Source organism: Protopterus annectens, chromosome 6.part1, assembly GCF_019279795.1.
Source record: "Protopterus annectens isolate FY-2018-M chromosome 6.part1, PAN1.0, whole genome shotgun sequence".
Classification (NCBI taxonomy): domain Eukaryota; kingdom Metazoa; phylum Chordata; order Ceratodontiformes; family Protopteridae; genus Protopterus; species Protopterus annectens.
Window position 1 is genome coordinate 556,852,556 of NC_056738.1, and position 72,089 is coordinate 556,924,644.

Below are 72,089 nucleotides of genomic sequence, written 5' to 3' on the forward strand. Positions count from 1 at the left end.
ATTGTTATTTCCCCCTCTGCCTCTGGAGGAAAAATCACTATGTGTGTCAGGCAAGGCTCCCTGAGATTTGTGGAACCACATTTTCCCACTCCTCTGACCCTTGGGGAAGGGTCTTGAGGGAGTGGAAAAACAGACTCCCGTGGCAGAGGGAGTCTTGCCGTCTTAATCACATCTAGTCAAAGTGTCTTTCACCTTTGGCCCGAACAGAAAGGAGCCATCAAAGGAGGTGTTGGTGAAGGACGCTCAAAAGGGTTCCACAAAATTACACAGCTGCATCCAAGCATGCCTCTTGAGGGCCACAGCAGTGCCCATGGCTCTACTTGCTCCATCGGCAGCATAGGAAATGAGCCTCATGGAGGAGTTGACTACGGAATTAAGAGTCGCTAGCTGGGAAGTTACTTTGGCTTGAACTCCCTCAGCTGTAGGATCTTGAAGGATATCTCCTAGCTCTTTTAGGAGATACCTCTGAAGACGAGTAAAGTGACATAAGTAGTTCAGGGACCTCATGGAGAAGATCGCTGAAGCAAACATTCGCTTTCCGTATCTGTCCATTGTCCTAGACTCCTTGTTAGGAGGGTGAACAGATGAAGAGGTCTCTGCCATCTCTTTTTTGGTGGCATCTGCTACCACCATGGCATCAATGGGCACACCCTTAGAAAGAAACTGTTTATCCTGGGGGTCTGTAATGAACTTATTTGGTCTCCTTGGAATTGGTTCCACTGTGTCCGGAGCTGACCAAGCCTTTTGAACCACTACAGACATGAGTGAATCGAAAGGCAGAGAAACCCAGGAGGTGGAAGGTTGGGAACCGAAAGCATCCAGGAATACAGACTCATCCTCGGTAGGGGCTGGGGGAGTCCAGTTCCCCCTCTGCCTAAGCATTTCAAGGATGTCCATGAATTAAACATCTTCAGAGGGGGATCTCAGGGACCCTTCTGAATCATCTAAGTCCGTATCAGAAATTACAGACTCCGGGGAGTCAATGTGCTTCCTCTTGCACTTCTTCTTCCAAGGGGGCTCCTCTGTGAGATCAGGAGAGGCCTCAAAAGAAGAGGAAACACCCAATGGGGTGTCCTGGACCATCAGTTCCCTATGCTTGGGGTCTGGGGGAGGAGCAGTGGTTGGCAAAGACACTATAGGTAATGGAGTCAGTGGAGCCAGTAGTGGAGCTGACTCAGGGGATAGCACGGTCTGCATGACCTCAAAGGCGCCCCTATCTCAGGGAAGAAAAAGCTCTGGCTTTGAAGAAACAGGAATCTTTCTCCTCGCTGAGGGGGATGGCTCCGAGGCCGATGTGGGAGCCGAGCTCACCTGCGCTGAGGCTCCGAGAGGGAGAACAGGGTCGGACAAGGGGCCGATGCCACACCCCCCCTCGGAGCTGACGAAGAAGCTCTGGCGACCAGATTCCTTGTTCGAAGGAAGTATCGAGATAATCGGAGCCGAGGTCAGAACCAAAGAGGAAATGGTGATCAGAGATGATGGTTTCACTACCCAAACCCCAACGAATTCCGGCTCCGAACTCAGAGGAGGAATATCAAGTGAAGTGGATGGAGCCAATACCTGTTGGGCAATAATTTAACTAGTGCCTGTGACTTTAACAACCTACTGACTACTCTCTCCACATAGTGATCCGACAGCCTAGAGGACCGAGAGGAGTGAGAGGACCAGTGGCTACACTCACTTTGAAGCAATGGAGACCGAGGAGCTAAATGCACCGACTCTAAGGAAGGGGACCTCAGCCTCTTGTGACTCCGCGATGGCTCCGAAACATCTGATGGAGCCGACGGGGAGGTTGTCTTGTCGGTGCCAGCTGAAACCGACTTAGAAGGTAAATCCAGCATAGGAGTCGGCTCTGAGGATGGAGCCGACGGCTTAGTGGACTTTGGGGATTTCACTGGCTGTGAACTCTTTGCCAGTGAATCCTAGGGTTTTAACAGACCTCTAAGAATTAGTTTGTCTTACGCTCCTGCAGGACTCTTGGACTAAAACCATGGCAAATAGCACAAGAGTCCTGCAGGTGAACAGCGCCTAAACAGTAGACGCAACCAGTGTGCCCATCTGTCAGAGACATTTTCTGACAGCATGAGTCAGACTTCTTAAAACCAGAAACCTTAGCTTCCTTAGACATGCTGTACTAAGAAAAAGGAGGACTAAGAAGTAACTACTGACAAAAAAAAAAAAAAAAAACAGTACTAACATAGACAAACGCACCAGTACTATGCTAACGCACCAGTACTATGCTAACTATAATATATATATATATTTTTATAACAATAAGAGAAAAAAGAGAAAAAGGAGAGCCTCTAAGTTAAACGACTAACCTAAGGATGGGGGAGGGGTCGGGAGAACTCTCTAACTTAAACGAGTTCTAACACAAGGGCGAGATAAAAGAAAAAAATAACAGCAATAAGTATAACTATTCTAAACAGAAAAAAATACTAGAAAAAAATTTAAATTTAGAAGGAAAGTTTACACAAAAAGCTAAATATATGAGCCTGAGACAGAAAAATGACAGCCTCGCAGCTGAAGCGGCAAATGAGATCTGGGTAGCTATAGCTAGGCATTATGGGATAAGGAGTAGCCTCGAGCCAGTAAACAGCTCTCGAGCTATTGAAGATGGCTGAGTCAGAGCCGAGGATCAGCTCTGATCCCCAACCAGAAAGAATGAAGGTGAGATAGACAACTTAACATCAACATTTTGCATCACCAAAAGAACACCATCTCCATGGTGAAGCATGTATCATGCTTTGGGGTTGCATTTCTTCAGTTGTAACTGGGGCGTTAGTCAAGTTGGAGGGAATTATAAACAGTTCCAAATACCAGTCACTTTTGGCCCAAAACCTTCAGGCATCTGCTAGAAAGCTGAAGATGAAAAGGAATTTCACCTTTCAACACGACAATGACCCAAGTATACATGCATACATCCAAATCAACAAAGAATGGCTTCACCAGAAGAAAATTAAAGTTTTGGAATGGCCCAGCCAGAGCCCAGACCTAAATCCAATAGAAAATCTGTGAAGTGACCTGAAGAGGGCTGTGCATGAGAGTGCACGAGAGATGCCCTCACAATATGACAGATTTGGAGCCCTTTTGCAAGGAAAAGTGGGCAAATATTGCCAAGTCAAGATGTACCATGCTGATAGACTCCTACCCAACAAGACCGAATGCTGTAATTAAATCAAAAGGTGCTTCAGCAAAGTATTAGTTTAAGGGTGTGTAGACTTATGCAACCAGCTTATTGTACATTTTTTATTTTTTATATTTTTTCCCTTAACAGATTTGTTTTTCAATTGAATTGTACAGGTTATAGGTCACATTAAAGATGAGAATAGTTTTGAAATTATTTATTGTGGTCTTATTTTTTAATATCACAAAAACCTGGCATTTTAGCAGGGGTGTGTACACTTTTTATATCCACTGTAAATTGTAGCTGCAACCGCAGTGCATGATGAATGTGCACACAGACTAGCATTCTCTCCCAAATTAGTTGCTCTGACTTATTTTCTGTGAGTACTGGGATAGGCTCTCTGTCACCCCCACTCCCCTGACCCTGAAATTGACAAAGTGAGAATTACAGAATGCATAAATTAATAATTTCCAAGACAACTTCAAATATTTGTGTTTAAAGGGACAGTAATGAATAACACATAATTCTTTTGCAGTTAAAGATAAATGCATTCTTATTGGAAATCAATATAAGAAAAAGGTATGCAGTACTAAAGAAAGGAAGGCTGTAAGATAATAACTGGAAGACAGTCTTTAGAGATAAGGTAAACTCTGAGCCAAGAAAAATATTAGAATTTATGCTATGCAGACAATATCAAGAATTAAAGATTTGCATTGTTCTTAAAAAGAGAGAAAAGTAGAGAAGCATAGAGACAGATACAGAGAAAGATCAGAATGCATAAAAATGTGTGCTCAGAGAAATAAGGAAATGTATGAACTGGGGGACATGATAGAACAAATGAATGCCACATCAACTTATACTTTAAATTAAAAAGAATTGATATAAGGACAGTGTGACAGATAAAGTTTCTGATCTAGTCTGGCCAGTTTTCCTGAAATATCATGCAAAAAAATAAAATAGTTCACACACTTCGAGAAATGGAAACAAACTGTTCTATCATTACTAATGAATAGGACAAGAAAGGCAGGGAGGAAGACCCTGAGGAGAACAGAGGTATAGGAATAGAAGATCGATATAAGCAAGCAGCCTGTTTGAACATAAGATGCCTAAACATATGCTTCACAGGTCGACACAATTAATGTTTCTTGTCACCTTTTACAGCACATAATAGTGCTCATCCCCTAAATCCAGTAGGACTGTACATGACAACCCTGCTTCAAATGTAAGTCTTCCCATCCACTCATTGAGTCTAACCTTAAAGGTAGATAAATGTGTACTCTAACCTGTAGTGATAACTTATTCCATAGGCTGGGAATAGAAATCTGTCCCTCCTGTTAGTCTTGTTTATTTGTTGCTGTAGATTTAGGTGTTTGCAAAGCCATTGGCGTTGTGAAGAAATAGGAGGCCAAATAGGATTCATGATGAGTTTGATAAGGGAAAAGTACGGTGGTAGGATAACTTCTTTGAATCTTGATGATATTCCTTTGGGTATTAGCTGGGCCAGCTAGAAGGATCTCCTGACTATGATGAAAAAAAAAATATCAAATATGACAGAGAGAGAGAGAAATCCACATAAGCACCCAAGGCTTTTATGACAGCATCTGTCTGAAGAGGAGTGTCATTTTTAATATATGAGATTTCTTGCTGACTGTTACTAACTGCAATTTATTGCATTTAGCTTGAGGTCATTTTTGGTACACCAGGAATATACATATATTGATGGAGCTGTTTAGTTTTAGTCGATGAGTGGATAATGGATAACAGTGCCCTGTTTGCAATCATCAATAAACTCAGCCAACCACTCTTCTTAGATACTATCTTGAATGCATGTAAAATAAAGCAAAACAGGAAATGACTCAACTATGTGCCTAGAGATACCATATTAGTTACAGTTAAGTTTAGAGAGAGTATCGGCTCCTTTCACAACTTAGGATCTGCTGGGTACCTAGCTTGCAATCCACTGGACAATATGTATGGTTATACTAAGTTTGCCTAATTTCACAATAATACCAATACAAGGGATAATGTCAAACATCTTGGGCATGTCAAGATATGCAGCATGCATGATATGAACACTGCCAACACAGACTCTGTAACCTTTTCACAGAAGCTCACTATGTGCCCAAGACTGGACCCATCCCTCACGAAAGCTTCTGTCTGCATAAGTGAGTTCTGCTTTGATATATTTCATGGCTTTGCATAGAAGGTTGGTGGTGCTAATGGGATTATACACACCTGGGTCTAGAAGGGGGTCACCTTTGTATAGGGAAGTCAAAGTAGCTGTTCTCTAGGCATTGGGCACAAACCATGTGGATTGTCTGAGGTTGTACTGTTTAAGTAGAGGCTCAGCAAGTTCCTACATGGCACAGATGCAAATGCAGCCTGGTATCATAGGATCATAAGAGTTACAATGCAAGTGAGTTGCTAGGCCATCTTTGCCTTCACAGTACCCACTCTTAGGCCTTGCCTCTCTTCTCAAGCACGGCCAAACCAGTCATGCCAGGAGTGAATGTATGAATGCCAATCCAGTTGTTCAGCTCCCTTTTATTGGCAGGCAGTCAGTGTCACACTGTTTAACTTAGGCAGGAAGTTTATTCCAGAGAAGTGTAGGGATGAACCTGTCCATCTTCTTTGTCTTATTTATGTTTTTTGGAATAGATGTAGATAACTGGATAAAGACTGAGGCAGCCTGCTGCCTTAATTTAAAAGGTCTAGTAGGACTATTGTCTGGCCCAAGGAAGCATTATTTTTTTAGCCTTTAAGAAGGATTTGAAGACTTGTTATAATGCGATTTCAGGGAAAACTAACTTTTCAGGGATATTGGGGACAGTATCCATATGTAAAGTATTCTTAGCACTACATTTGCCTGCTAAGATACTGGCTATATCCTTGGGCTCTGAATGGGTAAAATTATTATAGATGAGCTCTGTGGATTATTGGATATTATTCCTTAAGTGAAACCCCAGAAGAAATGTATTGACTTATTGATTTATCTAAATCAATATTTGAAATACTAATAGTATATGAGAAAAGACTCCATTAATTTTCTATTACTCACATTTATACTTTTCAGAGCAGTCAAACTATGTCCTAGAGACCAATGGGCTTAAAAGGCATAGAACCAAATACAAAACAGTATTTTTTAATAAAATATATGCATCATATGGTATGTACTCTGTCGTTTGCTTCCTGTTACCCAGTTAATGATAAGGGGAGATACCCATATAAACAAGTCTGAGAAATTCACAGTGATACTGTACATGTGTACCCCACCGACTGGTCCGTGCAGATGTGGTTGTGCTGTTGGTATAACTTTCGTTTTCCTCAATGTAGTATAATCTCAGAGTAGGTAAATTTAATTTGCAAGGAGTCTGGGGGTGCAGCAAGAACATAAAAAAATAAAAAAATTCTGCCAGGTTGTGGGTGTGGGGTTGGTGGAATTAAGGCAGCACTTGCTACTGCACAGCCAGTGGGGTATGCATGCCAAATTCATTACATAAAACACAATGTTAACTACTTTTTATTTTCCTTTACTCTCAAAACTTTTTTTTTTATCCTGATGCCTCAGTTATCCTGTTTACTATTGATTTGTACTTGGGCAATCCTCCCTGCAATACAATGCCGCTCCAGGTACTAGTTCAGCTACACAAGCATATGGACTGATTCCTATATCCTAGTACAACAGACAGTTTGCTGCCTCAAATGTGTTACTGCATCCCAGCAAGGAGATAAAAATGCTATCATTTGCCCTTTCAGTATACTTCACTTAAAAATACAGCTAGTTGAAGCACAGAACATCTACCATTTAATACTAGTGGGTAAAATGATGACATTTACATATAATGCTACTCTTCTAATGAGTTATGCTGTCAATAAAATCAAAGTCTGTGTTGTGCTGTGAATATGTAATTATGCAAACCAGAGCTACAGAAAAGTATCCTTGTTAGAAAGGACTGGTTTGTCCTGTAAAAATATAATTTCCACATGGTTTCATCTTACATTTGAGTTTTTAAATCCTTTATAGGCATAAAAGAGAATGTATCTTATTTAGAACTCTGAGTAAAATACTTAAAAGATTGTTAAATTTATAATAACTCATGATTAGAGTTAGCAGTATGATACCAACTTATTTCAAGAATATAATTTTACTTGTATAACTTTTCAATTTCTTCAGTAATTATTGGTCTACTTTTTTAAGAAACATTTTTTCAGATGTGATGAGAATACTCACTTTTCAATAACTGAAAATTCTATTAATTTTTTTCATTTTGCAATAGCTACACCTTTCTCACCTAATTAAATACCAACTGTTGAAAGTCATCTGACATTTGGAATTCAGTCTTATCTTTATTTAAATATGTTACAGGCTTGCAGCCTTTACTGATCTATAGGTGTGTGAGTCTATACATATATATATATATATATATATATATATATATATATATATATATATATATATATATAGGTAGGTAGATATAGATACATATATACACACCCACACATGCATGCATGCACAAACTCAAATGTGCGCACATGTATACACTAATTATCACTCTCACAGTTCATAAAAAAGACCAAGAGAACTGGAAACAGATGCAATTTAAAGTACAACCATTTTTTGTGTGCTAGACTGAAAAGCTCACAATGAAAGTAAAAGTATTTTGGGACTATTGATTATAAACTTCAAGACTGGGTCAGATTTTCAGTTACCTTTTCCTCACTATTTGACCTTTTGCATATTGTTTGATCATTCTGCAATTAAGTTTGCTAAAGTACATCTTGCAGTCCTCTAGCTTGCATGAATACTGATGATATACCATTCTTTTTAAACTGAGATAATAGAAAAATGAAGTCATGATATCAACAATCAAGAAGTTGAGCCAAAAGCATACGTGTATAACAGAAAGTGGCGGTAAATAATATTTAATGGAGTAAAGACTAGACAGAAATATTTGGTAAAATTCATCAGCACTATAAGTAACCAATTTAAGAGCCGCTGATAGAGAGCAAGACCTAATACCAACCTTTCTTTGTTGATTACTTGCTGAAAGAGATTGTGACCTTTGATTGCCTGTGGTACAACAAAGCAATTCAAAAACAATTTACAAGTGCTTTAATTAAATCAGGCAGGCATGTTATAAACTGCTATGCCTATGTAGTCAAAGAAAATATCTGGTAAGATAGTGTACTTCACACACACTTCTTAGCATTCGTTATTGTCAGTATCAGCCATTTTTGAATAAAACTAATGCTGAACTGCAAAGCCATGAGAAATGTGATTCTGAGGTCAAGTGTAAGTGGATGGGACCAGCTAAAGTGCAGTACTTTGAGTCCTAAAATCATTTTCTATGACAGGAAGAATAGCCACATTAACTTTGCCACAGAAAGTTGGATGATACACATACTGGGTAATTACCAAACATGCTGATGTTTTGGAGATGAGACACGACATGTCATTGCATAAGGGTGGTTATGCATCTCTATATCCTCTGTGTATGGTAGGCAGAATGATAAATAAACACTAGACAATATCCTCCTTCATAAAAGCAAACAAAAGAATGCAGTTAGATGTTATGACACTGGATCTATGTCAGAAGACATTTAGATATCTTTTGTGACTATACATAAGACTATGATAGTTAAAAACGTCTAATATCCACTTTTCAAACCTTTAAGAAAGAAGTACGTTTACAGGTCATACTCTGAAAAAGAAGATGCCAAACAGATAACAAAACTAGATGTATACAGTGTATTGCTGGATCACATTGAGGCATGTGGCTTCTCTGGCACAAAAAAGGGTCACAGTCAAAGTCACCAGCCATTACAAACAGACAGGAAAATATGGTTTTGTACTTCCTTTGACCACAATGAGTGGAAGATTCTCTTTACTGAAAGTCTGAAATCATGACAGGTGTTATCAAAAAATTATTTTGTTAGCACAATGGTTTTACATGCTTGCAATCAACAGTGCTACACAGGAATAGACAGGCTGGAGACACCTTCTCACTGTTAGGGTACCCAATAATGTCAATAAAACCCTACAACTTAAGGAAAAGGAGTCATGCAAGCAGTCTGCAAACACCTTCCCAAAACAGTGAAACTCTGACTGCAAGTTTCAGGTTTTAGGTTTCATTTTTGGTTATCGGGGTGGTGGTAAGAGACAGATTATTAAACTGCAGGGGTAATGCAAACTCGTTTAGCTCTGTACCATTAGAATTTTAACTTGAAACTGTAGCAATACAAATCAAAGTTCTTCATTCTAAACTATTCACTCCTGTAATTACTAGAAATAAAATGTGACATGTTTAATCATGCTTTTATTTATGTCTTAAGGGGGACAGTGTGATTTTTTTCTTTTCTTTTTTTTCTGTTTTCCTGGACATTTTTCTTTTTGTCTTGTGTTTTAATTATTTATTATTGAATATTTTTAAAACCTTCTACCTGTGGCTGCTTTGTGTAGAGATAAGCTCTAGAGTACATTGCATATTTATAGAGATTATTGTAATAGGCCACTCTAAAGTAAGCCTCGACTGTCAGTCATACTTCCATTGGATAATAATATTGCATAGTAATAACTGGACACCCTTTTAAGGGCCTTTTAGTAGCTGATATTATTAACTGGGTGGTGTCAGTAATTACTACTGTATAGTCTGGGTAAAGGGGCACAGTTGGAGAATCTGTGTCTGCCTTTCCCAGGAGTGTCTGTGAAGTTGTATAAATACTTATCTCAAAGTGTGTGTGTGTGTTATGGTTATGTCAGCTGCTTGGCAGCGACATGAAGCACTGGTAGGGCAGAGAGGGTACTGGAGGTTTTAGCTTGCCCAGTTAGGCTGAGACCTGGACCCTTTAGCTGTGCCAGTGGGGAGTCTTATTAGGGACCTGGTGAGCAACCAGCCCCAGACTGACTGTGTTCTCTGTGTGCACTTAAGGGAAATTGTACTTTACTGTGTGTATTAGTTATCCTTTCCTCTTCTATGAGACGACCTCCCTGGTGTTAGTGGTGAGGATTGAGGCTCCTTGATTACTGGGCCTGGGCACTGTCATCACAGTCTTTAAAAAAATGTCCCTGATTTTCATGCAGATGTTGGAAAACATCACAAAAATGCTTGAATGTAGAGGTAAGAGACAGAAGAAACAGGGAAATGCTGATGTGGCATTCCTGCTTGTTTCCATTTCAAATACGCTGTTTATAACAGACTGATTTAGTGCTGCATTATGCTATATATCACTAATTGGTCTGTTAAGGGCTTTTATTCACTGTTATTGGATCAAAACTGTCTTGAATGGACAAGAGTAAAATTGAAACTAGAAGCACAGTGAGATTCTCCTGCTTCTCCTATCCCCATTGTCAGGCATTATATTCAGTCAGTCTTGTCACAGATTATTTGACTACTATGTGTGGAGGTGGCTGTGGTGGTACAGTGGTTAGCATTGTCACCTCACAGGAAGGCGCTCTCTGTTTTTTTTTTCTCAGCTGGGGCACCTTCTGTGTGGAGTCTGCATGTTCTCTGTGCGGTCATGTGGGTTTCTTCCAGGCCCTTCAGAGTTTTCTTCCCAGCACAGAGACAGAGACTAAGCCCTGCAAAGACAATGCTATCAACAACAAAAACTAAATCAACACAATCTAGCATAAAAACACATCAAAAATCAGCAGTGATCATTTGAACAGCTACTGTTTTTGCAAGTTCAATTTATACAACTGCAGTAGCCTTAGCAATATGAGTAGATTACCATAGGTAACTATATTTGGGAGGTGTAATGAGAAGGGGCCCGGAAGTCCCTGAAGAATGGTCCTAGCAAACCTTGATCTAGACCTAGAGAAGGAATCAAGGTTATAGTGTTTTGTAAAAGTATGCACTGAGAACCAAGTAACAGCTTCTACAACACTTCTACAATTCAACCATTTCCAAAAAGATATAGATGAAGCCAAGGCCATGTTAAAGTGCACCTTGACCCTGCCTGATAAGATTTCTAATGGTGAGTATAACAAAAGATAATAGTCTTAGACAACCATTTGGAAATAGTCTGCTTTGAGACAGGTTGCCTCTTCTTCTTACTTTCACAAGAAATGAACAATTGGTCAGAAGATCTGAAAGATTTAGTTCTTTCAAGATAGTACATCAGTTATCTGTGGACATACAAGGTATGGAGTGCTCTTTCTCCCTCATTTTTAGGTTCAGAAAAGAAAATGAGAAGATGGATAGTTTGGCTTAAAGTAAACTTTGATACCGCTTTAGGCATAAAAGAAGGATTTGTTTTCATGCAAACCCTGTCTCTTTGGAATCACCATAACAGCTTGCAGCTCAGATAGCCTTCTTATAAAGGTTAAAGCAATCAGTGAAACTGCTTCCCGTGTTAAGAACCTCAAGTCCACCAGATTAACTGTTTAAATGGAGCAAGTCATAGCTTCTGTAACACAAAATTAAGATCCCAAAGGGAGAGTGCACCAGTTTTCTAGGAGCCTTCTTATGCAAAACCCCTTTCAAGAATATTTTGATATGAGACTGCATTGAAAGAGCAGGATCCATGGGCAGACATGCTGAAATGTCTGATAAATGAACCTTGATAGAGGAATAAGAAAGGCTACAGGATAGCAACTCAGGCAAATATTGTAAAATCAGAGAACATCTAGTCCTGAATGGGTGGTGGTGATGTCATTGCCACTAACTAGAAAACTTTTTCCATTTGCTAATATATGATTTTCTAGTAGTAGGCTTTCTTGCCTTCATCAGTACCTCCTGCATGTCCTCAGTAAACAGGTGACAAAAAGGAATTAAGACTCTATCATCCAGGCAGCCAGCTGACTGGTGTTGGGGTGTATCAAACACCTCTGTTCTTGTAAGAGTAGATCCAACTTGTATGGAAGCTAGTGGTAACCGCCACTGGCCATTTCTGAAACAAGGGAAAACCATGGTTGGCTGGTTCAGAAGGGAGTCATCACAATGATCTTGGGGGATTCCTTCTGAATCTTAAGAAATACCTTGGATATTAGTAGAAAGGCAAACAAGAACATTACTGTCCAAAGAAAAGAATAGACATCTGTCTTTCATGCCTTCTTACACATCCTCCTAGAAAATAATTTTTTGAGTTGATTGTTCAGAGAGGAGGCAAAAAGGTCTACTTGAGGAATTCTCGACAGATGGTTAAAAACTTTGAAGACCCCTTAATCTAGTTTCCATTCATGACAATCTGCCTTGGTCCTGCTCAGCTTGCCTGCCACACAGTTTAGCTCTGATATAATATAGGATACCTGTAGCATGAGATTGTGCTGTGAAGCTATATCCCAAGCTAACATGGCTAGTCTACAAAAAGTGTGCAGCCTGGTTCCCATTTACTTGTTGATGTACCAAATGACTGTGCTGTTGTCTGTGTCTACTTGAAGAAGTTCCAGGAACAAAGATGGTTTAGAGAGTTCAGGGCAAGCATCACCTTAATATTTATGTTATTATTTCTGTTCTTGGTGTCCCACACCTCCTGCACTTTTATCTCACTTGAAACTGCTCCCCAAGTAAAGTTCAATACATCTGTGGTGACTGACTGCTTTAGAGCAGGGAGGGAGAAAGGGGTACCTGGATTTAAGGATATATGTTGTTCTCCACCAAAGATTTCTGTACAAACCAATCTCAGCATTGGATGTGAAAAAATAAGGGGTATTGATGCTGGAGTGAAATGATATTTCAGATACTACTGTATCTTTCTCATGTGGAGTCTTGCCAGGGACATCTTGAGAATCATAGATGCCATGATACCCAAAATACTGAGGTATTCCTTCTCAGTGACCAAAGTCTGAGTTTAAAACCTTAGAGACAGATCTAAATAAAGATTTTTTCCCCCTGTGGTAGAAGGGTTCATTTAAATGAGGTGCCTAGTTGACATCCCAGGAAAACAATCAAGTATGAGGGAGTTAAGAAAGACTTCTGAATGTTCTCTTGGAATCCCAGTTTGTCTAAGAGCTCTCATTCTAGAGAGAGACAGAGAGATCCCTGATACCATGAAATTTAAAGATGTGATGACTACAAACCTATAACCAAACATGAAGTATGACTTAAGTACTGCAGGTTTGCAAATAAGTTATAGAATCAAGGAGTACTAAAGGGTACGGGGTCTCAGATAACTTAGTATGCAAGTAAATTGAGCTCATCACTTGTCTGTCATAGTAACTAGTGACAGGCATTGAGATAAGCTGCATAAATACAGTAGTTTTGGAACCTGTTGCAGTTCCATGAATTACAAGTTATGTACTCACCGTAATGAGGCATCTGTGTTGCTCATTTTCATTCTTCCTAACAGCTGGATCTGACTCAGCCACATACTATAGACTTTGGAAACACAAAACACTGCCTTTGAAGCACCAGTTAGCAGAAATAAGTAGTCCGTAGGTGTAATCCCAAATTCTTTAATAAATCACAGCAAGTAAAACACAACAGTTTAGCGCTTTCATTCAAACACCCTGAACGTCATCAGAACTAAAGACATAAAACTTCTAGTGCAATATATATACTCTAGTTAAATGCTCATTTAAAATCCACCAATAAGAAAACCTTTTACAATAAAACAATCAAAACGTATATAAAGATACAGCACCATTAAAACCAACATGTCAAATATAAACATGAAATATGAATGTGTGTGTAAATAAATTCAAATAAACATTTTTGTAAAACCAATGTTCTAAAAACACTTGAATAATATGCTTAGATAATGTATAAGAATGCAAAATAAGAATTTGTTTATTTTTTATTGGTGGATTTTAAACGGTCATTTAACTTGAATATTATATATTGCAATTGAAGTTTTATGTCTTTAGTTCTGATGAAGTTCAAGGTATTTGAACGAAAGCCCTAAACTGTTATGTTTTACTTGATGTGTTTTGTGTTTTAGTGGTACTTGTTTCTGCTTTTGTGCCACTTTTTGTTATTACTATAGACTTTGGATCCAACTCTAAAACTCCTTCCTTTATCCATAATGCCCTACATCCCTATTACCTTACATTGAGTTTGCTATTCTGTTTCCTAATAATAGAAGAGGAACAGATACAGACGATAGAAAAGGCAGGGCTCAAACCTGGAATTGTAGGCTTAAACAAAAATGTCCAATAGATCCACCCAGAAGAAGAAAACGAATGGGCGATGGATGAGAGGGGAGTTGAGGAAGAATGAAAAAGCACAACACAGATGCCTAGTTATGGTACATAATTTATAAATCTGATGCTGTCCTATCCATTCTTCCTCACTAATGGGACACTACATTCACCATGGGTGGCCTTCATGGAAGGATATTCTGGAGTGCTGCTGAACCAAAGGAGGCTTTATTTCTAGACATGATGTCTAATTTGTAATGTGAAGCTAAAGTGTGAACCTTGGACCATGTAGCTGCTACACAAATTATATCAATAGTTGTTCTTGACAAACAAGCTGATGATGCAACCATAGATGTAGTTGAGTGAGCTTGGAGAGGTTTAGGAAACATTATACCTTTCTAAGAGCAATTCCAAGAGATACAGTTTATAATCCATTTGGCTACAGTAACTTTAGAAACTGATTGGCCTAAGCAACTTGGAGAGAAGGATACAAAAATCTGGTCAGACTTTATAAACTGTTTGTCTTGTGGAGGTAAGAATGGAATTGTTTGTGTAAGTCAAGGAGGTGTAGCATGTAATCTCCTTTAGTTGTAAAATTTGGAAAGAAAACTGGCAAGTAGATAGACTGGTCAATGTTATTTTTTAGAAGCTAAAAAATAAGGGTTAGTTCACAGAGAAACCCTATCTTTGTGGAAAATAAGGTATGGAGGGTTTGCTAAACATGGAGTTCAGAAAATTCTTTCAGCTGAAGTAATAGCTACAAAGAAAACAGTCTTCCATGACAGAAATGTTAGGTCAGATTTATCTGAAGCTTCAAAGGGTTTTTGAGTCAAACCGTCAAGTACTACAGTAAGATCCCGAGGAGATGATGGATTGTTTATTGGAGGTCTTAGCAGAAAAGTGCTTTTCATAAAAGCTTTACGTAATCTAGAGGAAGCCGAATGAAAAGATCCATTTCCTGTGTGGACATTTGAAACTGCTGCCACATGAAGTGTAATTGTAGAGAAACCAGCAGCATCTTTGAAAAGAGTTGTCAAAAACTGAAGCCTAGCCAAAATTAGTGCAGGAAAAAGGATCAATGTTTTTATCTGATGCCCAAACACAGAACCTTTTTCCACTTGCTTCTATAAACATTTTTGGTAGAATCCTTTTGAGAAGCCAAGATAATGTTACAAACCTGGGAAGAAAGTCTGCACTATCTAATTATCACTGGAAGTGGAGAAACCATTTGTTCGACTTGAGGGCTTGAATGTTGGGGTGCTGAATCCCCGATGAGTAAGAGAGGAGATCAAGACTAGATTCCATTATCCATGGAGGATAACAAAGATGAGGCCATAGAAAGGAGAAGCATACTTGATGAGGCCAGAAGGGGGCAATGCGAATTACTAAGCTCATCAGCCTGCTTGCTTTCTGCAAAAAGTTTGGAATCAGGGGGAGAGGATGTTAAGCATAAAGGAGACCCAACGGCCAAGTGTAAAGAAGAACATCTCTCAGTGACTCCCTTTGAGGGAAGATAAGAGTGAAGTACTTGCTTCATCTGTTGTTGAGAGTGGTGGCAAAAAGATCAAAGCAAGATCAGCCCCAATGCCTGAAGATCATATTCGCTACCTACTGATTGAGACACCACTTGTGAGACATCAAAATTGATCTGCTTAGTTTGTCCACAAGCACATTGGTTTTCCCTATGATGTGCACTGCAATAAGAAAGCAGTCTGATGAGATCACCCATTCTGAAACCCTCATGGTCTCTCTGCAAAGGGGGTAAGACTGGGTTATTCCTTGTTTGCTGGTGTACCAGACTGCATTCATTTTGTCAGTTTGAATTGCAATAGTCCTCAATAAAAGAGCATCTTGAAATGCCTGCAATGCTAGAAGACTGCTGTCATCTCTAGGACATTGATATGCAACTTGATCTCTTGTGGGGATCACTTGCCTTGGACAGTTTTTCCTAAGAAATGCCCCCCCTCCAGTTGATAAGTGTCCATGGTCACTCTGGCTACTGGGTTTGGTAGTACAAAAGGGCAGCCTGGAAGAAGATTGTATGATTGAATCCACCAGAAAATGTGTCACTTGCAAATAGGGGTGAGCTTTACTTGAAAAGACAGGGATTGATGTAGAATGCACCACTGTAAAGCCACAGTCCATTCAAGAACTCACATAAAAAAGTGTGGTACAGGAAGTAGCTCTATGGCAGCTGTCAATGACCCCAGAGCTTGAAGCATTAATTTCGCTGGGGGAGATGAATGAGAAAGAATAGCCCGAACTTAATTTCTGATAGAAGTTATGCAATACTTAGGCAAGGATGCTGTTTGTGTAGATGTGTTTAAAACTATCTTGACAAATTCCAGACTCTGAACTGGAGCAAGTTTTGATTTGGCAAGATTTATCATAATGTCCAAGGAGTTGGAAATCTGGAGCAAATAGTCCCTGGCATGCTGAAGTTGATGCTTGTATGGGGCAGTTAGGAGCCAGTTGTCTAGATATGGAAACACCTGGAATCCCTTCAGTTCAAGTGAGCTGCAACTACTGCCATGCATTTGGTAAATAGCCTGGGGGTTGTGGTGAGTCCAAAGGGCAGAATTCTGAACTGGTAATGACTGACTCACAGCCAAACATGGAGATGTCTTCTGGATCATCTGTCTATTTTGATATGATAGTAATCCTCGTGAAGATTTACAGAGCACATCCAATCATCCTTGTGAAGAAAAGGCAGAATAGATTGAACCGTGACCATTACAAACTTTGCTTTCTTTACATACTGGTTGAATTTCCTTAGATCCAAAATGCGTCTGAGGTCTCCTGTTTTCTTTGACACTAAAAAGAAGTGTGAATAAGTTCCAAATCCTATTAGGTCTGGTGGGACCTTTTAGATGACTCTTCTAGCAGATTTTGAATTTCTCATGCTACAGCCTTCCTCTGACTGGGTGGAATGTCCGGAAGTTTCTTCCTTTGATAATGAGGAAAAAGGAAAAATGGTATGAAATAACCTCCAGCTATTACACTAAGCACCCATGAATATTTTGTGATGTTTCTCCAGGCATCTAGGTGCAAACAGAATCAAGCCTTGACTACCTCCAGAGTAGGGCAGTTGAGCAGCACTTGTTTGTTTGTGTCAGCTCCTCCTGGAGAACATTTGTGTCAGTGTGAGATTCAATGACAGCTCCTAATTTGCAGTCATCTGCAAATTTAGTCAGCCAGAGACCACTGACATTGGCCTTGACTTCTGAGAAGAGTGGTCCAAGGACTGATCCCTGAGGGATTCTACTTGTCACAGGCCTCTTTGTAGAGGTGGACTCCCCAATTCTAACTTCCTGGGTGCTGTCTGTGAGGCATTTAGCTATCCACTGAGTGACATACAGGTTTGAACCAAATCTCTTGAGTTTGTCAATAATGCCCGAGTGGGGTATTGTGTCTGATCTGAGGGTATCAGAGCAGAACCTGTCAGGGAAGCAGTGGGAGTGGAGGAAGAAACTTTCCTGAAATCCAACATCAAACCTTTCGGGATTTCAGATCCTGTGGCTCTATAACCATAGGTCAGATCAGAGAAGAGATAGAAAGGACTTTGAGGATACAGTCACAAATCCAGTAGGGGATAGAGCTGGCAGGACCCCCATCTGGATCTGAACCCTGAGAAACTTTCACATCATCCTATCCACATATGCCTCTGATAAACTTCTGTAGGACCTAGAATATGCTGTGGGAGGCCTGGAATGTTTCTTAGTAGTTTTAAACAATTGTGTAGTTAAGGAAGGCAAAATTGGATTTACCAAAAACTCAGGAGTTCTGCTCCTGCAAGATATACTTGGCTTCAGATCCAAAGGCTTAGAATCCAGCAAGGAAGTCACTGGAGATGGGGTGATAATTATCTGAGCTGAAACCTTTGGTTCTGAAGAAGCTTTCATATCTGATGGTAGGCTAAGAGATCTCAGATCCGAGGATGTCGTATCCATAATTTTTCTGACTTTTTCCCTGGGCTCTAATTGGGGTGGGTGTCTTTGGTGGAGACCTTTACTTAAGCTCTGAGGAAGCTACTTTCCAGATTTTGAGAGAGGTTGAGCCGTGGATAATGAAGAAGCAGGTAATAAGCCTTTCAAAATAAACTTATTACACCTGTCAGCCAAATCTCTTGGGTTAAAAGTAGAATCGACTGTTCAGGACATATTTAGATGATCAGAACAAAGGCAATAAATGTACTCCTTCTGTGCATCTGTTTGAGATCTGATGCCCACAAGAAGTGCATTTTTTTAAACCTGTTGGTCTGTCTGACTTAGCTACAGAAAAAGGAAGGCAAACACTGTAAGAACAATTGCAAAATAGCAAACAACAACTTTTTTTAAACAAGAAATAAACAGTTGCAAGAAAAATAGATTACCAGTAATGGTAATAATTAAAACTATCCTAGAAAGGAAAAGGTAAGGAGAAAATATCAAAAAAGAAGAGGTAAAAATACCAACTATGGTACTTTAAGAAGACACCTTTTAAACTAGGTAAAGAAATGTACCAACAATGGTATGAAAGACTACAAAAAGCCTAGTAGAAAAAGTCTGATAGGAGGGTCAAAAAATCCCTAACACCAGCAACAGCTATGAAGGAGATTGTAAGAAAAAAAAATAAGGTTTAAATAAAAAATTACAGACATTTTTGAAAAGATATTAAGAAAAAACTTGCTTACAAATGCTCAAGAGTGGAACCTACATCTAACCACGATGGCGACAAATGAGATCTGAGGTGATAGGGATGTAGTAGGGCATTATGAATAGAGGAAGGAGCTCGAGAGTTGTTGTGATGCCCCTGCACTGGCCAATAATCAAGGGGCCTCAATCCTCACCACTGGAAACAGTGAGGGATGTACACAATGGGAAGATGACAAGTACACACACAGTAAAGTACAATTTCCCTTAAGAAAACACAGAGATCACAGTCTGGGGCTGGTTTCTCCCTCTTTCTCCAGATCCCCAATAAGACTCTCCATGGCACAGCTATATGGTTAAGCTCTTAGCTGAGTGGTCAAGCCACACACACACTTTGAGATATTATTTATAAACAAACACACACACACACACACACACACACACACACACACACACACACACACACACACACACACACACACACACACACACATGGGGGAGGCTAGCACAGATTTACTAGCTATGCCCCCTTCTGCCCAGACTATAAGTTAGTTATCACTGCCACCAACCCCTGTTTATCAGCTATTAAGGGCCTTACAAAGGGTGACCGATCCTACTGCCTAATGTTTCTATTATCCAAATAGTAGGTGTGACCAAGACTTGCAGGGCTATTTAGAAATGGCCTGCACAGTGTCATCACATACATATGCAAGTACTGTAAGAGCTTTAATAAGTCTCACAAATATCAGCCACAAAGATGGGTTTAAATATATTTAATAATAAATAATAAAAAAACAATACAATGTTCCAAATGAACTAACAACACTTTCTTCTTTGCCTCTCTTTAAACAAAGACTTAAAACATACTTTAAAACTCACTGGTTATGCCCATGTTGTAAACCTGACTAACCTTTCCCTCTACTAAGATTACTTCTACACCCTACCAATTTTTCACACATATTTCTGTAATTTCTATGATGAAGAACTAAACTGCTGACCACAATGAAGCAATTTGGTAGATTCCATCCTGCTTATTGTTAGTACAACCTAGTACATAATAACACTATGTCACTTTTATTGTGTAATAGAATTCATCTCACCATTCTTAATGATTTCTATACTAGTGTAAATATCTTTTTTGATCACTTTTTTATCATTTTTACTGATTTTTGTATACTTATTTGAACTACTTTCATTTACGATGTTTCAACTATGTTTACCATCCTGTTGCTGTATTTTAAGTAATAACTATTAATGCTGGAGCTTTTCTCCCCGGGCCTCTACTGAAAATGGAAATATATCCAGCTAGACTAGCCCGGTCAACAAATGTAAAATAAATAAATAAAATAAATAAATATTCAATCAACACAGTAACTACCGAGTTCAGAATCACAGGAAATATTTTAAAACAACATTGCAGGATAGTCTCAAATAAATACAGAAAACATCTACACTAATCTGTACTATATTCCTTTTTATATGTAAGAGAGATACTATGCCCCAACTCTTACTTACAGACAACACTCAAGCAGAATTGCTGATGATGGATATTTCTAGGTCCAAGGCAATATATAAAATGCCAGGCCTGTCTCTGAGAGGGTTCTTAAATTACTATGACATTTTACTGCTGGGTTAGCTTGGATGACATCACTTTTTGTCACCTGACTTTAGTTCCCAAGCTAAACCAGAAACTAACATCTCTGTGTTAAACATACACATCTCTCAGATGTGCAACTGTTAGGACATCATAAAGCAATAAAAACGTTTACATTTAAACCTAGCAATTACTTTTCTCCAAGTCAATAGAAAGAAACTTCTATCTCTAGGCATCCTGTCTGCTTGCTGCATTAACTAACTTTTATAGCATATCATAAGGCACTTAATTTCAACTTATTTTCTTGAAGCTTTGTAAATTAATCTTCTATATTCCAGTAGAGTATGATGTGGTTACATTCTTAAAGCTCAGTACATAACCTACAGTTCTGTATAAATCATATCAATATTCACAAATGACATTGAATTATTTACAAAATTCCAGATAGCTGGGCCGGCAGTGTCACAGTTGTATCTGAAGTATATAGTATGCAGGATCTGAGACCTGTTAGTGAGGAAGAATGAAAAGAACATCATCAGATACCACTTTTTGAAGCAAATCCATTTTATTGTGGTCTCCATGCATACCTCTTAACCTCTTAGTGCAAGAAATCTGGACAATGCCTGAAGTAATGGGGGGACAAAGCCCCAAAATATGGACACATTTTAAATATTGCTTTTATAAACTTAGAAGGTTGATATAATAACAGGTTTTGAGTTAGCATGTATTTTCTGAAAGATTTGAAGTCGGAAACTCAAACATATATCATTATTTAGTGATTTCAATCCTCAGATCATCCCAGAGGCATGCCAGAAAACTACAAATGTTATGGGGAGCACGCCAAAACCATGAGGCAAACATCTGGACATTCTGTGAAAATTTAGACAGTTGAGGTGTATGCTTCCATTTAAAATGACAGAACCAAACAACAAATGCCTTAATCTAGACTTGTTTATAGTTTGCACAAAATGGAAACATAACTACCAAGTTCTTAACGAAGCAAGGACTATAACAAATGGTATCGCAGTTCACTGAAAATGATAAGCTTTATAAAATGAAAATTTAAATGAAGGTTTTGTTACTAATAGGCTTCATAAGCATTTATTTCAATTTTTTATTCCCTTCTTTCCTTTTCTCTTGTTTTTTATATTCCATATAAAAGGGATCTTTAGTGGAATTACAGATAAGATGGGAGATGAGCAGCATTATGTCAAGTCAACATAAGTGGTGCTTCCTCATCTACCATTGTAGATATTGGTATTCTACATCAAATATTCTGCATAACTTTTATGAGGTATTTACTTTAAAAAAATCACTCAAAATTCATCATCAAGTTAATGCTACATGTAATGTATTGGAACCACAGAGGGTACTGTATAATTCTGTTCACGTCAACGATAATGACCACTGAAGAACATGAGGCTATATTATGCACAGCATTCTAATATAACACTTTGGTTATCTTCAACAAATAATGACCAGTGAGAAAAAAGAGGATATAATATGTATAGTTACAATAATATGTTCATAATGATTACTGCTGCAGTAGCCTTAGCTATATGGTTAAAGAAAGTTCATCCTTCACTTTGTGCAGGCAGATTACACTAATAATTACACAGTGTGCCCATACATTTGACATGCTAAGCAATATCTAGTATCTATTTGACTATTCTACTATTTATATTCTGAACAGTATAAACATATCAAGTATCAACTTCAAAATTAAAGAACAGACATTCATCCCTAAGGAGGGGTTTATATTATATTGAAATGTAACCTATTTATTAAATAATTTATAATGATGAAAGGTCAAGAAAAAAGTGATTATCATGAGCAAATGCCTTTATTTTCAAGATTGCATTACAGAAAGCTGAGGCCTCATTTAGAAATATAACTTTATTAGACAAGAGGCTGTACCATCAAATATTCATACCTGTGATTAAAACATGAGCATAGATTCTACATTCATGAGAGGACTACAACATGTACTGCTATGTCAGTAGGAACTGCTGTCTTTTCCTTTGTATAACTTTGGATGATGCTCTTTTATAATTTCTGAACTTATAAAATGATCAAGCTCAAGAAAGAGGCAGTTGCTGAAAACATGTATATGATCTTGCCTATGGTATATGCTGCACTGTTTACCAAATTTAACATTTATTGTGGGGCTCATAGGTGTTAAAAGATCAACAGCAGTTGATAAAAATATGTTGTTATCCTGTTCCCTCTGGAGACAAATCTCATGTAAACCACTTCAGAGAGCATGCTGATTAAAGAGATATGATTTTATATTTTGAAAATTGTGTATTTCAGATAGACATTAGAAAATGCAGCATGAAATTGATGCAAGTATATATGTATGTATGTTAGCTAGATGCACTTGTATAAGAGTTACACCAAGCAAAGATGTGCTGGAATCATAGTTACTAAATCCATGTACTTATTAATGTTTGTGAAACTATGCACAAAAGGGTAAGATAGAAACTGTGTTCAGTTTGCACATTTAATAGACAGATAAAGAGAGACAGATGCTTTTAATGCCTAACATACAAATATTAAATACAAATTACTAAAACATGAAATAATATTGCATTTCAGTGCCTAAGATCATGGGTTTTCAGCTTATATTATATGTGATGAAGCTCCCAAATAATTACCATTTTACTTTACTTTTGTTTCTAAGGTTAGGTGCTCTTTTTCACACACATATACAAATAACAGCGAGCTATATGACCCAACATTCTAAACTTTTTTTCATAGAACAGCTTATACAGTCAGTTTTAATATAAGACAGCAAATTTGTTATTAATTTAATAATAATATCTAGAGGGTTTCCTACAAATATTACTCTTATGGTACCTGAAGCATTTTAATATAGATCGCAGCTCTTTGAATATTTAGCCTGATACTTTTGTATTGATAAACAGTGGATGTCAAAACCATGTCCAAAAATCTAAGCAAGCAGATGTCTTTATAGAGATAATGGAGCTAATGAGTTTTTGAAAAGATTTGTGACAACTATCTTTGTCACATCCGACAGCCTTTGCAATGTATTTTTAACTTGAAAATCACAACATAACTAGGACAGTATATGGTTAATTTAAAATACATTTTTGTATGGAGACCTAAGTTCAGCTTCTTCTTTATGTTGCTTGGTTATCACTAGGCTATTTCCAATAATGTTCTTTGTGGGAAATAATATATTGGACCTGACCTACATAGTCGTGTGGTAAAGAATAGCTTAAGTAGTGCAATTAATTCATAATTAAATTGATTGTGATAGTCCAGGTACTCAGAAAGATCTTGATCCAGTACTCTTTATTGTGGATTGATAATAAATAGTAAGGTTACAATCTAATTGTGGTTTTACTAGTCATGTAAAAATATAGTCTGTGGCATTCACTAGATAATATATCACCACAACTGAGCAGTGCTGCAGCTATGGTCCTAATTTTATACTCTACACACCTGACTTCTCAGAAAGGGAGACACAAAGAAAGAAAACACGCTAGCCAGGGAGTACAGCATGTCTGTTTTTTATTTTTTATGAGCGCTTTAACTTCTTCAGATAAAGCACAATTCACACTTCTTTGTATAACAAAGTAATGGTCATGTGTTTGCCAAGCTTCCTCTGTGATCCAATCACATGCTCAGTTTTTCATTTGAATGTAGTGCATTTAGAAAGTGCTGCTTCTTTTCTTGTTTTAAAGTCAGAAAGCATTTTGTTTAATTTATTCATATATATAGGCATAACTAGCAAGTAAATGGTGAAAGAATAAATAAAATAAAATGCGAAAAAATGTGTAGTTAATAAACAATAAAAACTGATAAAAATAAAAATAAAATTATTATACAAATATGGATGAGAAATGTTAATGTTGAATTACTTTTGAAATGTCAACAATTCCCATTTACAATATGAGCAATTTAATTTCTTAAACACCCACAACCATTAATTTTTTTCATCGCACCAGAGTTTTTAATGTAAGTACTGGAGCTATAGAAATATAATCATTCAATCCTGGCCATGCATTGGCAATGAATTTAAGCTGCCAGTACAGTTCTTGCTTTTCCAGGTTTAGTGACCAAGGTCCTCCTCTCAGGTTAGATGTCACTTTTTTTAATAACAGTGAACCCAAATTCATGTCCTGGGTTATTTTTAATGTGTTTGTAAAGTGCATTTGTTTCCTTCATTTTCATGATGCCATAGGCATGTTTGCATATGCTCTCTTTTAGTTTACATTCGGTTTTCCCTATGTAAAACCCGGGACAAGACTGGCAAAGGGCCACATAGACTATACCATTGGTTTCACAATTGTAGTTTTCTTTGTTTTGATAGTTTGTGACTTAATTTTGAAAGATGTTCCAATCTAAATATATTTACAAAAAGGACAATTTCCACATTTCTTCATGTTGCAAGTTTTTCGGGGGGGCTTTTTTGCTGCTCATTGCTTCTAATATGTTCTTCATATTAGTTCCTTTTCTGTATAGAACAATATTTTTTGTCCTAGTTTTTCATTAATCACTCCTTCTTCTGATGCCAGCAGACAATTTCTGTTCAAAATCCATTTAATAAAGTTGCTATCGACTGTCATAGACCTGTGTGTGATGATGATGATGATGACGACTCTTCACAAAACCCCAACCCATCTTCAAAGCAAGTACCACCATGTGATACCCTGTCTTCAATAGGGATTCTAGATTCAGAAGAGTAGGACATTGACTCATAATTCCTTGCCTTACCCTTGAAAGCCTCTCCAGTGCCTGAGCTGCTGAGCAAACATGGAATGTCACAGTCATGGCTTCCTCCCACTACACCATGGAATTGGCTGAATGAGGGAAATATATTAATGCAGTTGCTTTGTTTGCATCTGTATGTCTACCTGAAACATGAATATATCAGATGATGCTTCAGAGCTTTGGACAGTTCAAAGTTCTTTCAATAACTTAGTGCTAGAAAAGCCAGAATAAATATCTGGAGGACCTAAGTTTTAGCCTAAGTTGAAGTATGCACCCCAGCCCAAGGATAACAAGGCACATGGGCTTTGATCAAAGTTTTGTGTCTAAGGCCTCCAACTGACATAAAAGCTACTTTATAGTTATGGGTCAAGGTGCATGCTGATGTACTCCCCTTGTTCCCTCTTAGTCTGGTTGGTTTTGCACATGGGGGGTAATATGTGCTCCTGTAACTTGCATTTACTCTGTTTACAATTTGCTCTCTATGCAAATCATTCCAAATTCTTGTCAGATGGTTCCTCACAAGCCCAGATTACTAACTAAACCCATGCTAACTATGACATACTTACAGTGTTAGACAGCTGCACCACATAATTGACATTACATAACAGAAATCTCAAGACATTAGAAGGATTTAAATTTAGCTTAAAAATAATACTTTGGGTAAATCAGTGGATAGTCAGGCATAGAAGGTCACATTTAACAAAACCTGCTTTAATAAAGGAACAAAGACAAGCTGCACACCACAAGGTGTGTCCTTTTCAGTGTCTTTATAGACAGCACTGCAGGAGCATTAAGAAAAAAATGTTTCATTGCTTTTCCAGTGACACACAGGTATGCAGCAGAGCTATTACAGAACGATTGCTCATAAAGCATAAGACACTTTGCAAACTCAGAGAAATGAGCTAACGTGTATCTATTTAAATGTAATGCAAACAAAAAGCAAAAACAAGCTCAAAATAATTCATTTGTAACTAAAAAGGCCTAAAAAGGATTGAAAATTAGAGGAAAGCAAAAATAAAAGCAAGAAAATGAGATTGTAAGTAGTCATATTTGATATAAAATGGTAAGCAGTGGTGTAACAAATTAGTAAAGAATGCAAGTGGAATATGGTGATATGTAGCAATAGACAACACTTGTAGAAACAAGGAATCAGTATCCCTCTATATAGGCAACTGGGAAGACTTCACCTGAAGTACTCTATGCAGATTAGGGTCTATATTAGAACATCAAAGTTTCAAAACTTTGAATGTTCTAATATCGACCCCTATTCAGCAAAAGCTGAAAACATCGAACATACAGAACAGCGAATTGTTTCCTAGGGAAAAAAATTGCTGTTCCAAAACACATACACACAACACAAGCACACCAAACAAACAGCAATCCACACACATACACCTAAAAATCTTACACCTAACCCTACACTAAACTATACACACACCACTAACTATCCACTTACCTTAACTCAAACCCTAACCCTAAGGTCCGTCACTATCACACACTCACCTCACCCGAGCCCTAACCCTAACTCACCTACCCTGCCCTAACCCTCACGTCCATACAATCGCACACTTACCTGACCTGCGCCCTAACCCTAACATACCTAACCCACCCTAACCCTCACGTCCACACAGTTGCATGCATACCTAACCTGCCCCCTAAGTCTAACTCACCTAACCTGCCCTAACCCTCATGTCCACACAATTGCACACATACCTAACCTGCACCCTAACCCTAACTAACCTAACCTGCACTCAATCGCACACTTACCTGAACCCGACCCGTAAATTTCCACTACAGTGCTAAAAATACCGAAGCAACAGAAATGGACAATGGAATTCTTTCCCTAGGAAAAAATTTCAGTTTTCTGTTGCTTCAATAGTTTCAGCTTTCTCTGAATAGGGGTCGATATTAGAACAATCGAACTTCTGAAACTTCGATGTTCTAATATAGACCCGCAGATTCCACAGAATGCAAGTAGTTCATACAACTAAAGAAAAGGAAAAAAAAGCAATGGCTTGAGCAAGTGACAGAACACTACTAATCTGGTTTAGGCTTCTCCTTAATGCTCAATATCGGATTGCTCATTTTAACACTTTTTGAATTTGCTTCCTCAATAAATTGTTTGCACCGACTTCTTTGTTTGGTATTCAGTTTACTAAGAAATTGCACTTTCTCAGGGAAAAGTCAACACACTTTGTGGATTCGCACACACGCGCGCGCGTGTGTGTGTGTGTGTGTGTGTGTGTGTGTATTGTAGCTCCAAGCTGAAGTGATCTTCCTAATTTTGTGTTTCCTCTAACTGCACTGCCCTTTTCTAGGCATTTTTAGTTGTGTATAAATTATTTTGAATTTGTTTGCACTAATATGAAGTAGACATGTTATCTCATTCTGGGACAGCACTGTGATTTTGCACATATTATAATTACACAAAACTATTTTCCTTTCATGCACATTTAGCAATAATGAGTAGTGATACATATTCAAGAAACAAGCATCAATGAAGAATTAAGCACTTATTTCTGCAGCAGTTTAGCATGGAAGAATATTACCTAAACCACAGTATGCATTATTTTATTCCTTTTAGTATAGAGCAAAAGCTTTATACATGTCAAGAAGAAGACAATTTCATTATAGGAAATTATTGAAACTACAGTACAGTAGGAAAAAGATCTCTTAAAATCAGTCAGGAACTTGACCTGACAGAGCCAAATAGAAGTTTTTAATGTTCAAATGGAGCTGTTCAAGGTGCTGAATTTGCCCTAAAGATAGTCAAATCAAAAATGACGAAGGTCAGCAGGCAGCATTAATGGAAGATGACAAATACCCCTCAAGCTACTTCAGCTGGCATGAATATTAAACTCTTGGTAACCCCTAGAAGTCTGATGGGGACATATTTGTGCCCTGTATATCTGCTTTGATATCTACAAAGTGCGACAAATCTTCTTTTCTTAGACTGAACAGTTTTTACTCCAGGACAAAAACAAATGATAATCCTTGTGTCAATGCCTCAAAGATAACATTAGTAGTAAAAAAAAGGTTTCTAGTTCACCATAGCTTCAAAAATGAGGCCTCAAAGGAAGAAGTTGTTACTGAAAATACAAGCTTACTTATTCTGTAATCTTGTGAACTATCAAGTCTTTTTACATTACACAAAAATCATACATACATCTCTGTCTCACTCACGATTATTTCTGGGTCACTGTTTCCTTCTCTCTGCTCTGTCATTCGATTTTGTGTGTGTGTGTGTGTGTGTGTGTGTGTGTGTGTGTGTGTGTCTATGGATGCATGTCAAAATAACACTCAAAATATCAAAAGAGGAAACCTATTTTATGCCCCTTGCCCCTCCATGTGGGGGACTGCACCCCCACACACTTTTGCAGGGAGACAAGCCCCCTTGCAGTCCAACACTCCTACTAATTATAGATAACAACTCAGAGATCACACAACAATGGGGAAAGTGCAAATTCCTAGACACTGCTGTATTGAGATCTTACAAACAACATAGCTGGCAGGCTAAAAAACATGGAAAAAGACAACATTCATTCTTCTGAGAGTTTCTTCTTACAGACTGTAACCATGTGCATATCTATATATCTCTCTATCTACCTATCTATATCTATATTTCTATCTATATCTATATATATAGGCAGCAAAATTGTTGAGTGTGTATGATGATAGCTCTTCAGTCGATAGCATATGGTCAGCTAAGCAGTTGTTCAACAGGTGTGCAAGACAATCCCTGGGCAGGGAAATATTCCCTTTTCTTGGGGATTGTGTGATCCTGGAGATAGTATATACAATTAGCAGGGGGTGATGGGGGCACAGCCCCCCACATGGGGGAGTAGGGGTTTGCCCCCTGAAAAAACAATGTTTTGATTTTTTTTTTTTTTTTTTAATGTGGAAATTGTATGTGATATGGCTGTCTCTCAGTGCATACGCAGTGTGGTGTTAACTTCCATGTTTTTGTCCAAATGCAGTCAATATTTAGATTGCCAACTTTGGGTGTTTTTACTAATGTATCACTGACACACACACACACATTTTATATATATATATATATATATATATATATATATATATATATATATATACAAACACACCCATGTATGCATACATATACATGTATAAACACACACACACACACACACACACACACACACACACACACACACACACATATACACACACACACACACACACACACACACACACACACACACACACACACACACACACACACACACACACACACACACATCCCCAGTGTGTGTATGCATACATGCATATCTATATATACATATATATATATATATATATATATATATGTATATATATATATATATATATATATATATATATATATATATATGATGACTCCATTAACAATGGTTACTAAGTAAATTGGAACACCCATATAGTTACAAGGAACTTTAACAAATTAAGTCATTATCCCTGTAACAAATGCACTTCAAACATTAATTAAATGGTTTAAAAGGCCATGCTTTGGCTTGTGATAGAGGCAGGTAAATGATTACAGCTAGCTGAAGCAATCTTGTTAAAAGCCTTATTCCAGGATATTTAACTGAGTGAGATTCTCTTTGTGGTGTAAGCTCCTAGTGCAGAAGATTTTAGAGAGGGAAAGGAGTTTGCTACCTTAAGCTTCTGTGTGAAAAAAGGAAATAATTAATGTTAAGGAGAAAGTGTATGGAGGAAGGAAGTGGAATGGTAGACTAGGGAGCCAACTGACCTTTTTTAATGAGATGAAATGAAGCCCCAGAGGGTCAGACGGCACAATACATCCATATGTTTTAAGTCCAAGTGGTCTGTAGCAGTGCAGTGTTCTGAAAGGAATTATAGGCTGCCTAATGGAGGGCATAAATGAGTTCAAAGGTGCTGAACCAATAGCCCTGCAAGCCTTTCTCTGGCACTGTCAACACTTACTTCAACATGGGGCTTAAAGGTTAATATGGAATCAAACACAGTAAAGATATTTAAACATTCAGCTTGGTTAAAATTAACATTATATGGATCAGTTATTAGGAAAGTGCAAACATGTTGCAACTGTTAAGTATTGTAAAAAGCAATTTTCCTTTTTGGATATATTGTTGTGGTCAAATTTCAGAAGTACAACATCACCAAAGTGAAGTGTTCAGTAAGAACTGGGTAGGTCAGAAATCAAATCATTTGTGAAGAGAAAGAAAGACCCAAACCTGACCTTTTCAGGCACCTTGGCAATAAATGTCTCTGCAGGACTTGGAGACTATCTGAAAGAGTCTGCCCTAAGACCCAAACCTGACCTTTTCAGGCACCTTGGCAATAAAAGTCCCTGCAGGACTTGGAGACTATCTGAAAGAGTCTGCCCTCCAAGTAACTTGATTAACTGTCAGGGTTTTGCTTAAAGATGAGACTACAGAGTTTTCGTATGAATAGGTCAAGGGCAAGATTATCAAAGTCTCTGATGTCTAGACACATCATGGAGCTTAGACCACATATATCACTGTATATGTAACAACTCTCAACAATGGCATTGCTATACTTCTGTGTCCTTCATTTCAAACATTTTCTTCAAGTTTATATAATTAAAAACCTCACAAGGCTTTTATTGGTTTTATTCTACAATCTGCCACTGAACAAACAAAAAACACCAATCTTCCTCTATTACAATAGTTAATGGGATTCAGAGAAATAATTATGCAATTTGTGACCAAAGTGTTATGAATGAGGAATACAATAAACACATTATGGAATTAAGGGGAAGGCTGCCTAACCTGCAATAACAGACATGCTGACATCAATGCTTAATATTTGGAAACAAGGCAATTCAGCAAGGGGAACAGTGATAAATGAACAGAAGAATACAAGTAAAAAAGGGGATTTCAAAAAGTACTAATTTCAACTGATTCTACAGCAAACTGCAAGGGAATTTTTAAATCAACAATAATCAGTTGCTTTTTTCATGTGCTTGAATGTTTTTCAGCAGAGATTTGAAATGATAATAGAGTGATAAATCTGTGCTTAAGCCATGGAATGTTTCAGTGTCACTTTAATTTTTATGCGTAATATTTCACACTTTCTAAACTCCATTGCAAGTGTCTTCCTAGGTGATATATAATCAAGATTACTGTTCCTGGAATTTTCTACCTGAAAGAAAAACAGGAACCAGAGATTCCTTTTAGCCTAAAGCAATCTGAAAGACAATCTTTTTTTCTTCCTCTTTATCTTGTTTGTTGCTGGTATCAGTTATACAGAGCTGAAGGTGATATGTGGACACCCATTGTAATTCTACATGTATACAATGTCTAGAAGGCAATAAAAAAGCAGAAAGCACACAGCCTGGATCATTGTGTATAAAAACAAAACTATAGGAAGGAGTAATAATTTTCATTCTCACATTATGGAAGGTGCTTCTGAGACCAGATTTTGCTGTTAGGTGGTCAGAAGCACAGGGAAATATTTCTCTATTTTCTGTTTTTTTTTTTTTGCCAGGTTGGCTCATCCTTTCTAATCCCAAACCACTACTGGATGTATCATCCATCACTGTAAACTGAAACTTTCTAGTAGAAAAGGGCACTGAGTATCCTTCCATTCCCCTTCACCAATTAACCATTCACATATCAAGGCATGTAAGGCTTGGCATTCAGATAAAATTCATTGCTTTGGAAAGAGTAATCATGCTTAAACATTTGACGTTTACAAATGTGACCCTGGCTCCTGATCATAATTGTTTATGTTTGGAATGACTTTAGAAATAATTTTTTCATATACTTCTTGCACTTCAAATTGACAGCGGAAGACACTGCATTCTTTGACATAAATCTCATATGCTCTGGATTCATACCAGTTAGGTCTTGCATGTTCCTTGAATAAACAGGCATAGAAACTATTCATCCCCTATGCCATTTTACTGAGCCTTAACCTAAAAGCTAACATTACAAATGATTGCTGTCACTAACTAAAGATTTCTAGTCTGTGATTTGCTACTACCAAGTTCACTAAATATTAATATTAATTCAAACATAATATACATTTAAAACAAAGTATTTATGTAGAAACAATACATATGTGTCTGCAGCATATAAAGGTAAGGTTTATGCTACATGTAAGACTTAAATAATAAAGTGAGTCATGTATTCCATTTATATATAAGCCTACATATCTGACTATAGATCTCTAATGTTCACAAGTAGTAGACCTATACTAAACTGTCAAACAGATGTGTTTTATATCCAGTTATCAAACAAATACAATATGAAATGCATTGCAAACAAAGAGACATTAGATAACATGCAGCTTTTCAGAGCAAAATATGCAGCTCATAATTAAATTTGTAAAGTATGCAGTGTGATATACAAAACCAAAAGAAATAATATGAATCCCTGTATGAGTGATGTAATGCAATGAAAAAAATGCAGCATGTACATTTGTACATCCCTTGAACACTTTTGTGTGTATTATAGCTGTCACTACTGGATAATTGTACTACAGCTTGGTGAATTATAATACACATGTTTGAATCACATGCTCTTGAAGAGGAGTCAGTGTCACTGGGGAGTTGATTATAGAAATATAAGGTTTATATGCAGGCAGCTGCCTACATGGGTCATGGAAGGGATTTGCTTCCACAAAAACTAAAGTGTTAAGTTTATCAAAGTTTATCAAAAGCCGTTTCAGATGTTTTTTGGCACTGAGATGACTTTCAATTAAAATATATTTAAGAGAATGTTGGTAGCCTTTAGATACTAAAGCACATGGTCTAAATAATCTATCCTCTTACATGTAAATATAGCACTGAAAGAAACCTAGTTAAGTTGTGCATATTATGCAATGTGGACTAATTGCAGTTAAAAGCCAGTCATGGTAGCCATAGACAGACACAATTAAACGCTAACAGATTGTATGGCCTTTTTTCTATGAATGTCAAAATGGAGCTCAAATGGTACCAGCAAAGGCTGAATAGTTTGATCATAAGACAGACTGGAGAGAAGATCTAAAGAACCAACATACTGATGATGTAGCAGACAGGCTGGCAGATGGCATCACCATAACTGCTAATCAGAGTGTGTGTGTGTGTGTTTAAAGCACCTACAGGTGTATTAGTCAGTAATGAAACTGAGCAGCAGTGAAACATAACCATTTATCCTGTTCCTTTATAACAGGAACTGGTTTCCAGCATGTCTTTGCACTAGTTTCGGCAGTGGAGTGTTTAAGTCAAGAATTTAGCCGCAGTTTCTGAGAAGATGCTCTTAAATCCGTTACAATGTTATTTTTTTCAGCAAATATGGCAAGACATCAGTTAAAAGCTCTAAGCTAGTCCATTCATTATTAAGAGTTAGAGATTTCATTTGGAGTTGTTCACATATGTCCATTTGAGAGTGCTGGAGCAGGAAAACAGAATCAGGGTAAAGTGTGTGAAAAGCATATTTGTTCAAAACAACACGGGGGAAACTGTGTCTTTCCCATAATGTGCAGATGCCAAAGCTAGCTGGGAGTAAACCTGCATTAGCCATGCACACATGGGCTATACTACTACTATTCAGTTCATGCCACCTCTAAATAATGCCATTGTAATAAAGAACTTAATTTATTTTATGCCTCTCCTCAGTAACTATAGGGTTCATAGATGCCTTAGAGATGTAGTACTCATGTGTACATCAATGCATCTGAACATGTTTGTGTATACGTGTTTAAATCCACATATGTGAATATGTTTGTGTTTACCCATGTGTACATCCATGTATGTGAACATGTTTACGTATTACATCAGTCCACATATCCTTCCATCCACAACCCCTTTTTTCTCATTTTTGCACATAGGGTTAGGGAGTCACTTCAACAATGTTTAAACTGCTGGGCAGCTAGCCCTGCCCCAATTGTTCTTCCATGCCATACACACTCTCTCACACTCACACCTATGGCCAATTTAGAGTGTCCAATCTATCTACTGCATGTCTTTGGAATGTGAGAGGAAACTGGAACACCTGGAGAAAAAAAAAACATAAACACAGGGAGGACATGCATAATCCACAAAGAAGGTACCCCAGAACAAGATCTAACTGGGAAATCTCTTGCTATGAGGCAACAATGACAACAGAAGATTGGTGACTAATGAGGAGGAAAGCAACAAACAGAAAGATAAAGCAGGAACTAGTGAACCTGGAGTGGCAAAAAGTGCCACCTAAAGGACATTAGCATAAAGCAAGAAGAGTTGAAAGAATAAGAACCTCGTTGGACAAAGAAATGCGTATTTTGATGACTGAATCATGGTCATCAAGGGGATGAAGTAACTTAGCAAGTTGGCATTACAGTACAGTTTAAGGAACATTTAGAAGGTTTTGATCAAGGTTGCCAAAAAGTGGGAAAGGTGGACACACACTGCTGTGCACATAAGCCCTGGTATCTTGCCAGAGAAAAAAGATAGTGCAGGTTGTTAGTAGGGCCAAGGGTGCAAAAGAGAAAGTCTATGAAAAATAATTGAAGATAAGACCTATCTGTGTAGCAAAGAGGACTGAAGTCATAGCACCTCAGCTGCTAGAAAAGATTGGGATGAGAGGATGGGAAGTTGCTAGCTTACAGCTCTTCCATCCCAGGAGAAAGGAGTGGTGGTATCCCACTAACCACATCCTTCCCATGAAAGCAGAAGCTTGCATGACAACAAGGGCCAGTACTGGGAGGACAAGTACATGGTGCTCCAAAGCCAGTGACTGTAACCCTTGGAACATGAGGTCAGTAAAGTAATGCAGGTATTCATGTTATCCACCAGACATTAGAGGCTAAGGTTATTAACAGTTAATGATCTTAATATTATTGCTGCAAGGAGGGGGAGGTGGTCACTGAGTAGTAGCTCAGTTTAGAGGGGGGTTGAAGCCAGACCCTCAGGCCATACAGATAAGGGAAAACACCCAAAGCAAATAGAAGAATAATCATTGACTTGGTCACAAACTGTCTGCAAAATGTTCCCTATGGTCAGTTCCTGCTTAGGTTGAGATCAGGACCTCTGTCTCCAAGAATGAATAGATCTGAAAAATATGGATGGGGGCTTTGATGGTCAACAGACATGGATGGGAAAATGCACTTAAAAAAATAAAGAATTGAAGGCAGCATTCTTAAAAGTGTCATGTGTGCCAGCAATAATGTCTAACTGTGGAACTGGAGAAGTGAAAAGGTGTTAGAAATGGTAGGGAGATACAGAGACCTAATGGACAGCCCAACTCTGAGGTTCAGTATTGATAAATAGGCCTAAACTTGATATGAAAAAATATTTTTCTGTAATTGCACAAAGCAGAGAGTGTAAGAGAAGCAGAAGAGTGCTTGAACACAAGGCCTGGTGAAATTGCTTGTAACAAGTCACATTCTGAGCCTAAAAATGCTTCATATAATCCATGATCCACCATCTGAACCACGGCACTGAATTTGTGCTCATGAGTTCCAAAACAAGACATATGAAAACAAAGAACTGAGCAATTGTACACAATAGTTTGTCAGAATGGCCCTTAAAATTACGACCTTAAAATTTCATACTAAAATTCACATACTTCAAAAATTATAAGCTTGTAATATGCTTTTTAGCATTTCTTTTGTCAAATGGGCAGTCACAGTGCAGCGGATAGTGTTGCCACCTCACAGCAAGAGGTTCTCCAGTTCGATCCATGGCTGGGGTGCCTTCTGTGTGGAGTCTGCATGTCCTCCCTGTGGTCGTGTGGGTTTACTCCAGGTGCTCCAGTTTCCTCCCACATCCCAAAGACATGCTGTAGGCAGATTGGACACTCTAAATTGGCCCTAGGTGTGAGTGCATGCATGTGTGTACCTTCTGTGGAAGGTTGGGTGCCGAGCTGGCAACTCAACACCGTAAAACTCCACTGCCAATCATGAGCGGACAGATGATCCACCGTGGTGACCCCTAACCAGGAAGAAGCTGAAAGAAGAAGAAGAAGCATTACTTTTGCCAAATGCCCACAATTGTGCCAAAGTTAATTTTTAATTAGTTCAAAAGCACATGACCTATTTTGCATTAAAGTACACAACATAACATATAAGTATAATATAGCAATAACCGACATCGTTGGTGTTGTGTATTGAAGATTTCCCCAAAGTTGGTGTGGTTTAATTATGAGGGTGAAGTCCGAGTGATTAAATAAAGCCAGCCATGCATAAATTTTCAATATACCACACCATGGAGTTGGTTATTGCTATTATACAATGACATTATTTAAGAAAAAAATGACTTGCGTTTCTTAAATAATGTCTTTGTATAACAGCACCGTGGTGTTCTTATGCTTCTGCTGCATATCCTGTTGCTTTTTTGAGGTAATGTTATGCATATGGGACTTGCGTTTCCATGCTTACACAGTACATCTGGGCTTTGTAAAGAAAGCAATGGAGAATGGAAGGTCTCTGTTGCTCCCCCTTTTTATTAAATAAAAAAAAACAGATTTTGGAGGCTTTAGGTGTAGGAGAGAGACAGAATGGAGGAAATACAAGGAAAATCAGGTGCGTTTCTTTAATTTTGAATAACGTACCTGATTTTTCTAGCATTTTCTTTGCCCTGTCTCTCTCATATGTCCGTTCTGTTCGGATTTCTAATTTTAATTATTTATTTTTGTTTAAAAAAATTTAAAAAGTTACAGTATATACCAATGGAAGAAAGTCCAGGTGACAACGGGCACACTGGTTCTGCTGTCCAATCAGAATGCTACTTTTTGAATGCTAATGGCTAGAACAGTCTACATAGTCCAGGATCAGCAGAGCCAAACAGAAAACATGTTCATTACAATATTTGCTCAATCTGCCAAAGTTGTTAAAACTCATTGTTATACAGCAAAAAACAGCCTAGCTGAGTTCTTTCATTCCTAAAACTTTAGACTTTCTCAGAACACATTTCCTATACTTTTAACCCATTGGTTGACTAATTAATTCTGTCAATCACAGTTTTAAACAATTAGTAACTTTAAGTCTAGACTGCTTTCAAAATATGAAAACCAAACAGGTTGTAAACAAATGTAATAAAATTATGTATCTGTGAATTAGGAAATGCAAGTAAAAATATTTTGGTGAGAAACTATGCTAAATGACTTAAAATTGTTATGAATATTACAAAATTGTTAAAAAATTGAAAAATGTAAAAAAGTTGTTAAAATGTTTTATAGTGTTTAAACATATAATATTGCTGTATGTATATTCCATATCAACTTAAATTACAATTTTGCTGCTCTCATTTTAAGGGCTGGATTTATGGAAACTGGATCATTTGACCTGGGTCTCAATCTGACATCTAATTTTATTTGCCAAAATAGTTCTGTATACTCTGGCTTGTTTTCCCAGTGTCCCCCCTCTCACATTTGGCTTGAAAATCTCAAAGATACCAAATTTGAACCTAATAAACCCAGTGCAAACTTGAGTGTGTTTAAACAATGCATTTTTCTCATTGTGTGTTTACAAATCGTACAAGTGTTCATTAATTCTTTAAGCTAATCGCCTTTCCGTCTTCCCCACATAATAAGCCTGGCATTGATTCCATTTTGTTAGGTACACTAAACCCTTGGTACCACCGTTCCCTTTCTGAAAGGTAATCTGTGTCCTACAATAATTATCTAAAGAAAGGGTGATATTTTCATTAATATCGGGACATACTCTACATGGATCACATTTGGTAGTTCCTACGAGAACATATTCCTATATCTTTCTCTAAGATACCCTTAATCTTGTTTTCCACCTTGTAAATAAATAGTGGAGTTTTGCCCACTGTGTCAAATACTTGTGCATCTTTTTTTTTTAAATAGATCAAATATTCCTAATAATATTTTTCACCTCCCCACTTATATTTAATAGCCACACCATTTTGAAACATCTTCCTACAGGACATCTCTCTAAAAAATGAGATCTGCTGTTCATCCCCTTTATTTCTCCATACTATTGGCGAGTATTTAGTACCACTATTCTTAACTACTTCTCTCGCAAACTCTAACAACAAGTATGATTAATATCCTCTCTGAATGAACATATTTCTTAGGGTTGCCATAACCTTTTTGACATCTAAGACAATTTTGGATGCATTAATATGTTGACCCTTGACAAGGTATGAGCTGGAAAAAGTGTCTTTCCTGTAAATACTCTGGATCAAGTCTCCTCCCTCTATTGAAAAATTCACATCTAAATAATGGATTTTGGAAGCATTGCTGTTGTACATAAACCTTAGAACACTAGTAGTATCTGAAATGCCATCTTAATTTCTATACATGGTCTGATGATATATAAACTCGGCTATATATCATTAATGGATGCTGAATACAATTCTGTTTTCCTTTGTTTGCGAAACATAGAACTTTGTCAAAATAACATCTATTAAGCTTTGTTCTATGCAAATATAAACTTTTTTATTAATCAACAATGTTCCACAAAATAGCAGATACATACAGGCTCCTAATTTGTTGCTCCCTATAGTAACTATCCTTTATTCTGTGGCATATATCCCAAATGGGTTCCATACACTAGATCGAATTTTCACCAATTCGAAATAGTGCATGGAATGCTCACTGCAGCAAAAGTGCACTTAATCGAAAGTGCACTTACGCGAAGTTCAGTACAATGAACGGGTGTTGTACTGATCTTCCGTGCAGTACTGACAGACCTTAGGGTTAGGTCACGGGTCATATGGGCTATCCCCTTACCATGACCAATGCCCTAACCCTAAGATCTGTGATGACTGCAGCACAGTGAAGGACATAGCAATGTCCTCCACTATGGTGCAATAGTCACAAACCTTAGGGTTTGGGCATGGGTTATGGTAAGGGGATAGCTTTACTAACTATCCTCTTACCCTAACCCGTGCCCTAACCCTAAGGTCCGTGACTATCGCACCATAGTGGAGGACATAGCTTGTTTTTTATGTCCTCCACTGTGCTGCGGTGTTTTCAGTGAAGTGCACTTATGCAAAAGTTCACTTTCATTAAAGTGAACCTTCGCAGAAGTGAGACTTCCTATTACAAGTTCGAAGTAGTGGACTTTCATTATTGTAATAGGAATCCATCCTAAATACATATGCAATACACTAAAATATTCATATTAAAATTCCTTAATCGGTCAGTTAGTAACATAACAAGAGCACATCCGTAATGACACAGTTCCTTGTTAGGTCACTGGTAATAAAATATTCATAATAAAATCTTTTAATTGGACAGCTGGTAATATAACAAACACACATCACTGATGACACACAATTTTTTGTTAGGGCATCTGTACCATTTTTGTTTCAACTGAATGTCTGAAAGCTGGGCAGATAGGGCCTTTCAAATGGTCAGAATGCTGGCCCTTCAAAAATCTGTACATCACAGCTTGGTGTATACCTGGCTACATGACTGTTACTAATTCACTGCCAGGTATCTAAGCAATGATGAAAATATGTCTCTTGGTTTATTCTGCCTATAATTAAAAAATACAGGTGCTGAGAATGTCGTAATAGATTGTGGTTTGTTTTATTCCCCTCAACTCGGACCCTACTTTTCTTTTGCTGCAGTTATTTCTTCTGATATACTTCACTTCCCACAGTATCTTCCTGCATTAGCAAGGTTATCTAGTTTGTGTTTGTGCAAAACATACAGTGCTGAAGAGCAATAGTTTTGAAATGGATTCACATTAAGTGATGGAGTAAAACCCTTGATCTCTTAGTAACTAAGTAAAAGAATGAATAAAAGAATGAAAATAAATGCATGAAGGTCACACTATTAACTTTAAAGTATGATGCCACAGGTTTACACCTGACAATTATTGCATATTCTCACAACAGATTAAAAAAAATATTAGACCTTTAGTTGCTATGGATATTATGCTCATCCAGTACTGCACACATTGCTATCTTACAGGATGCATCATTTCATTCAGGAGATAACAAGATTGCGTTACAAATTCAGGCAGTTCTTCAGGGTCTCAGAAAGAGACCGCCAATTAAATGTGGAAAAAAAGTAAGTATGTGAAAAGCCACGCTCCTCCTTTCCATTAGCAATGGCTCTAATGGCTCTTTGATTAATGGAAAGACAGGGATATTTCTCACAAAGAGCCCATTAGCTTCCAGACGTAGGCAAGCATAATGACTCCCACAGTGCTTATTCTATCAAGTGTCTCCCCCATATCACTGCTGCAAGCTACACCTGCAGTAAATTCTCTGTGCTGCTTAACAAGACTGTCTGCCTTTGAGTGAAAGCTGTGGTAGGGACTGCTGGTTAACTGCATTTAGAAAATAGCTGCAATCCAGCTGTTCCTTATGTGAGCAGGCCAGCACCTAAACAGAACCACTGCTGTCCACCTAAACAGAACCACTGCTGTGCTTAAATGCAGTACAACATGTATTGCCATACCTAGCTCAAGCAGTCAGCAGATTTCATGACTGCATAGAATCTCCTCAAGCCTTTTAGAACACACTTTACTCTCTCTATATTTCAATGGCATTACATTCAAGCACAATGTTACAGGCCCCTAAATTTAAAATGAGCAGTAAACTGTTAATACCCTGTGGCACATAAATTCTAAGTCCGAATGTCAGGGAATATAGGTAATCCCAATCTTTCCCAGCAAGTCATGTTTCTTCACTTTCAAGAACAGGGAAGGTTGGAAATTATCAAAATTTATATATATAAAAAAGTGAAGGACAGCTGACTCTAAACTGAAAATACAAGGCAGAAAATATAAAAATGATTTGAATTAAGCTTGAGTGAATGCACCTGTTTTTGTGAAATCTCAAAACATGTTTGTAACAGGAAAATTAGTAAAACTTATTATGAATCCACATTTTCAGACCTCTTTCAGATACCAAGTATTAAGGAACAATGACAGGAAGAGCAGTCACTCAGTCTGCAATTAACTTGGCTGGGCAGGCTACTTTCTGATGTAAAACTGCATTTTTTTTCACCCACATCATACCACCTGCATGGTGTAGCTCAATTAACTAAAGTATACAAATCTGAATGCCATTTCAATGAACAACAAATGCAAGAAATAATATTTAAAACATTCAAAGAACAATTTCTTTGTGAGGGTCAATGCCCCACGGTTGTTCGAGCAATCTTTTAAATGTATCACTAATGTCACTGGCCTTTGAGAGACGGGAGACTCACACGTGTCAGACATGTTTGGAGAATATATTTAACCAGCATTTTGAAATGAATGGGATCATACACATTCCGCTTGACAAATTATTCTTCTGCTAGACTACACTGTGATTACATGCTTCATTATGATCTCAACAACTTTCACTCACAGAACAAGACCACAGTGGTACAGCTGTGTGTGAATATATGAAATAAGATCCTCACTGATACTTTGTGAAAGTAGATATCTATAACAGGTCTTTAGTAAAGTGCAACTCTCTCTTTCTTTGGTCACACTTCTGACATTATCCACTACATTTTTGTTTGCTTTAGTTCTTCTTCCATTTTATTTATTGACTTTTTACCAAAATATTCCCCATCCCTAAGTGCGGCACATTCCTTAGTTTCTGATGTATCCCTTTTCCTATATTCATCATCATTTTGCCATTTAATTTTCAGTCAATTTGTTATATTTTCTGGCCTTCCTCTTAGCAGTACATGTTATTTCCCACAAGTATCTTAGTTTCCTGTGGCCTTTACAATCATTTTCCCTTCTGTTCTGCTGCCCATAAAATAATTTTCCCTTCTGCCCTGCTCCTGTGTTAGACACCATCCTTGGCACACTGCCAGTCTCACACAGCAGTAGAGCAGCTTTACCTTTCCTTTGGTCACAAATTGTTTTGACCAGGTCCATCTACAAAGGTTATTCATTAAGGCTCCTCATTCTCAGACAGTCTTCTCTTCCACATTTGAACACATTTTTGCTCACCTTGTGACAGCGAGATTCATTCTGTCAGCTTCAAGACGAGTGGGTTTTATTGCTTGAAATCACCTCTCTCTCTCTCTCTCCCCTCTCTGTCTCCTCCCATGTCTCTCTGTTTCTCTTTATCTTTCTCAGATTTATCTAATTCGCCTTTGATCCAAAAGCTTTTTTACTTCCAAATGAACCCTTCTTTATTACACCATGATTACCTCTATTTATGTTTCACTCAATGCCTTCCACAAATAGCTATCAAGTTCCCTAAATTTGGGAATGACTTATTTTAACATTAAAATGAACAGTTTGTCGCATCGCCAAAAAATGTAGTCCTTTTGCACTGATTCCTGAAGTGCATGGTCATATGCTTATTCCTTCCAACATGTTTGTCTGTCAGCAAACCCTTTAACAAGGAAACATTTACTGGTCTACTTTAATACAACTTTTTCTGAACTAATTTTATTTATTTAATTTTCATCACTGGATAAGAAGCCTGGTAAATGGACCATTTTCAGGCACAAACGGAGGCATAATGGAACAGAATATTAGGATACTGATAACATTTACAATGGGAACATTGAGTATGAAGAAAATAATGTATACATTGTGTTGATTCATTTTATACCAGCTGTTGATGTAGACCAATACATTCCATAGTAAATAAGTAAATTTGTACAGCTTAACATATACATTATATACATGTAATATCGACCAGCAGAAATTTCAAAGCAGTTATGATTAATAAGACCTGCAAGACAGCCGAAGCAATTGTGAACTGACAGCTTTCTAGCCACCCTCCTAAAAGCATGTACAGGTTGCCTTTTTGATAGGTGATCATTACATTTTCCTTGAATGCTTGTTAATGTCTAACCTCATGTGGAAACTGATTCCAATTCAAAGAGATGGGATAGGTTTAGGGAAAGGTCTTCCCTCTATCGATGGTTTAAATCATGGTCTACCTAAGAAAAGGGTCTTGCCCTGATTATCCCTATGAGAGTAGTTTTGCTGTCTAAATTGAATCTTTGACTCTGACTTTGTGTGATGATTTTGAAAACATGATTCTAAATAGTACAATAACTCTGCTGATTGTTCTGAGCCAGTCATATCCTTTAAGTTGGTGACAGTGGTGTGTCTAGGACCTTGCAAGCAAAACAAACTCTCATACTTTATATACTACAGTTTGAGATGTGTGTGTGTGTGTGTGTGTGTGTGTGTGTGTGTGTGTGTGTGTGTGTGTGTGTGTGTGTTGGAAATGGAACGGAAGCTTAATAAAGGATGGCCATATTCAGTTTTAGGAATACGGACATTCTGTACAAGGTATTGATGTGAGGATGTTGAAAGAATATGGGTAATCCTATTACACAGTTTCAATTGATCATGACATTATCTACAACCCTATTTGTGTGTTGGGTAAAAATTAATGAGATATCAAGAGTTAAGCCAAAATACATCTGTTCTGTAACATTAAAAATAGTACTCCCATTGTTATCAGATAACACCACTGGAGAGAGCTTGTGTAATCTGCTTAGTGGCAAAAATCATAACACTGCACTTGATTAGATTGGCCTATTATGTTTTGGAGTGCATCCATTTACAAAATGTAGTTAAAGTGGATATCGATTGTTGCTGCAGTTGGATGTGTTTTTCCCAGACCCCTGGAGATATTAAAATGAGACCAGTCATTAGTTGGACAATTGCTGAATAATGAAAAGGAAATGGGGGCTACACAGAGCCTTATAGTACCCCAGCATGGAGTTATATGGTTTAGATAGGATGTTACTGGAGTGTACCGTGAATGTTTTTTTAATTTTGAACCATTTTAAGGTACTGATGTCATAGTTAAGTTCACCAAGTCTGTTAATTAGCAGAGTGCTTTACCATTTCAAAGATCAATGTCATTGTTAGCAGACAATTAACTATATTATTGAATATAGAGCCAATTACAGAGTAAAGGACAGTCATGGTACTGAAAAAGATACATAAGCTATGCAACTTATCACATGATGCACCATATTAGTTTATTTGTTTGAAGAGGCGTTTGTATAATATGTTTTCAAAAATCTTTGTAATAGGACTCAGGTTAGCTATGGGTCTAAAATCATGCAGTTCTTTTATTTGAGTATGAAACATTAAGGAGTGGAAATATGGTGGCATGTCTGAGGTGAGAAATATGGTAGAAGATAAGGATAAATTATAGGACAGTGAATGAGTGGTTTTGCTGTGCATACAGATGCCATTCTAAGGAAGGCTGAATCCAGTTTGGTAAACCTGACTCCTGACCTAGAATTAAGGTTTTCAACAGCCATTTTGGCTTTTTCACTATTGATTATTGGAAGTAAAATCAGGAAAATAGGCTACCAGTCGGTATAACTGGGAGGTATGAATGTCATTGTACGTAAGAACATTGGTATGTTGTATAAGGAAATCAATAATCAGGTCATGAATTGTTTGAAGGAGGAATTGCTTGAAATGTTGGTAATCTTACATAGGTAAGTTGTAGTTGCATGAGGAGACTATATGATGTTACTAATAAGTTGTTCTTGTTCTTTTCAGAAGTGTCTGGAGAGGAAGAAACAGCATGCTGCTAATCTGTAAGATAAGCAGCTTTTGCAGTACTGGGGCAATTCTTTCTTTTCTAAGGCTGAGATTGAGTTAATAAAGCTCAGTATTTGTTGGGCATTGTTTCCAAAGCTTCTAGGCTTTGTCCCTTGCTGCAAACATTTTTAAGTCAATAACTTTGTGTCTCCTTAATGTTCTTTTAATAACTTGGAAGAGGGTATTCTGTCCTAGACTAAGATTAGTGAGGAAATGTGATAGTGCCTCATTGGGCCATTGAAGTTATAGAATGGGGTCTAGTCAATTGCCTGCAAATATGACTTTAATATGAGTCAGATCTGAAAGTGACAAGATGAGTGGCAGCTTTTTCTTTGTTTTGAAAAGTCAAGAAGATAAGATTAGGTAGTGGTCACTTAGTATTTTCAGATGGTACTTGCAGATATCTGTGTTTTAATGTTAATTATTATGATGTTCGATACAAAATCATTACCTGACTGCTTGTTTGGACTCATAGGGTGAACTATTTGCTCTAAATAATAGTGCAGGAACATTCTCTTCAGATTGGGATCAGAAGGGGCAATGACATTAATGTTAATGTCTCTTGCTATTACTTATTATTTTTAAGTTCTGTGGGACACATTTCAAGTGGAAGCTATAAGGCAAAACATGAGTGAAGATGGATGTGAGCAATGCCTCTGTGGAGATGGGTAAGACCTTCTATATGCAGATTTGCTAGGATTCAGTTTGAGCTCCTTTCACTGGCTGTAATGACTGGAGATTTACCTACAGAAATGTTATTGCATACCAGGAGTGCAGCACCATACCCTGTCAAGGGCATGGTCTATTATTGCAGAGAAAAAAAGTAGTAGTGTGACTGAATGTATTTGGCAGTAATCATCCTTTAGCCAGTTGTCTCTGATGAGTACTATATGTGTTTTTTTTTTTGTTTTGTGTTTTAGTAGACAAAATTCAAATGAAGTCCATTAATTATTGAGACTATTAATGAAAGACAGGCTATTCATAGCTCCTTGTCTCTCATTAAGAGAGGGTGAGCAGTAGACACCTGTTGTGTATACAAATGTATATTTTTCTTGCTTGATACAACAGGAACTTGACTATGGGAGCCAGGGTTTAAGTGAATGTCACCTGTCAGTATAAACTTATAACTTAAGAGAATAATATCATGGGATTTCCTGATTAGTTTGTTTGGTCTATGTTTTTTTTTTTTAAGGAGTAAGAGTTGCACTGCAAATTGCTTTCTTGACAGAAACGTCAATTTGTGGGAGGAGTCATTTAGAAAGAAGGGAGGTGAAATGGTAAGAGGACTGAGCTATTGCAACAATATACTATATATATTCTTATATATAGTTCCAATGGGAAGAGCTTCTGTTAGATAAAGAGAAGTAAGATGGTGAGAAGGAATGTTATGGGTCAAAGGTATGATTTCAATGGGACCAATAGTGAGTTTATAAAGCTTTGTTAATAAGAGGAAACATAGGATGTTTGGTGTTTTTGGTAGTCTAGATTCTTATTTAAAATAGGAAAAGAGATGTGTTTTTAAAGAGGGAGGTTGTAAAGGGTTGACAGCTAACTTGAACAGAGGGAAGGAAAAAATTCACCTAAAGCTGAAGGTACTGCCACTGAAGCTAGGGAAAGTACAGTTTGTGTTCAACAAATAAGCTGCCCATGAAGCTGTCCAGCAGGTAAAGAAGCTTATAATAGTCTGGTTGTCACCAAGGTTGTGGGAGGTTTGCTTGTGATGGTTAACTAAGGAGAAACCAAATAAGTTCAACTGGAGAAAAAAACTGAAAGTCTTGCAGCCACCAAGAACAGGTGAAGAATTTATTTCCAAAGAGACACACCCCACCCTGGGTAATGACTTTATAACCCCTGACAGAATTCTCTTTTGAGTATTTTGCTAACTTTTTTTTTTTTTTTTTTTATCTTTTTGTAACAAACTCAGAATGAATGGTGAACAAGAAAATGTATTAAAAATAATTTGACTATTTTGGTGGAAAAGATAAATTAATTTTAGGTATCAAATGGTTCTGTCTGTTCCTTAGACAGATGACAAACTTGTTTTTTCCTACTGCCACATTTTACCTCACATTTGCATTCATATTTCTGTTTGTAAGGAAAAAAAATGGCAGATTCTTCCCTCTAGAGTGTCTGAGTAGCTTTAAAATGAGTTGCATCCTTATGGTAGCTTAAGGATATATGACTAAATGTTTCATCTAATTTCATTTTGAATAAGAAAGTAAAAACTACATTTAATGGAGCTGTATAACAAAGTTTATTTTCAAGAGGAAGTAAACACCTCTCCCTGTGCAGTGAGCTATGTTCTTGCATCATACATATTCAATTCCATGCATTAAGAAAAAAGTATCCTTTACAGTAACAACTCTTCTGTGATCTGTCTCTTCAATAAAATAGATGAAAAGCAGCAAAGCAGCTCTACAGCCATTCTGTTACATGTCCATATGACTGTGACAACTCCTCTTTACCCCGTGGCAGTAACTGAGGAGTCTCAATCCTTACCACTGTCTCCGGTAAGGGAGTGTCACTAAAAGCAGGGATAGAAATATAGAATTTCCCCCAAGAGTACACCTGGAACAGGTTCCAAAACCTGGGACTGCACTATATGTTTCACTTCAGATCCCCAAATGATTCTCCACATTAACCACTGTAGAACACTGTGTTCCAGTTCTAGATATCTGACACACTCACTCTTAAATGTCTGATATTCACACATACACACACTCTTGGGAAAGACTGGCACAGATTTACCTGCTTTGTCCCCTTTCTCAAATTACAATGTAATGGCTGGCACCAGTCAAATACCACAATATCCATCAAAAAGGGTGTTCATTTATATTCTGTAAAATAGATATTGAAACAAATGGTAGCCTGTATCCCAAGCAAAAAGGCTTTTTGGAATGGCCCTGGTATTATCACAATAAGGATAAACACCCTCAAGTTATTATAAGTATTCACTAAATAACCAGCCACAAAAGAGAGGTAATAAAACATTTAATAATAAATATAAGTGTTTAAAACATGTAACTACTGAATAACTGATTCCAATAAACAAAAAGAAGTTATGTACCTACCATAATGTTCCATGTTAATTGTCCTTCATCTCGCCTTCCTTCTTGCTGTTTGGGTTCGGAGCCAATCCTCGGCTCTGACTCAGACTACTTCTATAGCTCAAGAGCTATTTACTGGCTCGAGGCTAACCCTTATTCCAGAATGCCCAGCATCAGCTACACAGATCTCGTTTGTGTTAGCACATACTAGACATATAAAGTAACCAGTAACCTAAAACTGATTTACCAAAATAACAGATCAGAGTAAACTGTCATAAAATTACCTGGCATGTGAACCAAGAAAAAGGAAATCAGCCAGTGAAACCATAGTGAACTCCTCTCAATGCTCCAGGAAGGGGGAAGGGGGAAGGGGGAAGGGGGGGATGCAAGAAGGAAGGCGAGATGAAGGACAACTAACATGGAACGTTATGGTAGGTACATAACTTCTTTATGTTAGGTTGTCCCATCTCGCCTTCATTCTTGTTATTTGGGACAGCGTCCCTAGCACCTAAAGACCCCAGGTGGCTCATTGGAACAAACTCATCAGAACACTGGAACCAAAGGAAGCCCTGCTCCAGGAGACCACATCCACTTTGTAATGAGAGATAAAGGTATGAGGGTTTGCCCAAGTGGCAGCTGCACAAATTGAGCCTATGGGCAATTTAGACTGAAAGGCTACAGATGTGGCTAATGCTCTAGTAGAATGACCTTTCGGTTTTGCTGGCAGATGTTTATGCCTTAACTGATAAATAAAGGCAATGGTGTTAGATAACCATTTGGATAAGGTCACCTTAGAAATTGGAAGGCCTTGCTTATTGTGAACATAGGAGAGAAATAATTGGTCTGACTTTCTTAGCTCTTTGTTCCTATGGAGGTAAAAACGTAATTGTCTGTGTACATCCAGCTGGTGAAAACCGTATTCTGCCTTGTTGCTATAATTGGGAAAGAAGACGGGGAGATCAATGGATTGATTTAAATTGTTTTCTGAACAGACTTTTGGTATAAAGGATGGGTTGGTTCTCAGAAAAACTCTATCTTTGTGAAACACCATATATGGAGGACAAATACAGAGTGCTTGGAGTTCTGAAACACATCTAGCTGAGGTAATAGCAACCAGAAAAAGTGTTTTCCAAGAAAGAAATTTTAAGGGACATGAAGCTGCTGGTTCAAAGGGAGGCAGAATCAAAGAAGTCAAAACTAAATTGAGATCCTAAAGAGGAGGTGGATCCCTCACTGCGGGTCTAAGAAGAGATGTTCCTCTCATGAAGGCTTTGCAGAGTGTATGAGACATTATGACAGAATTAAGAATTCCAATATGAAGATTAGATATGGCTGCCAGTTGTACCCTGATGGTAGCAGCAGCTGCACCCGACTGAAAAAGCTCTGCTAGAAATTCTAGAATTTGATGGACTGGGGCTGAAAAGAGGTCTAAGTTTCTAGATTCTGCCCAGTAAGACAATCTTTTCCATTTGCTAGCATAAGTCTTTCTCATAGCTGACTTATGGGAGGATACAATAATATCGCAAACTGCTGGGAAGATACTTGGAAACCTGGCTAAGGTAGGAAGTGGAGAAACCAAGCTGTGAGCTTGAGAGTCTGAAGGGATTGGTGTAACCCGCCTGACTGATGAATCAACAGATCTAGCACTGGGTCCAGAATCCAAGGCTGGTCTAGAAGGTGAAGGTGCAGGAATGGAAACCATATCTGTCGAGGCCAATAGGGAGCAATGAGGATCAATTTGCAACCCAACAATTTTGCTTTCTGTAGAAGTCTTGGAATTAGGGGAAAAGTATCAAATGCATAAAGGAGTCCCTGAGGCTAATCATGGACTAGAGCATCCCTGGGAGTTTGACCTGGAGGAGGAAACAGGGAGAAGTAGCTGCTGCATTTGTTGTTGAGGGGGATGGCAAATAGATCACAGCAAGGCTGGCCCCATTTGCGGAAGATAAGGTCCGCAACTTCCTGATTCAGAGACCACTCGTGAGGCATGAGAATAGCCCTGCTGAGCATGTCCGCTATTACGTTGGTTTTCCCAGGGATGTGCATTGCTGTCAGAAAACGTTGGGAGGAAATCGCCCATTGCCATAGCCTGAGGGCTTCTTGACACAAGGGGTAGGACCTGGTCCCGCCCTACTTATTGATGTACCACACAACTGACATGTTGTCTGTTTGGATTGCAATAGTCCCGGAAGGAAGAGAGTCTTGAAGAGCTTGCAATGCTAGGAGCACCACTCTCATCTCTAGGACATTGATATGCAGATGGTAATCATGAGGTTGCCACATACCTTGGACTGTCCTGCCTAGATAATGCCCCCCCCACCTTATCAGGGAGGTGTCCGTGGTCACTGTGGCTACCAGAGGAGGTTGAATGAAAGGTCTGCCCTGAGTCACCAGTGGGGAGACCATCCACCAAGAGAGGTGTCTTTTGCATGTTTCTGTAATCAGGATCATGTGAGACATGGGTAGTTCCTGGAAGGACCACTGCATGAAGAGAAGCCACTGAAGGACTCTCATGTGGTAATGCACTAATGGTACAAGAAGAATGGCAGGCGCCATGGAGCCTAGAACTTGCAGGACATGTCTGACTTGGACCTTTCTGCTCTGCATTAGAAATGACACTTGTTGGAGAATAGAGAAAACTCTTTCCTGAGGTAACCTTGCAAACATCTGTTTTGTGTTTAATTCTGCTCCTATATATGTAACAGACTGACAGGGCAACAAGGCAGATTTTTCAAAATTTACTGTAATGCCTAGTTGGGTGCAGGTTGATATTGTATAATCCCATGCTTCTAAGAGTTGATGCCTGGTGATAGCAGTTAGGAGCCAGTCGTCTAGATAGGGAAACACCTGGAATCCTTGACGTCTCAGGTGAGCCGTGACTACTGCCATACATTTAGTGAACACCCTGAGGGCTGTGGTGAGACCAAAGGGCAAAGCTGTGAACTGATAATGACTGGCCCCTTCCCGGAACCGAAGAAATCTCCTGGAGCATCTGTCCATTTTGATAGGGTAGTACGCATCCTGAAGATCTATCGAGCACATCCAGTTGTCCTGACTCAGAAAGGGGAGAATGGACTGCAGTGTTGCCTTCCGGAACTTTTCTTTTTGTACAGATTTGTTCAATCTGCTGAGATCCAGTATTGGTCTCCAGTCCCATCTTTTTTGGTACTAAAAAGAATCTTGAGTAAGTTCTGGATCCTAGTTGGTCTGCGGGGACTTCCTGAATGGCTCTTTTTTCTAGCAGTTTTGAAACTTGAATAACTGCTTGATCCCTTAGATTGGGTGGGACATCTGGGATGGACTTTTTTGACTTTAGAGGGGGTTGATGAAAGGTGATGTTGTAACCTCCGGATATGATAGATAGTACCCATTTGTCTCTTGTTATATTTTGCCAGGTTTTTGGGTACAGGGAAAGTCTTCCCCCGACTGCCTCCAGAGATGAGCAGTCAGGCAACCCATCAGGGATGCTGGAAGGGTTTGGTAGAGAAAGTTTCTCTGTCACCCTGATTTTGCAGTCCTCCTCTGCCACGAGGGCGGCGTCTGCCATTGTTGTTTTTTCCCCCTCTGCCCCTGGGGGAAATAATCACCACATGTGTCAGGCAAGGGTCCCTGGGACATCTGAAACCACATCTTTCCACTCTTCTCACCTTTGGGATAAGGTCTGTTAGAAGTAGAAAAACAGACTCCCATGGCAGAGAGAGTCTTGCCTTTCTGCTCACACCTGGTAAGCGTGTCTTTCACCTGAGACCCAAAAAGCGAGGAGCCATCAAAGGGAGTATTTGTGAAGGATGCCTGAAAGGGTTCTGCAAATTGACACAGCCACTGCCAAGCATGTCTCCTGAGAGCCACTCCTGTAGCTGCAGCCCTGCTCACTCCATCGGCTGCACAGGAAATCAGCCTCACGGAGCAGTTGACTATAGAATTAAGAGTTGCAAGCTGGGAAGCTATTTTGGTTGATGCTCTCTCAACTGTAGGATCTTGTAGGGTATCTCCAAGCTTTTTTTGGAGATCCCTTTGAAGTCATGTAAAATGAGAGAGATAATTCAGGGACCTCATTGAGAAGGTCGCTGAGGAAAACATTTGCTTCCCATATCTGTCCATCGTTCTAGACTCTTTGTTTGGTGGATGGACAGACGAAGAAGTTTCTGCTAACTCTTTCTTGGTGGCTGCTGCTACCACCATGGCATCAAGTGGCACACCATTAGAGAAAAATTGTTTGTCCAGGGGGCTGTCATGAAATTATTCGGTCTCCTTGGAGTAGGTTCCACAGAATCCAGAGCTGACCAAGCCTTTCAAGCCACTACAGACATGAGTGGATCGAAAGGTGGAGACACCGAGGAGGTGGTGGGTCGGGAACCAAATGCCTCCAGGTATACAGACTCATCCTTGGTAGGGGCTAGGGAAGACCAGACACCCATCTGCCTAAACATTTCAAGAATGTCCGAAAAGGAAACAGCTTCAGATGGGGACTTGGGGGACCCTTCCAATTCATCCAGGTCTGTATCTGAGGTAACAGACTCAGGGGAGTCTAGGTGCTTCCTCTTGCACTTCTTCTTCCAAGGAGGCTCCTCTGAGTGATCAGGGGAGGCCTCAGAAGAACAGGGGTCACCCAATGGGGTGTCTAGGGGCATAGGTTCCCTACGCTTCTGGGCCGGAGGAGGAGCAGAGTTTGGCACATGCACCACAAGAGAAGGAGCTGATGGGGCTGATAGTAGGGCTGCTTCAGGGGACAGCACACTCCGCATGACCTCAAAGGTGTTGCGATCCCAAGGCAAAGAAAGCTCCGGCGGTTGGTTCTACTATCAGCGCGTCCATGGTCTCTGGCTCCAAACTAAGTGTAGTCAGAGGAGGAATGGAGATGGAGGCGGATGGAGCCGTAACCTGCTGTGGTGAGCTGGAAAGTAATTACGCAAGAGCCTGTGATTTAAGCAACCTGCTGACTACTCTCTCCACGTGTTGATCCGATAACCTGGAGGATCGAGAGGAGTTGGATGAAGAGCGATGACTGCGTTCACTTCATAATAAGGGTGACTGTGGCACCGAGCGGATTGGCTCCAATGAAGGAGACCTTGCTCGCTTGTGGCTCCGAAATGGCTCCGAGGTGGCAGTTGGAGCTGAGAAAGGAGATGACTTGTTGATGCTAGTCGGCACCGACAAACTTGGTTCTTCAAGCCCAGGAGTCGGTTCCAAGGATGGAGTCGACAGCTTGACAGACTTAGAGGATTTCCCTGGCTGAGAACCTTTAGCTGGGGAATCCTGTGGTTTCAATAATCCTCGAAGGATTAATTTGTTTTTAAATGCATGATAGATAGAGCAGGAGTCCTGCAGGTGCACAGCCCCTAAGCAATAAACACAGCTAGTGTGCCCATCTGTCAGAGACATTTTCTGACAGCAGGAGTCACACTTTTTGAAGCAGAAACTTTGGCTTCTTTAGACATGTTACACAACTATACTAAAAAACAAACAGTTTTTTTTTTTTTTTTACAGGTAAGGAACAGAAAGGAGAGCCTCTAATTTAAACGGCTGTCCTAAGGGGATGAGGGAGAACTCTCTAATGTAAACGAGTTCAGGGGAAACAGAAGACCTGCGAGTTATAGTGCGATGGCCAACAAAGCTACAACACACACAAGAAAGGCGATAAACAACACACACAAGGAAGGCGATAAGGGATAAAGAACTATATCTAGACAAAATCTTGACAAATTTTAAGAATAAACAACAGTTATAATCATAGAAAAAACTATACTAAGCCTGAGCCAGTAATAAAGCAACCTCGCAACTGAAACGGCAAACGAGATCTGGGTAGCTGCCGCTGGGCATTCTGGGATAAGGTTTAGCCTCAAGCTAGTAAAAAGCTCTCGAGCTATAGAAGTAGACCAAGTCGGAGTCGAGGATCGGCTCTGAACCCAAACAGCCAAAACAGCAAGAAAGAAGGCGAGATGGGAAACTTAACATCAAGAGTTTCACAAACAGGAAATATGAAAATAATAGTGTATGATAGATCTCACATTGATTTTAGAAAACCTCTAACTAGCTAGCTGCAGTTCCCTGACTATCTGAAAATAAACTGTTCCTATCAAATCTAAATAACTCAGCAAGGCAAGATTATACTCTTACTTCTGCAAGGCAAGAAGAGGAATTATGTCTACACTCCAGGCTGTTGTCTATTCTAAGTGACTGGAACAACTACTCTGGAAGCAACTGGACTACTCTGCTGAACAGCTCTGAAAAAACAACTACTGAATGATTGACTCAGAACCTGCTTTTATAGCAGATTTGTTTAAAAAAGTAACAGGAAGCTGCTATGAGAATTCTACTCTTTCATATCAGACTTTGAAAAGTAAACAGACAGCTACAGTGAAGATTCTATTCTCCCAGCCCTAGCACACAATGACATCACATCTAGGTCAGCTGAGTCTGGCATAACATGCATTCAGAATTCTCTTTAAAAAAAATGTACATTTTGTCAGACAGAAGAATGTTGTTTGACATTCAAACATGTTGTATATAATAGTGTGATAATGAAAAGACAAACATATTTACAAAATTACAACTAGTCATGCTGACATATGTAACACAGGGTAACTTACAATTATTTACAAAACTTCAGCCAGTCATGCCAGCACAGATAACAATATCTGATATCCTTGCATTTCTCCCCCCTTTGAAGACTCAAGCTAGATTTTCAAGTGACCCTGGAAAGTCATGGCTTGAGGAAAAATGTGGCTGACTGAAAATGTATCAACCCATATCCCTTCTTGACACTCCATCTACATTAGAATTACTGACACCACTACAGTGGTATACCATCATGTCATATGCTTGTAACCCTTTGCTCCATCTCAGTAACTTGCCATTTTGCTTACTAACTCTATTTAGCCATGTTAAAGGGTTATGGTCTGAAACCATAATGTATTTTCTTACATACACATAAGGCTGAAGCTTTTGCAATGCCCATACCATGGCTAGGGATTCTTTTGCCACAGCTGCATAGCATTCCTCCCTGGGTTGCAGTCTACTGCTGAGATATACCATGGGATTTCCTTCTCCGTCTGAGGAAACTTACCTGAATATAGCCCCCACCCTATAATTTGAGGCATCCACCTGCACAACAAATTCCTTGCTGTAATCTGGACTGGCTAACATGGGGATCCTCCCAAAGTTTCTTTAAGCTTTTGGAATGCATGCTCACAATCTGTGGTCCACATTACCTTATCAGGATTGTTTTTCCTTGATAGGACAGTAAGGGGTGCAGCTATTGTACTATAGTTGGGCACAAATTTTCTATAGTACCCTGCTGTCCCTAAGAATGCTCTCACCTGCTTCTTAGAAATAGGGACATTCCATGTCTGAATAACCTCAACTTTCACTGGTTCTGGTCTAATCTTACCACTCCCTACTCTATGTCCTAGGTAGGAGATCTGTAAATGGCAATATCATCCAAATAAGTGAGAGCATAGTCTCTTGCTCCTATTAACATATGATCCACTAACCTCTGGAAGGTTACTGGGGTATTCTTCATCCCAAAGAGCGTCATTGTAAACTAAGACAATCCAAAAGGTGTTACAAATGTGGAGTTCTCTCTAGCCATGGGAGTCAAGGGCACTTGTCAGTTTCCCGTGGTCAGATCAACAATGGTCAGATACTTAGCCACACCCAGCTGTTCTAAAGCTTCATCTTTTCTAGGTATGGGGTATGAATCTGACTCTGTATAGCTATTTAAATTTCTGTAGTCTATGCAGAATCTTACACTACCATTTTTCTTTAGTATCAACACTAATGGGGAAGCCCAAGGACTACTGGAATCCTGGATTATCCTCAGCTCCAAAACAACTCCTTTATCTCCTCCTTCTGTTTTACTCTCTCAGGCACCCTATAAAAAGCTTGATTACTACCTTTGATGTCCTGTATCCAGATGGTGCTGCATTAGATGTGTGCACCCAGGTTTCCCAGTGAATGTGCCACCAGAGTCCTTTAACACTGTTTGTATTTCTTTAACCTGAATACGGGATAGCCACTGAGATTTTGCTATCTTTCCCGCAGAAGTGTCAGTCCGAGCCTCACTGAGAAGATCAATCACTAGGTCCCCTCAGACTCCTCCTGCCATCTACCACAAATTCTCGGCATCACAGCCTCCCTATCATGACATGGTTTCATCATGTTAACATGGTATAACTTATGTCCCTGCTTCCAGCCTACTAAGTTTACCATGTAGTTAACACTACTAATTTTGTTTAAGTTTCCTTACCACTTTGAAGGGTCCCTCCTAAGCTGCCTGCAAATTATTGTGTCTGACAAGAATGAGCACCATAACCTGTTGCCCCACAGTTTACACTTGGACTCAAGCATTCCTGTCATACCAAACCTTTTCTGCTATTAGGCTACTGCCAGGTTCTCCTGGGCCAAACTCATGATCTTTGTAAGCCTCGTCCTGAAGTTTAGGATATATGCCACAACAGAATCCTTTTGGGATTCACATTCACCCTCCCACTCATCACAAATCACATCTAAAGGACCCCTCACCCTATGCCCATACATCAATTCATAAGGTGAAAAGCCTGAAGATTCCTGAGGTACCTCTCTGTATGCAAATAATAAATGGAGCAAATATTTGTTCCACTCCCTTTTAAACTAGTCTGCAAATTCCCGTAGGATAGTCTTTAATATAGAGTTTAACTTCTGTATTAGTTTGAGGATGGCAGGGGGAGGTTTTTAGATGCTTCACCCCACAATGCTTCCACAGACAAGTCACTAGGTCTGACATAAAGCTGGCACCTCTGTCAGTTAGTATTTCCCCCAGAAAAACCTACCCTGCTGAAAATTTCTAACAATACATTTGCCCCTTTCTCTGCCTCAATGGAGGACAGAGCCACTGCCTCAGGGTATCTAGCAGCATAATCTACTACTACCAGGATATACTTCTTCCCTGTAGAACTTGGAGTACTCAGAGACCCCACAATATCCATAGCTACTCTTTGAAATGGCTCTTCAATAACAGGGAAAGGCATCAACACAGTCATGACCCTGTCTCCTGCCTTGCCTATCTTTTGGCACTGCTCACAGATCCTGCAGTACCCTGTTACATCTTTGCAATCCCAGGTCAATACAAGTTATGCATAATTCATATCTTCATATGCTTTATGCTCATATTACCTACAAAAAGAATGTCATGGCCTATGGCTAGGAGTGCCAGACGGTAGGCTCTGGGCATTACCATCTGCTGTATTACCACACTTTCTAGCCACCCTCAAAGGTCCACTCTTAGTACAGTAATCATTTTTTCCAGTATACAGACTCCCTTTTTCCTTGAGCATCAGGTGCCTCCTTAGCTACCTAATGTCAATCCTCGTAAAGTAGGATCTGAAACCTGAGCTTGTCTCAACTCTGTCTTTGTAACAACTCTCAGCTCCTCTTCCACAGGGTGTCTAGTACCTTATGACAGCGGTGCTTCACTGTCAGCCTGGGTACTACCACTCACCTCTGTCCTAGCAGTCACCATGTCCATGGGAACACCAGTACCTATCAGCAGCTCTGGTTCACTCTCAGGCTCACTGCTACAAGGTAGCTCCCTCCCTGTAGTAACCACATTACCAGCCACAGCTTCAGGCATCGGATCTGTCTGGGTCTACCCTAGGCTACCAGACCTAGATGCCTGTCTCCAGGCTTGACTGTGTGTGACTGCATGCACACAAGGTACTACATTATCAAAATCATTCCCTATTAAGACATCTACAGGGATATCCTTAAACATACCTAACTATGACTGGTGTGGACTACACAAACAAGTACTGCTCCTCCTTAACCATTGCAGGCCTCACAATGGTTATATCAGAAGCTGTGTCTGTCTTAGCAGTGTCCTGTCTTCCATCCACTAAGATAGGATACAAATGTTGGTGATAGTCTGGCACCTCTGTTGTTTTCAGACAACTTGCCACTGGCATTCTGTCATTCCCACTTGCTGGCTCCCTCACCTTTTGTTTCTCCCCTTGGTTATATGGACATTTGCATGCTTCATGGCCCCACTGATTACATTTGAAAATCTAATCCCTGATCTTGACCATGTGGTTGAACTAGTGGCTTCCCCTGTTACTGGTGAATTCTGCTGAAGTGGTTTAGACTGCACCCCATGGGTTCACTTATGTCCATGTGCAGCACTGGGAATCTCTTTCTTATGCAGTGGTTTCCTGCTTGCTAAGTAGAGATCCCCTTTTCTACCCAGCTCATTTGCACTCTCAGTCTGACAATCAGATCCTCATGTCCTCAGGCAAAGTGCTGAGAGCTTGTTCCCTCAACAAAAAGTCTGCTAGTCCTTCAAAAGTGATGATCTGACACCCACTCACCCACCTGTGAAAGTAAGTACTTAAATCAGTAATGTAATCACATACACTTTCATTTGCCTTGTGTCTATATTCACAATTTTTTTTTCCTTACATTTCAGGGGTTAGTTTGAAACAATCAAGTAAACACTGTTTTACCCTATCGTAATTTAAACAATCAATATCAGACAGTTTAGCAATTGAATTAACAGGCCTACCATGGAGTAAGAGGGTGAGGAACCGTACCCAGAGCCCTTGGTCAGCATTATACTATTTACATGTCCTCTCAAATATATAAATAAAAGTATCAAAGTCATTCCCCTCCCTGCACTGAGGAAAAAGTTTACTGACCTTTATGGTTTCTGGGGTTCAGTCACTCCCTTCACCATTACCTCCAAGACCCAGTCAAGGGTTAGAAGTTTCTTTTTGTGCTGTGTTTGCACACACACACACACACACACATATATATATATATATATATATATATATATATATATATATATATATATATATCTATCACACACATACACACACACACACACACACACACACACACACACACACACACACACACACACACACACACACACACACACATGAGATCTATGTCATATTATCGAAATGAGTGAATCTCAAATAGCTTAAATATTGAAATTACCATTCATCGATTAGTTTTTTTGTGAGATTGCTGTACAGTGAAGATAGGGAATGTTGCCCTTTCATCACTGTAGTGCGATCTCAGAGTTGGTATATATAATTACTGGGGGGTCGCAGCCCCCCACAATAGCGATTTTGATGAACGGCAATCTGAATATTTAAGCCGTTCAAGATTCATTCCTTTAGATGTTATGAGATAGACCCTACACATGCATATACAAGTGGGGGGCTTCATACTCCACACTCCCCATGTGGGGGGGCTTCAGCCACCATACCCCCCTTACATAAATATTCCAACTCCGAGATTGCACTACAGTGTGAAAAAGGGCAAAGGACATCATGTTGGCCAACCGACTCTTTTCATATGTTAAACTGCCACTGTTTTGCCGTTCGATGTCCTGATCTTTTCGGTCTCTTCGTCTCGAGTATCTGGGCTTCGATTTTCAGGTAAGTTGATCTAGTAGAAGTAGACCCATATATGTGTGTGTGTGTGTGTGTGTGTGTGTGTGTGTGTATATATATATATATATATATATATATATATATATATATATATATCTATACATATATATATATATATATATATATATATATATATATATATATATATATAGATATATATATATATATATATATATATATATAGATAGATATATGTGTGTGTATTTGTTGGATGCAATTTAAAATGATAACATTTTTACCATTTTATTTATATATCAGAAATCAAGGCAAGAGTATCTGTTTCACTGACTTTCTATTTAATTTTATCATTTTGAGGATGTGGAATTTTGTTTTATATAGATAATGATTTGTGTTTACATTATTCACTATGAGTTGGTGTTTTCATTTTTGTCATTTTGATCCTGTTTTCCGTCTATATCTGGTTACTTATTTACTGTATACCAATTTACCATGACTTTACACTGTCAATTTATCACCTAAATTCATCATAGAATGCAATAAGCCAGGAAGGGAACTTGAGACTGTAGTGCCCTTGCATATGTCTGCCATTTGTTTTCCATGAGGTACAGCTCCACTGAAAGCTATTTAACTGAGAATCAAAACACTCACCTTCTGTACAATGGAAGTGATTTTTTAGTCCAGTAACATTTTATCCTTCATATTGCTCTTTCTTAAGATCAGTGATTCCCTTTCATTTGAACCTATGGCTAACCAAGTTCGCCGATGACTGCAAACTTGGAGCCATGAGTGACTCTCCGGCTGACACGGACATCCTCCAAAAGGGCCTTACTGAGACGGACACCTGGTGTCAAAGTCCTGCCCTCAAGCTAAATGCCAAAAAATGCATAGTCATCCCGTATGGGAAAAACAAAACACCCACGAATTACCACATAGGTGGCAGCCCCCTTAATACAGAAGAGGTAATAAGAGATCTGGGGCCCCAGGTAGATAGTAAACATATTGCCAGAGTAGTTAGGAAATTCTTCTATGTGGCCCATGTAATTACTAAAGGGTTCGCATCTAGAAATAAAGAGGTTATAGTGCCCCTCTACTCGTCACTCATCAGACCCATCATAGAGTACAATGTCCCATTTGGGATGTACCTCACAAGACACTTCCAACAGCTGGAGAGTCCACAGAAGTACCTCACCAAGAGGATTACTGGCCCCAAACATATGTCCTATGCAGCCCGACTGAAAAAACTCCAGCTATACTCAGTGGCATATCGCTTACTCAGAGATGATCTCTGCCTGACTTACAAAGCCATGTCCAACTCAGAATTGATGGACATGCTCCACCTAAAGAAATCCAAGTCACTGCGAGCCACAAGCTCTAGTGAGCTAAACCTCACCACAACAATAAATATAACATGCTGGAGGGATAGATTCCTGTTACAGAGACTCCCCATGCTTTGGAACAAAATTCCTAACTACATTAGGCAGAGCCCCTCACTAACACTCTTCAAGAGAAGCCTTGACGAGTGGATGGGTAACAGAAAATACACCCCTGGGATCACTTCATTGGCTCTGCTTGACAGAGGCTCAGTTAATTAATCAATGGGGCGGCGAAAGCTCACACACTCTGGCTAGGCTTATAAATGCCCTTGAGCAGATAGCCTAGTACCTACCTATGAACCTATGAACCTATTGTTGGGTATCATATTTCTTACACTGCCTTGCTGGTTTACTCAATTTATAATCTTTTGTCTACTTTCATGGCACTTCACTTTGATATTAACAGAGTTACCCTTATGTTATCCACACCTACATAGCTTACCTGCGAATAACTCATCCCATTCATTTTAATGGTGTTGTAAAATGGAAGGGATGTATCTGCAGTGTCAGTCAGTGCAACAATATTAACTGCAGGGTAAATTTTCTTTCCTCAAGTTATAGAAATATTGATGTAATTTCCTGATTACTTGTGTATACCTTAATATTTATTTTATTTGCATTTTGTTGATTGGGTTAGTTCCACTTGGCCAATTGCCTGTTCCCTGGAGAGAAACAAGGTGGTAGTCATACTAACTAAGGTAAATACGGCCAGGGCATAGGCAAATTTCAACTCTTTATATTAAGTGCCATTGGATCTTTTACACTCACCAGAGCTATCACTAACTCAGGGAGACAGAGTCTTGGTTTAACATCTCTTAAGAGTGGTGACATACTCGGGAGTGCAACACCCCTCATCCTGCACTGCAGTGTCACTGTTGAAAAAATTAATCCAACTACCTTGTGTAGGAAAAAAACCTATAGCACTCTGACATTCCACCACCAAAAGCAAGTTTACAACCTATTGAGCCACTGAAACTTCTCAAAAATGTTCTACCTCTCTTTCTTATGCTTTCTTCCATACATCCATGTATTCATCTCATGCTGCATTGTAGCATCTTGCACCTATAGCACCTCTATGAATAAGTACTACCATCCATAGAATGCACACACAACATACATGTAAAGACATTTTAGAGTTGCCAGTTCATCTACAATGTCTTTGTATTGTGCAAGGAAACTGCAGCACCTAGACAAAACCCAACTGAACAAAAGAAAGTTATGCAGACTCCTGAACCTGAAACTTCCTTCTGCTGGATTACAGTGCTTCACTATGCACCTCTGTGTTGCTCAATTCATTCAAAGCTGATGCTAACTGCACCAATAAAAAGCAGTGGGATATTCACCTGCATGAAAAAGTATTAGCAGAGAGCTTCATAATCTATCCTTAGCCAATGAAATGCAAGCAGTTTTAATGTTCTTTGGATTAGCCACAAAGTTTACAGTTAGAATGACAGAAGCCTCCCTCTATTAGATGAGCAAGACCAGGACTTTAATAATATGACTGGCATTGCTTCAACAGGTATTCATGCACAGAAACACTCAGATACACTCTCTCTTATGGCTGCAGTGGATCTAACGACGGATAAATGATTAACTTTAAGCACATTGCACATATTGGCATCAGATCATTAATCTTTATTTCCAAATATCATTAACATGTTTCATCACCAAAACTGTAGTAGGTGTGCTTTGTACCTACTCTCCATTTATTTCCCACTGCATATAAACATTTCATTCAGTCATGCCATTCTGAGCTCCAGCCTATTCCGCTTATAAGCTTGTACATTGTCACCTTTTTCTGTATACTTCAACTCATATTAAAATTTTTGGCACAGACCACTATGTCATCCTCCTCCTTGGACCAAAGTATATCCATAGATTTTAATGCAGAAGGATGTAAGGATTAATCACTAATCAGAATCAGTGAATGTGAGGTTTAATGTAATTCTAATTATATTAATTTTAACTGACTGCATATGTGGATTTGCCATGCTAAGTTATCAATTCACACTTGAGCACAATAGTGTGGCAGCAGAAAGAGAAGAGGAAGGAACACATTCAAATAGTTCATTTGCTTTTAAAAATCATAAATTATGGCAGCACTGCCTGAGCTACACAGATTTGGCAACACAAGTATATGTCCTCAGTTACCTTTGGGAATAATACAGTAATCATTTTAAGATATGTTACTTTAATGAAGGAGAAAGAGATGGTGCCTGATACAGCTTGCATTTGCACCAAAGCTACCAATCCATATTTGATAAACTGCACTGTTACTGCAGTGTTATGTAGTTAAGCAATAACCCACATTAATGCAGGATTTAGCCACTGTTAGTGTGGTTTGATCACAGGGGTGAAACTTCTTTACTTTTCTTAAATAGTATCTTTGTATAATGATGCTGTAGTGCTTCTCTATATTGTTTCCCTATTCTTCCATGTTTTCTGATGTTTTCTGTTGTACTGCATATTTATATAGGACTTATATTCCCACACTTGCACATACATTGGTGCTGTTCAATGGAAGCACTGGAGAAAAAGGAATTTACACAACATTGTGTTTTTTCAGTATGAGGCTGACCCTGCTCTTTCCATAAACCCTTACCCTGCACCTTACCATCATTAAAACCTCCCCATAACACTGCCACTACATAAGACAGACTCTGGCACACAAACTCTAACAAACACACACAAACAACACTACATCTATCTTCTAACCTAACCCTTACCCTAAAATACACAAACTGACATACAAGCACACAACACCCATCCTTTATTCATCCCCGATCTTAAACCTAACTCACAGACAGACACAAACACACACACACATGCTTTCCCTCTAAATCCCAATAACCTGTATCTACATTCGATACCTTTGACATATTTACCATTCAGCCATCCATACTATCAACATTAAATCCATACTGTCAAACAAAGATACATTTGTCAAATCCAGGGGACCCATATATATGGGTCTAGTTTCAAATCCTGTATTATTAGGTTAAATGACACAAGATCAAGACCATAAGGTCAAAAGCTGTACTTTCTGAAAGTTTATATGTTTGAGTGTGAAAACATAGAACAAGGAACGAATATTACATTCCTGCCATCCAGAAATTTAAAACACCTGAAAAATTGAACACTATTATATTTCAAACCACCACTTCTTTAATTTTCTAACTTATGCCATATTTCAAGAAACAAATCAAATTATCGAATGAGTGTACTTTATATAAAAACAAATTTTCACTGTAATACTATACAGGTTAACCATTCATCCTTAAACCTCTAGCGATTGCTCACAGTAAGAAGTTTTTTTAATTAGGTAACAGTTTCTCGAGACAGCTCTCTCTTTACAGTTCCATGTATGTCTGTACTTAATAACACTAACATTTTTCAGTTGGATGGTATGTTACAGATATTTTTTTTTTTTGCTGCTAAAAACAAATCCTTAAAATTATAGCTCACTTTTAAAACTTTTGCCTATTCAGTACTACATTAACTTTAGATATTCCGACACTTGAGATTGAAAACTTTCAAGAAGTACAGCTTTCAACCTTATGGTCTTGATCCTGTGATGTTTGACTTAATGGTAATATGGGACTTGAAAGTAGACCCATATATATATATATATATATATATATATATATATATATATATATATATATATATATATATATATATATATATATATATATATATATATATGTATATATATATATATTGTGATATATACACATTTATACATATACGGGGAGAGACAGACACACACACACATACACACACACACTCACACACACACACGTATATGAAACCTACACGCATAAGTGTGTGTGTGTGTGTGTGTGTGTGTGTGTGTGTGTGTGTGTGTGTGTGTGTGTGTGTGTGTGTGTGTGTGTGTAGAACTGTTAGCATATCACCACGAATTACTGCACAGTGATTTTTAGGAAAGTTTTACAGAGGGAGGCATGCCAAAATGCAAGACTATACCAAATGGATTAGATGCCATTCAGTGAATCATGATATATTTAGTTCTGTGGAGCCTCAGCAGACATACAGTGCAATACTAAGTGGCTACAGAATCAGATGTTCACATCATTTTCTATGTAAGGTGCAGTTATAAATTATTTGATAAGTTCATCCCTCTGAGGCAACACAAATGGTTTTAGCAAGAAATGCTTGCATTATGTGCAGGCATGCTTGGAAATATCCTAGGCTTTTTATTTCATTGATAATCTATGAATTTATTTATTATTAATACATTTTGAAATTCATTCAAAATGAATGCCACTTTCTGGATCTATTTACTTTTTGGGATATTGTCTGAGTACTCACATGATGCTCACATTCAAAGAATATCCTGTAAAGGAAGAAAAAAAAAATCTTCAAAGAAATAGTTTTGATATTCATTGGCCATTATCATTTTTCTGTTTTCCTACTAGTCAAAAACTCAACAAAATAAGAATTGTACTGCTATATCATTAAAAACATACATTATGTTCATAATGGATATATAAAGACCTCTCTGATGAGATATCTGTACACTGGCAAATTACAAAAGAACCTAGTAGCCCAAGTTAGTAAAACAAAATGCACCATGTGATATGGGGACAGTGACTGTCTTTCAGCTTGCATTACTATACAGTAATGGGAAAAGATTTACCTAGTAATAGCTCCAAAGTGACAATGAATGAACCATGCATACAATTGGGCCGCTGGAGATACTGTATGTGCCATCTCCAATAGTACAATGAATTATCTCTTAAAGCATTATTAATAAGGGTGCTTATCCTACTAACTCATTATATCCGAGTGATGCCTACAGATGCATCTACAGTTAACTCCTCCTGACTAAGCGTCAAATATTGAATGTTCATATTTGCATCAATAATTCTAAAACTGTGCTATATACAATGTTTTAAAACATTTCATCTTGAAGCATACACAGTCTCAAACTCAACTGCATTAATATTTGACCTCTGTCCACCGCAGGTAAATAGATATTAACTGTTGTTTTTATGATATTAATTTGTATAGATATAATGTTCACATTTTTCTAAATATCTCAACAACCAAGTAACACAGACAGAACACCTTAGCCTCATATGAAAGCTCTCAGCTAGATGAATAAAATGCTGCTAACAGTATGTGTGTAACTGAGTTGTTGCTGAGATATTGTAAGTTGTTTACAAAATATTACAAATATAATAGTTACTGTGTTTACTGTGACTTATAAAGTTCAGTTTAAGACCTAGGGCCTAAAGAATACTAGCACTATAAAAATAGTTTGTGCTGAAGAGTTTGCCATTTATGCTTCTTTAATAATCCTTATGGTGTCAGTGATACGAACATGTGTTTGAAATGTGAGGACATAATTTGATTCTGTGAAAAGGATTAGATTCTGCCCATTGGAAGTTACAGTGCAAACTTCTGAGCTCCACTGGAATGAATGAGTTAATGTCACATTATTTCCTAAACATGTCCTGTCAAAATAAAAAAAATAATACACTACAAAACAAAATAACTATTTGTCTTGAAAATTAAACACTTACTGGGTGGTAGTGCTGCGGTAGCGTTGTCGACTCACAGTAAGATGTTGTCCTGTTGATTCTCAGCTAAAGCGTCTTCTGTGTGGAGAGATGTGTGAATGGGCGTACCTTCGTTTAAGGTTGTGCGTCAGGGCCGGCAACTCGGCATGTAAAAATCTACTGCCAATCATTAGCGGACCGGAGTTCTGCTGTGGTGACCCCTAACCGGGAAAAGCCGAAAGACACAACAACAACTGGGAGAAATTCTCATAAAATATATGACATGAGTTGAAATGCTGGCATACATTAAAAGAGAGAGGGAAGGTGAATACTGGCACTTAGAAAGATATATAATTAGATCAATATATTGTAAGAAAAGTGAAGAATAAATAGCTTATAGCTGAGAAAAAGGAAAAATGGATGCTGCATTGAAGGAAATATGACTGACAAGTTAAGTTGTTCATCCTAAGACTTTACAGTACAGTGTTCATACAATTCACTCAGAAAAACATAAAACTTATTTGCTCACACTGGAATTAGAAATAATCTACTACAGTAATTCATCATTTGTATGTTAAGTATGCCTCTAAAAAGATTTTACTAATTACTGAAAAATACAGTCCAGGAACAAAGGTGAAAAAAGAGAGGTGGTGATCACTGGCTATTCAATGGAGGTAGGGAAAGCTGCCATGCAACTAGGAAAAAATGTATTTCACTTACACACACACACACACACACACACACACACACACACACACACACGCGCGCACACACACACACACACACACACACACACACACACACACACACACACACACACACACACACACACACACACACACACACACACACACACACACACACACACACACACACACACACATGTCAGTAGATTCGATGAAAAAACATTTTGTATAACTTTTTGTGCTGTATTCTAAATCAAATAAGTACCAAATGATTTCCACTAAGATAACTGTATACACTGCTGAGATGACAGTGGTTCATAAAGAGCGAGTAACACTTCCTGCTTTATTGTCTAAGCAGGAAATTTAGCCAACTTCAATATTTTAAACTAAGCAGTAGGCTGTTACATTGTATTAAATGAAGAAGGTTAATAAATTATTCAGAATAGGTGTGTCCTTATTTTCATCCACCATGAATGATAAATTTAGTTGTTGCTGCTAAAAGGCCCAACATAATTTTAAAATATAAACAAATAACTGGATGGATAAATTTAATGAGACAAAGTAAATTATTCCACTTATTTATAATAATATATTATATATGCTACTAGCATTTTATCAACTTAAATAATTAAAAGATTGTTCCCAATCATCGCCAGCATCTAAAATTCCTAAGAGTGAGAGGAGAAATCTGGATGAATGATACATTACTGTTAACCTAGTGGAAGCTATTGAGAATCACTGAAGGAATGTAACTGGATTTTTACAATGCAACTTTCTAATTGTGTAACACCAAAGGAAATCCTGATAATGAAAAGGAAAAATGTACAGATACAAAAGTTACCATCACTGATAAAAGTGCACCACAAGTGAGAAGGGACAGTGATCAAAGTTTGCAGAAAAAGTAACATGGCCTCTATTAATGGTCCAGCGCTAAACTCAAAATAGTACATTAAAGCAGTGCCTATCTTGTATCAAATGCACAAGTTTCATGAAGACTACATTGGCAAAGAGAGTTCTGGTGTTTAATTAAAATCTGCTGGTCTGAAATTATTGGTCTTTCTGTACAAGTTGAACAAGGTACTTTCACTGTACAAGTTCTCAGAATCTGTCATGCTAACCCTCGCTCAATCCGCCGAACAGTCCCTGCCCATCTCACAGATATCAAGGAAAGTTCATTGATCTTCCAAATACAAGACTCAGTCTCAACTCCCCACCTCCAGTACACACATACATATACATGCATGCATGCATACACATGGACTATTCTTTAAAGCCAACTTAAAATCATATGCAAATATTCCATAATGATTTTTCGGCATTTAGCTTGACATCCTGCCCCCAAATCCCCAAATATAAATCTATATTGTTTTTCCAGACATGCTGAGGCCACCACCCTCTGCTGACACTTGGCTTAATATCCTAAAGGAGGACAGACTCACCAAATGAGAAATGGCACTTTCTGGAAGTATTTTACCACTGATTATAGTATAAGACATCATATTTGATTGTTCACAACATGATGTTTAAATCTTCAGTGATGGGTGTAGTTGATCTTTTAAACACTGGTCTTCTTGGTTCAACAAGTCTTCACTTGAGTTCTTCTTGTCTCTGTGAAATTCATGTTCTTCTCTATTTCCAAAATAAAAGCTAATATTGTGAATATCAGTTCTTCACATGAGGATTTGTTCCTCTGTTATTCTCAGATTCTACCCCCATTTCCAAAATAACAGGATCCGCAATAACATCTCCATGTTATAAATCAGCTATTCTGTTCATACTTAGAAAAAGTCTCATTGTGATGGCATCTTCTAAAGGCAGGAACCAAATGGAAAACGCATCAAACAAGCCTGTATACAAACTCAGTTTATTGCTTCAATTCCTGCATTATGTTACATTACATACACTGAACCTTAAAAACTGTTTTCACAGTGAAGCCTGCTGGCATAATCAATGTCCAGACTATTTCTGAAATGACCTGGGTTCGATTACTGATAGGGGTGCTTGTGGGAAAGGAGCATGGAAGCGAACAGCTAAAGCTGTCTCACCTATCCTGGGGGAGGGAGGTGGTTTAGCTCACTGCATTGGTCTCATCTACAGGTGTAGAGATGCATCACCCACAGTAATGAGCCTTGCCAGCCAGAATGTACAAATGTGTGCCACCTATCAGGAGGATGATATGTTTAATAGCATGCATATGTCCTTTGCAAGGCAACCCACTGGCATGAGAGATTTAAAAGGGGGTAGCTAATAAAAATGATGATAACCGCTTACGTCCGACTCAGCTATCATTTTAAAGAGATGAATGGGACCAAAGTCTCTTGGTCCAGGAAATGAAAGGGCCAAAAGACTAGTCAAGGGCTAGAGCTCAAAGGTCAAAGGTGGGATCAGGATAAAAACAAAAAAAAAAGTTGTCATAACAGAAAAATGGTAACACAAAATTAGTATAGAGAAGATACTTTGCATATTAGGAATATACCAGATTCTGAAATGACTAGATACTTCAAGCCAGTTTAACAGAATGACGCTCCCAAACTGCTTCTCTCTAGTCACCTGAACTGAATCTCTAAATGAAAAGGATAGCTTAATAATGAAAAACATCTAACTGCTAATTATGTTACATTACCTACTAACTACAAAAAATGAAAATATTGTAGGTTTAAAATATATTTTTCGTAATTACTTTTGAAATTAAACAATATACGTTTGAAATCATACAATATAAGTACTTGATATAGTATTTTCTTAGATACAATCTGCATATTATATTATATTATATTGATGTGTTTATTCCATGAAGAAATGTTAGCTTGTAAACCTGTCTCACACAGAAACATTTTAGTGACCTCAGCAGAATGACGTGGTTTAGAGTTCAAATCTCTTTATTGCACTTTATATCCTTTGGAGAAGACACACGTTCATATGTCTGTGTAAGACTAGGGAATGTATTTAACCAGGTAGTTTGGAATTGTTCTGTGAAATGCGCATTGACCCTATGACTGGCAGAACTGCTGGATTTATAGAAAGCATTGAAAGAAATGAATGGGGTATAGTATTGCTCAGGGCTAAGTAACATACAGAGATGGCCAATTGCTGTTTTAAGCTGTTATAAACAGCTTTCTGATTTTCAGCCTTTTACATAAGATAAGAAACAAAGGGAGGCAGAAAGGAGAGATCATTTCAAAGAGAAGAAGGTCAGATTATGATAGAGGCAAATTTATGATCACAGTCAGGCCTGATGAAATTGCACTTTTTCCTATCTCTATAGCTGGTAAATTGTGTGTATCTATTTCTTTCTTTTTAAGCAGCAGTTGGAAGCCATGCAGCAAAAATAAAACAGTTTTCTGGAAAACGGTATCAGATGTTGAACTATCCAACATTTTCTGCATATTTAAGATGCTACAATGAAATCCACATGGCAAAAATGCACCAAATACCTCCACCAAATCAACCAGGCCAAAGAAAGACACCCCCCCCCCCTCAAAAACTTATCTGTAGAGAAGAAAACCACAAAACTCTTTCCTAACATGGAGGGGTTATACAGTTTGTACCAGCTAGCTTTACTACAACTAAATCTAAGATGCAACTGTGATAAGGAATTCAGATCTTTTGATTTTTATGAATTGGATTCAAGGTTACATTTTTTGGCATTTTCCTCTTTAACAATCAGAAAGAATACCTAGCAACACATGTTCTGTTTATTCCTGTGTAGTTCATTAGCAATAGGTCAGCTACTCCCCCAAATATATAAAAAAATGGAAACTCTACAAAACTGTGCTACCCAAACTAGTGCTGAGTTAATCAAATACAACACGGATGTCTGCTGCTGATCTGTTAGTAGCACTTTGATTTTTTGTACTTGTAACAGCACAAGGGTTAATTGACATGCAATTATAGAAGGGGCAGTTCTGCTGAAACAGAATGACACTGAAAACTTTGGCTTGATACTGATTAATAATGGATAGTCCAGGTACTGGACATGGCTGTAGAATAAATACTGGTCTGTTAACGGAAATGATGTACAAGTTCACTGCTGAAATCTCCTAAATTAAAATAGTTCTTAGCATAAATGAATGTATAAGATTCCTAAAAAAAGGAAAAAAAAATATGCATGGGTTTATGTCTGGAGAGCTATGCATATCATTAGGGTCTTTGTTAGTGCCTCTGCTCAGAAAATGCTAACTGATCAGATCAAGAATTCTCCTATGAAAGGAGGTCTTTTATGGTTGTTAAGGGACTCTGTGAGATAAACATGTTTGTTAGTATTTGTAGAATGAAGATAAGAAATGGTCTTGAGATTTTAAATACTTAGGGCTTTTTCAAATGTTCCATATCTGTGCACACTGCAGAACTGTACCTTTAGTTCCTGTCCATGCCTACTAATTGCCGTATCTCTTTTCACAACCTAGTTGAGTGGTTTTCAGAGTTGTGTCATGTCAGGTACAGAATACAAAACTAAAATTTGCAGCATGTTTAGTGTTTAAGTCCTGTCATAAAAGACTGGCTACATGACAAGTGAAAATTCAGGCAACAAGAAGCAGAAAACAATAGTGCCAGTGTAAGTAATAGCAGTGAAGTATTTCAAATAGATAACAAAATGTGTTCCAGGTGAAAACTGGAAATAGTAGTAGAATTACATGTGCTTACAGCAGAGACTAAGAAAGATATGTGGAAACTGGCTAAAGCATTTGCAGAGCAGCCATGCTAACAGATGTTTTCAGGATGGAGCTACTACCCACAAAGATCTTTGCCTGAACGCATATATATACATGCTGTGATAATCCATGCAGTAGTTATTTAAAAGATGTTACAGGATCCACCCTACAAAAGGGGTGCTTTATGTATCCTATTGCATCCATGGCACATCTCTCCATGTGGTAGGGTTTATCAGAATTGATTTTCTTTGTTTACTTAACAAATAAGAAACCATGCTGGCCCAGGCTGTACTATTCCGAGGTGCCTCTCTATGCAAATTCAAGCAATACAATAGCTACAGTAGTTACTAAGTGTATAGCAGTCCAAAATAAACCATATGGACACAACAAGCACCTGTATTGTGATGCATGCTCATAATTATTATTTGTTCACTGGGAAAACTATAACAATATAATGGAAAAAAACAAAAATGTTGTGAAATTTAGGTGTAACATATGTGAAATGTACAGCAGTTTTACTTCACTAATATCATATTTGCCATTTTTAAAGCTGAACTAATGGTGTGAGAATCACATAGGTTCATAGGTTCATAGGCAGGTACTAGGCTATCTGCCCGAGGGCATTTATAAGCCTAGCCAGAGTGTGTTAGCTTTCGCCACCCCATTGATTAATTAACTGAGCCTCTTTCAAGAAGAACCAATTAAGTGACCCCATGGGTGTATTTTCTGTTACCCATCCACTCGTCAAGGTTTCTCTTGAAAAGTGTTAATGAGGGGCTCTGCCTAATGTAGTTAGGAATTTTATTCCAA